General features: G+C 47.6%; 2 protein-coding genes and 2 pseudogenes across 3 annotated transcripts; 2 read left to right on the plus strand and 2 right to left on the minus strand.

Moving 5' to 3' along the window:
* The first annotated feature begins 33,250 nt into the window (after positions 1-33,250).
* LOC147967195 (uncharacterized) lies at positions 33,251-39,514 on the plus strand. The gene is made up of 3 exons (XM_087531067.1): positions 33,251-34,588; positions 36,596-37,502; positions 38,946-39,514. Exons 1-3 carry the CDS (start codon positions 33,398-33,400, stop codon positions 39,512-39,514), a joined length of 2,667 nt encoding a protein of 888 aa, XP_087387193.1. The 5' UTR covers positions 33,251-33,397.
* On the minus strand, positions 34,787-36,486 carry LOC147967196 (uncharacterized; annotated as a pseudogene).
* Positions 39,515-42,554: 3,040 nt separating the features above from the next.
* Positions 42,555-47,634, plus strand: LOC147967197 (uncharacterized; annotated as a pseudogene).
* A 2,948-nt stretch (positions 47,635-50,582) lies between these two features.
* On the minus strand, positions 50,583-52,692 carry LOC125515634 (uncharacterized). 2 transcript variants are annotated; one of them, XM_087529331.1, is made up of 4 exons: positions 52,535-52,692; positions 52,125-52,418; positions 51,837-52,042; positions 50,583-51,770 (listed from the first exon to the last, which is right to left on the minus strand). In XM_087529331.1, the coding sequence occupies exons 1-4, from the start codon at positions 52,563-52,565 to the stop codon at positions 50,859-50,861; spliced, it is 1,443 nt and encodes a 480-aa protein (XP_087385457.1). In that variant the 5' UTR covers positions 52,566-52,692; the 3' UTR covers positions 50,583-50,858. The 2 variants fall into 2 exon arrangements, with proteins under 2 accessions (XP_087385457.1, XP_048537103.2); XM_048681146.2 differs by having other exon boundaries at positions 50,583-52,042.
* Positions 52,693-72,089: the final 19,397 nt, after the last annotated feature.

A 72,089-nucleotide genomic window follows, 5' to 3' on the forward strand; every position in this document is an offset into this window, starting at 1 on the left:
TCATCTAGGGGTCGAGGGTTCCAGGGTCATTGAGGGTTCGACGGGTCGAAGATCGCCGAGGGGTCGAGAGAGGTTTTCTAGTGTCAAAGTATTGAAGAAATCCATGGCTTCATCATTAGCCGGAAGTAACCAGGGCATGATGGTACGAAGTCCTCCAAAGTTATTTTGGAATGGTGTCCCGGATAGGATAATTTGCCTTTTTGTATGAATTTCAGCAAAGGCCTTCCAAATAATGATATTTGGAAGGTTCTTGCTGAACTTTGTACCAAAAAGCGAATTATCCTATCTGGACGAGGGTCGTCGAGGGACATAGATGTAGTGTCGTCGTTGTCGATATACCCCCTCCTGATAGCTTCAACACGTGGGGGGGTCGATATTACCCCCTCCTTGAAGCGTTCTCGAGGCCACCCCTAACCCTTGAAGCGTTGTCGAGGCCACCCGAAACCCTAGAGAAGCAGCGTCGAGGCCACTAATATATATGATTCCTTATTGTGATTAGCTAGCTAGATCTACGTTTGCCACTAATATATCCATCTGTCATGTTTGAATAATAATTGCCATGTTGTAAATATTTGTAGAAACTATGGACACCGCCCGAGACGAAGCAAAAGAAGCGTTGTTGAGGGACATAATCGCGGAAGGAAGTGATGCCGTCTCGTTGTTTCTCAACGACACCGGTGGTCTGGAAGGAGAGGGTGAAGAAGCTGGCTCCGGTGACCTAATGCCGGTGCAAGAAGGAAAACGTGAGGACGGCTCCGGTGACCCAATGCCGGTGCAAGAAGGAGACCGTGATGACGGCTCCGGTGACCGAACCGAGTCCGGCCAGGTATATATATTAGTTAAGCCCATGCTGACTAGCTAATTGATGCATTCATTGTTTTGGTATGTACACATATTAATTAAGTCTTTGTTCTTTTTTCTAGCCCTCTGGATCGAGCACAACTGAGGTAAAGAGACGAGGCCCGAAGAAAAAGTTGAGCTCGGATGAAAGGTTTGAGGTCATAGCAATCGCGCCCGACGGCCAACCGATTGAACCCATCCGAACAAAGAACGCATTTGTTGCTCAGTGCGGGGTTCTGGTTAGGGACAAGATCCCGATCAGCATCCAGCAATGGTTAAAGCCGACTACAGAAGACCCTGAGGTGTCTTACGTCAATGATATGTAGAAAAATGATCTTTGGACTGAGCTGAAGTCAAATTTCACCCTACCGCCAGAGGATGATCCGGAGAAGCCAGTTAAAGAGCAATTAATCAAGTCTTTTGCTCTTAAGAGGATGGCAAACCTATTCAGGAGGTGGAAGAAAGAGCTGAATAGGTTTGTCGATAAAAAAGAGACACCAGGATTCAAGGGCAGATATGAGAAGATCAGAGATCACTAGCCCGCATTTGTGGCCAACAAGACATCGAAAAAGAGTAAGAAGATGTCGGCGACAAACAAGAAAAATGCTGCGAAGAAGAAGCATCACCATCGCACGGGGTCAGGTGGCTACCTCGTAGCCCGGCCTAAGTGGGCCAAGGCTGAGAATGATCTGGTTGAAAAAGGGATCGAACCAGAGACAATGAACTGGCCAGACCGTTGCCGGACTTGGTTCTTCGGGGCTGGCGGAACCTTGGATCCTGTAACAGGAAAGTGCATTTAGACGGACGAGCAACTTGACATACCCTTGAAGAAGCTTCGGTACTATATCGCTGCAGCGCAGAAAGGGACGTTCCTTCCAGACAGAGAGAACGACGAGCTCACAAAGGCCCTCGGAAATCCTGAGCACCCTGGACGGACACGAGGCACGCCAGGCTCCATTCCGTGGAAGGCTGGGTTTCCGGACGCAGGCGGTTACAAAAGCCACAAGAGGAGGAAAAAATTGCAGCAGACCGAACTGCAGGCGCTGCACGCAAGGGTACAAGAGATAGAGGAACGAGAAGCAAATCGCAGCAAACGACTTGCCGAAGCTTCCCCTGAAGCTACCCCGCCATCTCAGCGGAGAAGCTGCATGGCTTCCACCGAGCTGCTTCAGCCGGAGCTTGTCTTGACGGCTCCTGCCAGCTATCCCGTGGATGCTATCACGGAGGCTCAAAATTGCCACCTTATGACACAATGGATTAATATGAAGGTCAAGGCGGCTGTTGGCTTTGTTTTTCCTAATGAACCCGGCGCAACTTTTCACTGCCGGCCGATTTCAGAAGGATCTGCTAAGGTGATGGTGGATGAAATAATGGAGGGATTTGAGGACCTCCCGCTTGACCACCCTACCGGAGAAGGGGAGACTCAGCTGGGTTCTTCTCTGAAGACTCCATGCCTATGGCGGAAGGAGCTCATCAACCTTCCGAACTGGACGCCTCCGCCTCCTCCTCCTCCTCCGGCGAGTCAGGGCACTCCGCCTCCTCCACCGCCTCCTCCTCCGGCGAGTGACGATCAGGGCCCTCGGCCGGCTCCTTCTCCGGCGCGTGGCGGCACTCCGCCTCCTTCTCCGCCTGCGCCGGCGCGCCCGAGAAGCCAGCCTCCTCCTTCTCCGCCTCGTCAGCAAGGGCGGAAGAGACCCGCCGCCGCTCCGGCAGCTGCTCCGGCGCGTCGTAGTCCTTCTCCTCCGCCTTGTAAGCAAGTAAAGAAGACTGCCTCTCCGTCTGCTCTGCTGGCGTCTAGTAGTACATCCAGAGGCGGGAGGACATACAGATTCGGTCCTTCTCTGAAGACTCCAGAGAAGTTACCATACGAGATGACCCCGGAGGAGAACGCAAAGATCGCGCGAACCGAGGTGAAGGACTGGTTTCAAGGGTTGAAAGCACAAAGACATCCACCTCCGGAGGAGAAGGTAGATCCGGTGAAAGTGAAGCGCACTCTGGCTGCCCTGGCAAAACCACCCAAGTCTCCGCCGAAAGGCAACTATGAGCGCATTATTGCAAAGACATGGGCCGAAGCGGAGCGGTCGGGAAGTACAGTCAGTGATCAAAGGCTAAAAGAACGACGAGCAGCTGGGAAACAAATTGCCCAGCTTGGCGAACAAGCGAAGCAATCGTGCCCCCCGCTCAAGGTGCCTAGCGACATCGTTGATCCGAGGATGGTGCCCGGTTATAGCAATCTTGACGATTACCTGCCCGACGATGTACATTATGATCCCATGGAGGTGCAGATACACAGATACGAGTACGGGAAGCCTCTCGTCAAAGATGAAAAATCTCTATCAGCGATGATGCGAAGATTGCATGATTGGTACTTGAAAATCTGCAGAGAGTCTGGGGGGAGAAGGTACTTTGTATGCGAGAGTTAAACCAGAGCATGACCTCGTTGGAATTGAACCGTTGCCTATTCCATTTGAGGAGTTCTATCAGTTTTTCAATCAATTGGCCCTCGATAAAGCAACGGTCACCTGCTACTGTCTGTAAATACTAGCTACTACTTCTGTCATTAAGTCTCTCTATATAGCTCAGCTCTTTCATTGCATGTATTTATAATTATCCTCACTATATTATGCAGATTGAAGATCGCCGAATTGAAGAAAAGACAAATCGGTGATATTGGGTTCGTTAACACATATCTCATAGATGCAACTGAGGTTGAACATCGTCCCGAAGATACCGAGGCCAACTTGCTACGATCATTCAAAAGAAATGACACAAAGATATAATACTCTTTTCTTACAACTTTAAGTGAGTGTTACTGTCTTGTGCATATTCAGTTTCCCTTATATATTAGTCCAGGTTATAGTAATGTAATTGATGAGTTATGCATGCGTGCGCAGGTTCCACTATATTCTCCTAGAGATTAGGCTTGAGCAGGGAGTAGTAACTGTCTTGGACTCTAGACGAAAAGATCCCCAGGAGTATGCGGACATGACTGAAATCCTCAAGAAGTAAGTTAAATCGAACATTATCCACCATATCAGCAACTTTGTTCATTTCCTGATATCAAGTAATTGTTTTCTTTGTCCGGCAGGGTTTGGAGAAAATTCACCAGAAAAGCTCCGGGACTGCCGAAGGAGCTGCAAATTAGACACCCGAAAGTAAGTACTATAGTAGCATGTTCCGCGCATCTCCTAGTGATTCAAGCGCTAGTTTCATCAATACCATTTGGCATTCTTGCTTATCAGTTTGATTGACCTCTATTTCTTGTAAAGTGGTTGTGGCAGGAACAAGGGAATGATTTCTGTGGATACTACGTCTGCGAGTCCATCCGCCACACGACCTGTGAGCTGGGCGGGTACTCTAACGAACAATATGAAGTGCATAAATAACAATATTCACAATTTTATTTTATTAGCATCATTTGTGTTGAGTTTCATTCATTCATATATATATATATATATATATATATATATATATATATATATATGTATTGACCCCCTTCTTCAAATTAGATGTTTCGGATGCGGAATGAACTCCTAGCACCAGATCGCATGCGAGCAATTCAAGAGGAATTGGCGGCATTCTTTCTTGACCACGTGATCGCTGAAGACGGAGAATACTATGTGGACCATGCGTCCATAATTTAGGAGATTATATTTGTAAGAGATAATTATTGTATATATGTAGCCGGTAGTGTCGGACGATAGATATACGAGAACTTGTTGTTCGACCAATCTCTCGGAGAAGGAGAGGTGGTCGATATCACTTCTCTCTGTATGCACATATGTTCATGACGATCTTTTGTTTCCTTCGTTTGCTTACTAGCTAGCTAGCGTGTCTAGTCCTCTCTATACGTATGTATAGTACGTAGCGTCGACCAAGCACGGACATAAGAGAGGGCACTTCTCTCTATTAATTAGCTATGTAACACAATATATGAAATACCTAAATTAACCCCCCAAAACCCCCAACCCCCCCCCCCCCCCCTTTCAGAAACAAAAAACAAAAACTCCAGGCAAAGAAATGCTGACGCGTGGATGCCTATTGGTCCCGGTTGGTGCCACCAACCGGGACCAAAGGCCCTCCTGCCTGGGCTCAGCGCGCAGGCCACGTGGAGGCCCATCTGTCCCGGTTCTGGTTAGAACCGGGACTAAAGGGTCAGGGCATTAGTAACGACCCTTTAGTCCCGGTTCTGGAACCGGGACAAAAGGCCCTTATGAACCGGGACAATAGGCCCGTTTTCTACTAGTGCATATGAGGAAGAAATTAAGGAGTGTGGTTGCGCTGATGGACAAATAGAGGCTTAAAACGGACACGTCCGGTCATATTTGCTATGTCCGGCTATAGAGGCTCTAAGTGTATATTTTCCATCCATCACAGCGAGTTCGTGGACCAACTTGTGTAAAAGGGATTGAAAACCAAATGTATATGAATGTTTGCTACAGTATAATTTTACGTACGTACCCAAGCTCTAGCCCAAGGCTTGTGATTCTTGTAGAGATATAAATCAGAATAGTGAAGAGGTGAAGGAACAGCCCAACCAAGCAGGAGACCGGAGACGTCCCGAATCCGTTGGCATGAACATCACGATAAGCAGTGACAAATAGCTTGAAACAGGTGATGGATTTGTCCAGCAGCACGAAATTCTCGAAGACCTGTGGGTCGCCAGCTTCATTGAACTCGAACTCGATGCTCCTACAAAGCCAAGGACGGGAATGATAAGCGTCTTTCATGTAGTAGTACGTACAAGTACAAGCAAGCAAAATTGAGAGTAAAAAAAAAGCTGGTAGGATTTGATGCTTACAACTGCGTGAAACGGAGCCCGGCGGCGAACACACTGATGATGGAGTTCATGAATGCACGCGCACGCCCACAAGAGAGAGAGAGAGAGAGAGAGATGTGGAGAAAATATGCGGGTACTGAAACGTGCATAGCTGGGCAGGTCACCGGTTATAGTGACGTTAATGGGAAAACCGGCGTCGTGGGCCCTGTCTGTCAGGTGCATAGCTGGGCAGGTCACCGGTTATAGTGACGTTAATGGTTTTCATTTCATCCGCATCATTTCAAGTAGTCAAACTCTTTTCCACCTCAGGTGAGGTCGAAAGCGTTCAGGCCTTTCGTGCATCCATATATGATGAAAGCCATTTCCATCACCTTAGATCTGTAGCAATGGAACCAAAAATGATGAAAGCCATTTCCATGTCTAGTAACAGTAAAAAACCTGAGAAACTGAGCTTTCTATTTACTCTTCATTCATTGCATTGTATATATCATATAGTCAATAATGATATCATACGCTAAAAACGGTTTTAATAAAAAATCTACAATGCAGGTGTCATTTTTTTATTCCATAGTTCACATCAAGTAGATCATGTCCTTGAGATAGATCATATATATGCAGGCAAGAGGAACAAAGTTCCATCAAGTAGCATGAATATTACTCTTTTATGTTAATGATGATCCATGACAGTGTTTTTTTATTGAATATATACAAAGATCTACCAGAGGGGGGCCACCGGCTATCCACATGGCAGGGGGCGCGCCCACCTCCCATGGCGCGCCCAGGTGCATTGTGGGGCCCATGTGTGGCCTTCTGACCTAATTTCACCTCTACAAATACCGTCTCCCTGGGAAAAAATAAGAGAAAAAGTTTCATCGCGTTTTACTATATGGAGCCACTGCCACCTCTGGTTCTTTGTCGGGAGGCCAGATCTGGAGTCCGTTTGGGGCTTCGAAGAGGGCAAGTCACCGACATCGTTATCGTCAATCCTTCTCCATCAACAACCCAATGATGATAACTACCGGGAGTGAGTAATCTCTTCATAGGCTTGCTAGACAATGATAGAGATTGATGGTTAGGGCTTGATCCCTAGTATTCACTATATTTTGAGATTGATGTTGCTATGCTTAATGCTTGTCACTAGGGTCCGAGTGTCATGATTTCAGATCTGAACCCTTTATGTTTCATGAACATATTTGAGTTCTTGATCCTATCTACAAATTATATGCACATGTTATTGTTCTGAACCGTAGACCCCTAGATGACAATAATTGGGATACTCTCCGGGAACGACTGTAATTTGAGGAGTTCATGTATTCACTATCTGTTAATGCTTTGTCCCGGTTCTCTATTATGTGGTTTGAGCACGGCTTGAGAAGAATGACAAGCGTGACCAAAAATCAACTTGGTTTCATGCCTGGGTGGTCGACTATGGACGCCATTTTCTTGGTACGACAACTTATGGAGAGATACAGGGAGCAAAAGAAGGACCTGCATATGGTGTTCATTGACTTGGAAAAGGCCTATGATAAGATACCGCGGAATGTCATGTGGCAGGCCTAGGAGAAACACAAAGTCTCAGCAAAGTACATTACCCTCATCAAGAACATGTAGGATAATATTGTGACAAGTGTTCAAACAAGTGATGGCGACATTGATGACTTCCCGATTAAAATAGGACTGCACCATGTGTCATCTTTGAGCCCTTATTTTTTTTTGTTTTGGTGATGAATGAGGTCACAAGGAGATATCCCATGGTGTATGCTCTTTGCAGATGATGTGGTGCTAGTCGATGATAGTCGGACGGGGGTCAATAGGAAGTTAGAGTTATGGAGACAAATCTTAGAATCAAATGGTTTTAGGCTTGGTAGAACTAAAACCGAGTACACAAGGTGTGGGTTCAGTACTACTGGGCACAAGGAGGAGGAGGTTAGCCTTGATGGGCAGATGTTGCCTCAGAAGAACACCTTTCGATACTTGGGATTAATGATGCAGAAGGATGGGGGTATAGATGAAGATGTGAACCACCAATTCAAAGCCGGATGGAGGAAGTGGCACCAAGCTTCTGGCATTCTCTGTGTCAAAAGAGCGCCACAAAAAGCTAAATGGCAAGTTTTATAGGACGGCGGTTCGACCCGCAATGTTGTATGGCGCTGAGTGTTGGCCGACTAAAAGGCGACATGTTCAACAGTTAGGTGTGACAGAGATGCGAATGTCGAGATGGATGTGTGGCCACATGAGGAAGGACTGAGTCCAGAATGATGATATACGAGATGGAGTTGGGGTAGCACCGATTGAATAGAAGTTTGTCCAACATCGTCTGAGATGGTTTAGACATATTCAACGCAGATCTCCAGAAGCACCAAGGCAGGTCTCCTTTGCCTTCATGTTGCCCAATGACTTGGACGACCGTGACTTGCCATCATAGAACCTTGGCATCCCTCTCCTGCAAGTTGACAACGTTTCTTCCATGATCATGCAATGTAAACATATAGCTCATGATGAATGGTAGGACTTACCTAAATGGGGGCAGCTAATTAAGCCATGAGGCTGGACATATCATACATATAGGTGGTGGATGCCCTTTGTGGCCATTGTCGAAACCTACCAACATTGGCTCGCCTCGTAGGCATGGCAATGTTGACATGATAGAGGAACCATCGGCGTCGGAGATCATAGGAATGGAGAAGATAGGTATATAGCCAGCGAATCTCCTACATGACAAGCGGAAGTGGGCTTTCCGAGTTGAGGGTAGTCTTTTTGTTGGTCTTCCATGTTCCCTTAGTTTTTTTTCTTTTATATGGTTTTTTTGCTTGTTCACTTTTCTGCTTTCTTTTTCAATATATAAACATTCTTTTATAAATACACTAACATTTTATAAAAATGCATGAACATTTTTATAGATGTGAAAACTTGTTAAAATTATATGAACATTTTACAAAAAATACTTGATGATTTTTCTTAATTACATGAACATTGTTTTCAAAATACATGAACATTTTTAAAAAGGTGTATAGATTTTTTAAAACTATACAAATATTTTTCAAAACACGTGAACACCTTTGAAGTATGTGCAAATATTTTTATGTTGGTTAGATGAAATTTGTTTTGTCAGTGCGGCTCATTAACTCCGGCTCATTAGTTTAGGCCTGGGGTATGGCAAATAGCCCCCGTGTAAACGCACTTTGGTGTGGTCTCATGGGCCTAAACAGTCTGGTGCGGGTTGGATGTCGTCGGCCGTTCTATCGGCGGCGGCACCATTGGACGAATTGGGGAAACGAAGACGTATGTGCGATTCTCGCAAGTCAGAGCCGCGGCACCGTTGTGCGTTCTCGCAGGTCAAACTCACGAGTGAGAGTGACCGTCCAAGTCATTGGGCGGTCACTCTCACTCTCCCGTTGAGGGGCAGGCGCAGCGTACATATATACGTCTTCCTTCAACTCAGATCTCAGAGCATAGCCCCTGGTAAACACGTTAAGCTGCTTGCGACGAAACTGTTTCGTTTATTGCCCTTCTATCTCTCTGCTGACCTGCTCCCAGCAATGGCGGGTGTTGTCGCTGGAGGTCTAGTTGATGCCTCTACGACCATCAACTACATCGCCTGTGCCGTCTCCATCGGGTTCCACTTCATCCATCTGTAAGTATGAAAACCCACAAGCTTTTCTATTTGTACGTGAGAGCTCTTAGATAGATCCTGCTATTCATTCCCGCAAAAATTAAAATCACTTTGTAGGCGGATTGATCTACGATTCAATGGTGCTGGCGACATAGTCTTCAAAAACTTCATGCTGATCGACAAATCCGTGAACTGCCTCAAGCTGTTTATCACTGCATACCGTCAAGTCCATGCCGGGGGAGTTGGGTTGCTCTTGTTCGCATGTCTCATCGGGTTCTTCATTCACCTGTGCGCCATCGTAATTCATCTCTGCAAGAACCACAGCTCTCGGGCCATAGCATGGGTGAGATTAAGCTTCCTTTTTCTTCTTTGTGGCGGTGAAAAACTGGCTGCTGTACCCACTTTTTAGTACCATTAGTAAATAAATTGTTCGTACAAACACCTTTGCCTTGGGTCTAATTATGAAACAGCAAATTCATAATATTTACCACTGCCAAGCTCAATACCACTTTTGCGCCGATTTTGTTTTTTGCCATACAGATTTCTGGCATGGCCGTCTTTCTGGCGGCTGGCGCTTGCATGCTCGCGATGAAGATCCCACAAGATTATGCCTGGCACAGTATTGCAGTCGAAGCAATCCTAGATGTTGTTATCTGTCTTGAGGCTGTTATGTTAGTTTTCAACAAGGTATGAGATCAAAGCAGAGCATATGCTATACATAGCATGCGCGAGGTATGAAATGTTTTACTCTTGTTTGCTTGTGGCACAGATGAGTGAGGATGGAGGAACTGAAAACCTACTCCGGGATCTGATCATGACATCAGTCGAGACATTTATTAATTATTGGCTATTTGCTAGTTATTTAGTAAACACAGACAGCCCCTGGGACGCACAGAACATCCTCCATCTGGTAAGATCCCATGCATGGCTTCATTCTTGCCCTCCTTCGCTTCGCTTAGATAGATCTCATCTCATGACGTACTAACAGTATGGTACTGAATTTTTTTCATTCACAGGTGGGTAGCTCTCTGGCCGTGCTAATTGGACTCGGCCATATCAGCTTGCTCGCGTATAAGGCGTATACCCATGGGGTTTTTGCTTGGGAAGCAGAGACGGCCGCCGGAGTTGCCGCGGACCGCGGTGATGTCGAGCAGCAGATGATGGCAGAAGGTGCCGAGGTAGTGGCGCCCTTTCTGTGCATTACCCTTGTTTGATGAATCATGGGCTTAGCGACGAATACTCTGCTTCACTTATGCTCTGCAAAAAAATACTCTGTTTCGCTTTTGCCCTGAAAAAATTAAATCTGTCTGTGTTTCCCCTTTGCACTGAAAAAATACTCTGTTTCGCCTTTGTACTGAAAGAAAAAAAAAATCTCTGCTTCGCTTTTGTACTGACAGAAAAAAAATACTCTGTTTCGCAGGTGGAAGAAGGGGGCAGGAAGACCCGTCCACTTTTCACCAGGGAAGTAGAGATGGCCGCCGGAGCCGCCATGATAGAGGTGGCCAGCGATGAGGGAGAGGGGTCGAGCTAGCGGCTGCGTCGCCGGTTCCAGCATGTGCACAGATGGTCACCGATGTTCCAGTTGCACAAGATTCTTGTTGTAAATTTGTAATAAATTTAGTAACAACTAGTACAAATGCCCGTGCGTTGCACCGGGCTTAAAAAGAGACACTACGTGCTACATGTGTCACTGTGCTCCACTTTTTATATCTTATTTTAATAAACATCGATCGTATGGTTAAATGTGAAAATTTCCTTTCTTTTAAATAAAAGTTAATCCTTTCATAAAATTAGAACAATTTTTAAAGAGTTAATGTTTTTATAGATATTTGAACATTCCTGAAAAAAATATTTTAACAGTTTTTTGTAAATAATGTTCTTTTGTTTACATTTATGTTTATTTGGGAATTTTTAAGTATACATTTCTAAATGGTTATTTTAGTAAAAGCGTATCATTTTTTTGGGTAGTTTTTAAGTTTTTTGAGATAGTGTGAACATATTTTTCTTGAAAAAAAATAGTTTGAAACTGTGAACATTTTTAAGCTATATTGACTGTTTCGTCCGTTGCAACAGGTATAAATAAATCTGATAGTTTGTCTGGTATTCGAGAGTTTACATGTCATGATAAATAATGATGATTTTCCAATTAAATTGGTGGTAAGACTCGTAAGAATCCACTTTATGTAGATCCATTGTATTTCAAAAGCTCGTAATTTTCGTATCTGCTAATAAAACATATTCCTTCAAATTGGATTATGTGTAATAAAAAATATGATTGACGGAAAGTAAAGAGTTTATAATGCTTGGCGCTCTTTTGTTGACACATGCATCCAGTAGTAGGAGCACACCCTCCACGCCAACATGACCACTACTCTGGACATTTTCATCGGGCCTTGATGGGATCAAGATTAAGGTACGTAGAGCTACAGATCCCCTTCCCAGCTGCCGTCAGGGCAAAACATGACGCGAGAAGGATGCACCGTTGTCCACACTCTATCTACTCTTCGTCCCTCCCTCTCTACTCACTATATCACCAAGATATCGATGACATCCAGAGTTGAGGAATATCTTGCTGGTCAGGAAGTAATGGTGAGCCCCAATATTTTCTCCCTTAAGAGCATCTACATCCGGACTTGGCAAATCCGACCCCTCAGACGCCAGTGACCGGTCACTCCTCAAAAAATGGTTTCCACATCCGGATATCTCAAATTAGAAACCTCAAATCCACATTATTACATGCAACGTGAAAACTAATCTACGCGGAGCTCGTCCGGTTCTGCTCCCCTCTCGCCCGGCTCTGCCCTAGCCATGTCTGCCGATCGGTTGCGATCCTCAGAGTGTTAGGCCGGGCGCCGACAAGGTAGTGTAGGGCATGGGACACGAGCTGGCTCACGGGACTTAAGGCCCCGCCGTCTCCCATGCCCTACTCTTCCTCATCGGAGACCGGAACCCGAACGTTGTCGGTGGACGCCAGATCGATGATGGATCCGTCCGGGACGAGCCGCCGACGTCCACCACAATGCAGTTGCGGCGCCCGGACTAATGCGCCATACGGGGCGTCGGAGAATGTGACTCCGCCTCGTCGACGTGGCTGCCGCCGCCTCCCACGCTTGGTGCCTTGCATGGTGTGCACGCCGTGCCATGGCCTTGTGGGATGATGGTGCCACCGAAGGGGTTGCGTGTCCGCCAGCGCGTTCGGACGCCAGACGGACCGCATGACCTCTGGCGAGGCAGCTATGGCCGGCTTAGCGCCGGATCCATGCCCCATTTGAGCGGACGCAATGGATTCCTGACGGATGGAGTCCGAGCACAGTCGTCCACGGGCCTCCTCTCGAGCATGGCGGAGCGCAAGCCGGACGTCCATCTCCTGCTCGGGGCCGCGCGGGGTGAGATCGGAGTCAAGGGATCTGGGGGGGAAGGACTCGGATCCGCTGCCCACCATGCCGGAGACGGCCGGAAGGAGTCAAAGACGAGATTGGGTGGCGGAGGGGAGGGAAGTGGCTAGGGTTTGGTCCGACGAGCGGTGTGGAAGATTTTATGTGGGGTCGGGTGGGCCAGCGTGGACCGGGTCCGACATGGCGGACGTGCCCGGGCGCCCCCACATCCGCTCCATATTTGTGTTAGATATGGGATGTGCCGGTGAGCCCGGGCATTTGAGGGGCTTGTCTGGGTCAAAAAATCGTGAGCGGACAGTGACCAGGAGGCCCGCCCGGGCATATGAGGCGGGTTTGAAAGGCCCGGTTGTAGATGCTCTAAGAAATAGTATCTCTTTCCAATATTTCACTTATTTTAAATCAATATGTCTCATAATATATTCAGATAATATGGTAGACATGAATAAATTATGCCAGTAACATCAAACAATAGAAATAGCAAGTAGGAGTATAATATTCCCCGCAAAAAAAGTAGGAGTATAATACAATAGCATCTAGTAGCTTCCGCTCGGTGCAGCAACAACAACACCCACTGCGTGCCTCTTCCTTATCCACACACAACACACATCGCCATTCCACCTCCTCTTCTTCATCCAACCCGATCTAGCCCACGAACAGCTTGGCCTAGCCTTCCCACTGTGCGCAACCGTGGTGGCTGGCGGGGGCCAGGGCAGCAACCCCCCCTGTCGGTGAGGAACGAGAGGACGCCATGGATGGCGCTTTGGAGCTGCGTCGCCCGATCTGGCCGCCAGCCCAGTATCTGATCCCCGTGCCAGCAGCCGAATCCGGCATCCCCGTGCCGTGGTGGTGGAGCTCTCCGGTGGGTGGCTGGGCGACAGGGGATGCGGGGCCGCCTCGGTTGCTCGCCAGATCGGCAGGCCTGTGTGTGCACTGCGGCTGCCAATGGTATCAATGTTTTTCTGTATTCTCTCAGCTCTGTTTCCATGAGGATTATTAGAAGGAATGTCAAATTCGCCGCCGCGACCACTGCTTTTTGTTGGATTCATGCGCCTTTCCTCTTTGATTGATTGTATCTCACACTCCTTTTGTTGGCATGTTGATTCTTGCAATTTGGAACGTATATAAGTTGCTAGGATTTGACGTAAAGTTGCGGGGTGGGACTATTAATTCGAATCTGAAATTTTAGCACAAGCTCTGTCTGCTGTAGCGGGAAGGGAGAGGAGGGCGATGCGAGCGCAGGGGTGCGGGTGCGGGTGGGGGAGGATGCGGGTGACTCCTGTTTTTTCCCCGACGAACCGTTATTTTCACTTATGCACGTGACGTAGCTGCTTTATTATTATTAGGGGAAGATGCCATTAGCTTGAATCTGGGACCCATCTTTATAGCATGTATGGCCGTATGCATCATGCTGATACAGAGACCGGGGAGCTTCTCCTTTTTGAAAAAAAATATTTATACCTGCGTGGACTTTTTTTTGTTGAGAAAACTAGAGTAGCTCAGCTACTCAGCGGGGTGATACATTCAGACAACATCGGAGTTCGGAGACCTGTTTGCACTGGCCCTGTTTGTATGTAATTTGTCGAAGCAGTTACTTTTACGGAAAGTCATTCGACCCACTTCATTAATTCAAAATAGTAGATACATCATTCACAATATCCATCCGAGTAAAGCTACCAGGGATCGCCGCCAACACAAAGTAGAGCTTTAATACTAAATAAGCATAGCTACATCGTGTGCCATTTTATTTGCCTCTCGATGTTAGTGAGCAGAGAAAAAAAACTAAACCAATTCCAAAAGCCTTGTAGAAAATAGTCACAGTATAGGCGACTATGGATTCGGATTCGAAACCTTGGCTGTTCAAATGTTGTTCAACCACAGGGGGTCACCCTGTCTCAGACCTTTGCTGGTAACAAAGAATTCTCCAATGGATTTGTTAAGTTTAACAACAACTAACCCCCATGAGTGATCTTGTCTATCCAATTTAGCCAAGATCCTCCAAATCCCCGAAGTTTCAGGATTTCAGATAGGAAATCTAGGTTGACCATATCAGAAGCTTTCTCATATCCTAGCTGTTGGGAAACGTAGTTCAAAACAATTGTCCTACGATCATGATCCCGACAACACTATGAAGATGCATTAAAAGGCTTAGATCGGATCGTTACTAACAAGGAGTTGCAGCGGAAGATTTGTAGAACTGCATTCCCATCGAATAGGAAACGTCGCCTAAAATCATTTTTTGTGACTGTCCACCGTCACGAGGTTCCTCTCGAGGCAGCGCCCTCAGCAACTTTGGCGACGTTCTGGCCTGAAATTCGATGGGAGTGCAGTTTTACAAATCGCTGACAATGTGAATTTCAGGCCAGAACGTCGCCAAAGTTGCTGAGGGCGCTGCCCCGAGAGGAACCTCGTGACGGTGGATAGTCACAAAAAATGATTTTAGGCGACGTTTCCTATTTCGTCACGAGGGCTTTTGTCACTGAATAGAGCAAAATGTGTAGTGTAACCTTGCCATGTTAGAGGGAGCACCTTGATGGGTTAATAGGATAGGGCATCTGCCTCAGACTCCTCCTCCTCCTCCTCTGGAGAGCTACATTGACTTAGGTCTCCGTCTAGCTCAAAGTCGTGGTTAGGATCATATCCTGAACACAAATATGTAGGTGGGGAGCATGGGGGTTCTACTGCATCCAGGAAGGATCCCAACCGCTTGATGCCAAGTTTGTTAGTCATTGTATTATTCCATAATATTCTTCTGATGGGAGCATTCTCATATTTATTATATTCATTGTGTTCATGGTCAATATCTAAGATGCATGAAAAATGGTAACGAGATTATCTTTGATATGCATCGGGGTTCGACTCTAATAGGGGCTCCCTATAAACCACTGTCTGCCATCTCTGTGCAGTTCTCATGAGAGATGTCATGTCTGTGATAATTAGGTCTGTACATTAAAATAATGTGGCCCTACTACTAAAAAAATTGTCTGGATGGGTTTGGTCTAAAAGTATGTACAATCTGGCTTGGTTTGGTCTATGGTTGCTGGACTTATACATTAATGGGCAGGGTTTAATCTGGATTACAAACTATTCCTAGGTTTGGCCCTACTACTCAAAAAAATGGCTCCGCTTAAGAAATAAAGATAGTTGACAGATGATAGTTTCAAAATATATATGCAATGTTTGTTGTCCGCTCATGAATAACCAGAGCGCATAGAGAAATAATATTCCCTCATCTCTCTATATGTGCGCACATGAATTTTGAAACTCAACTATGAATATTAACTGGCCAATTAAATGTGGTGCACATGCATTTTGAAACTTAGAAACATTTTAAACTGTTTGTGATACTAAGACATCACACACACTTTTTATTATTCTGAAACTGTGTTGTGTTACATAACACAAAGTTCGGTCAAAGGGTATGCGATAAGTGAGCCTTCTTAGGCCCATTTTGTAGTAGTGCGGTGTCAATGTCGTGGTCGAAGTGGAACTCGAGGCTTCCAAAGAATAGGGTACAAACGAGGGAGGGCGGCGTGCCATTGTAGAGGAGCCTTCTCCATCGGCGACGAACTTGAAGAAGTCACCGGGCAAGATCTGATCTGGGTTCGGTCTCTGGCGGATGCGGCCCCTGACTAGCGCGCCAACTGACGGTACAGAAAACTATCAATAACCTCCATAGGGTGGACATCGTGACCAGAAGTGCGAGAGTGGATTGCACACGGGTGTTTTGCCCAGGTTCAAGCCCTTATGGTTGATGTAGGCGTACCCGTGTTCATGGTCACGGTTGATGTAGATTCCTTTTCCTTTTACTCTGCATATAAAATTACACTAAAGTCAAACCTCATAAAGTTTGACCAGATTTATATTGAAAGGTATCAACATCCACAATACTAAAAGTATACAATATAAAAATGAAATACATGATTCATCTAATGATATTGATTTGGTATTGTGAATGCCAATATTATTTCCTATAAACTCGGTCACACTTTATGAAGTTTGACCTGAGGCAGATCTTATATGTAGAATAAAAATAAATGAAGTATTTTCACTTATAAGGGCATCTCCAAGGCGGACCCATAAACCTCCCGCAACCGTAAGGACCGCGTTGTCCGGACCGCGGAAGCCATCCAACGCGGTCATGTATCAGTTTGCAGGATAGTCAGCACGCGATTTCTCTCGCAAAGCAGAGACAAAAGTGGGGGAGGTTTGCGGGAGTATGGACACGCGAAACGTACGAATCCTCCCAGGCCCACCCAAAACCCTTCCCGGACCCCACGACTACATCCTCCCCATTTTCTCTCCATCCTTCTATCTCTCTTGCCGTCGCGGCCGCTCCACCACCCCCGCCACCACGCCACACCCTTGCTGGAAATCTGCGTCTCCGTCACCTCCGGCGATCCAACAGGGCTCCCCGCCGGTTCTCCTCCGTCTCTGTTCAATCCCCTGTCCTCCGGTCGTCCAGCCAGGTACCATCCTCTACTGTGTCGGTAACTGTTTGATGAATCGCCGGAGTTGAAAATAGTTGCCCCTTCTTGTTTGTAGCAATGGATTCTGATTTGGAGTACATATACGAGCAGTATGTTTAGTCGGCTCGTTGGACGAGGAGGAGTACTCCGATGAGACAGCGATGATGCAGGCGGTCCTTGAAGATGTGGAGCGTGCAGAGGAGCATGTTCTCAATTTCAAGGGCTCAATCAAGGGTCATCGAGTGCTCAACCGCAGCAGGGCGCGTGGGCATTTGACACGGATGGCCGACTAGTTTGCCCCCGATGCACTATTCGCTGACCATTTTCGCCGGCATTTTCGGATGCGCAAGACTGTCGTCGATTGTTTGTACCATGGTGTCCAGTCCTATGATGACTACTTCATCATGAAGAAGGACGCTGTGGGAATGATTGGCTTTTCTGGTTACGAGAAGTGCATGGCCGCACTCCGGATGCTTTCATATGGCACGACCGCTGATTCGTGGGATGAGTACCTACAGATATCTGAGAGGACATGCGGAGATGCCCATGGACCTGCGAAACTATGGGATCCGGAGACCTTGTGGGAGGTGATGACATGTTGTGTGATCATGCACAACATGGTCGTCGAGGATGAGGGTGACGATGCTGCCGTAGCTCTGGAATTTGAGAACATGGGTGATCCTATCCAACTTCCGGACCAAAATCCGGCCATATTTGAGGAGTTTATTCAAATACATCAACAAATTCGAAATCAACCAACTCACGAGCAGCTTAAGGAATATCTGATTGAGTATTAGTGAGCGGTGATAGGGGACTACAATGTTGGGATGTAAATATTTAAACTTATTTAAATTTGAACTACTTCAAGTGCAAGATGGATTGCACCGGTAAACTTGGATTCACCTCGATCCAGAAGTGCACGACAGCGATGGGGATGCTTGCAAGCAGGGCTTTAGATCACGAGATGAACCTGAGCATTTGAGTTTCTAAAGCAAAATGTTCACAGGACTGAATTCAGTTAAGCTACGACGTGGACTCTATACAACAACAATGTTGTGAAACGGGAACATATCGGTGACAATCTGTCCACACACTTAAGCCGGCGACGCCTCCACATCATCGTCGCTTTCATCGGCAAAACTCCAGCAGACATTTGTACTTCCCTGGTGTGAACTCAGGGGTCTTCCTGTGCCATTCGAATAGCTTCAAAAACAAGGGGATTGCATGTTTCCAGATGGCCTTGCTGCCCTCTTCTTCCATCACCTGCGAAAACAGAGTATTCATCCTTCAGCATTTTATTCATCAAAAGAGGGTAATGCAGATAGATAACCAAGCCACCTCTACCTCCACAATTTCCACCACCCGCATCATCTCCATCGCCGTCAATGGTGACTCCGGCGGCCTGCACTTCTCCCCCAACAAAAACACGATGGTTCTATGACTTGTATACTATCCAGAGGATCTGGCACAACCCAATTAGCACGGACATGCAGCTACCCAACTGTGAGTGAAAAAGATTCAGTACTAGTTCTTTCTTAAGCTCTAGATTGGTCATCTAACACGGAAAACAACCGTTGACCTTACCAAATGCAGAATGTTCTCTGCGTCACAGGGGCCGTCTACTTTTCCCGCATAATTGGCAAATAGGAAATACTCCCTCCATAAAGAAATGTTTAGATCACTAAGTCTCTGATGATATTTTTGGGCAGTCAAAAATTGCCATGTCTATTGAACATAAATTGCCATGGTGTTTACATTAAAGTTGCCATGATATGTTTCAACTACGTTTTCTTCTACATTTAAAGTAAATTTTGACATGTTATAAAAAAGAATTAAGAAACTAAACTTTCCAAGGTGAATTACTAAAATTTTCCATGATCCATGAAATAATTTTGACATGGTTCATAATTTTAAAGAAAATCCTCGTCAATTACTTTCAAAATGCATGGTCAATGACTCAAATTTGCCATGAACCAGAAACAATAATTGTCATGGTGTATTACTTAAATTTGCCATCATACATGCACTAAAATTTGCTATGATTCATACAAAGAATAATTTCCTTGGTAAAAATACTAGAATTGCCATGGTCAAAGTACTAAAGTGTCATGTCTATAAACTAAAAGTGCCATGATGGATTACTAAAATAGTAAAAATGCCATGATTCATGAGTTAAATTTGTTGTGGTTAATTACTAAAAATTGCCATGGTCTATTAATAAAATTTGCTGTAGTTGAAATACATTGGCAGCTTTAAATCTAGAAGAAAAAAATAGATGAAACGTCCAAACATATTATGGCAACTTTAGTGTAAACACTATGGCAACTTCATTGTAACATCATGGCAACTTTGTCCCTAAAAAAGTCATCAAAACATATTAATATGATATCTAGTTTTGAAGATCTCGTCGAGACAAATTTAATGATGAAAATGAATTTTTGATCGGATTTTTTATTTAAGAGATAAAACATTTTTAAGTCTGAAATACTTAAAATATTCCGCTAATGTCATCTGTTTGATGTGACAAAATTGATAATAATGGAGGCATTTGGACCATATTGCTTCGTGCCACACGTGTGACACTTAGCATTTGTGTTTATTTTAAGTTACTGATGATGAAAGGAACTGTAGATCGGGAAAAATCCAACCATGAAACATATTGATCAAGTAGTGTTATCTATTAACGAGTTTTCCCAGAAATGATGTTCTACCATGCATGGGATATCCCGTGCATAGCTAAGCCATCCATTTCTTGGAGATTCGAACACATGCAGATCTGGCCCACTGTCACACAATCATTTACTATTCTTCATCCATAGTACCTTCACCAGAGATTGCACGGACGCTATGCTTTGTCCGTTGTATCATGTCATGCCCCACTCTCACATGTTTTGTCACAATGTTTACAAGTTAGAAATCATTTTATCTTATAACGAAAATTTGAATTGAAGATCTTCTAGTGACGAAAGCTTTCAAACAAGACCATTATCGAATATATTTCAAGAAGTTTTAAAAAATAAATTTCAAAACACGCTGAAACTCTATCAAAAATAGTCTCGTTTAAAACTCAATATTCGTGCGTGATCTTGTTTAAAAGGTCTCATCGCGGTGAACCCAAATATGCAAATGGAACATGTAAATCAAAATTGGGGCTCAAAATCTATGTGGGTTTCAAATATCCTACTCGACTCACCCGCCAAAAAAAAATCTTACTCAACTTAAAATAGAATTAAGTAGGAGAAAAGAGATAGTCTGATAGGTAGGAGTAGGAGTAATGCTACACATACATAGGTTTACAGGATTTTATAGGCAGTTAAGTTTTGATTGGAGATTAAGGAGGACGAGGGGCTCAGTCCCATGAAAATCATGGGGGGAGATTAGTTACAAAGAAAGAATTCTAGTCAGCGTGTAATTATGTGCAACTTTTTATACATTTAGCATTATTGATAGACTATTCACATGATTTGGCCAGGCATACCTTGACGATACATGTGACATGGTGTGTAGGTGATGCATGCACAGTACCATGCATGGTAGATAATTCGCTCTTCGAGTTTCCCCTTTTGTTTGCTGACGAAGACAACGTGGATCGATGTGACACAAAATTGTTATATTGTGAGTGATATAGCGACGGATAGAATGGGGCAACAAAAGTCGTACCATTATCATCTGACTGTCATAAAATTGAACCAATACATACGAATTTTGGAAGACTATTAGTAGGTAGGAACAGCACCCTATGATTAAAAGACCCAGCCTCGTGTAACAGATATCCAAATACCAGTATGACCGAGTTTAGTTTAGCTACAACACAGAATCTATACAACAACAATCTTGCGAGACGGGGACATCGGTCCTCCATCTGTGCGCGCACACGCCGGAGACGGCGACCCCACAGCTAGCTCGCCACCGGCTCTTCCTCACCGCCCGCTTCCATCGGCAGCTCCGGGGGCCGTCTCTATTTCGCTGGTGAAAACTGCTGTTGTTTTCTCGCCCACTTCTTCCACCTGCAGAAACAGAGTATTCTCTTGTTTTATTAGAGCAAAAAAGCAAAGCAGAGTATTCTTTACAAAAAAAAAAAGAGTATCCATCGCTCATCCGTTGATTCATCGGACAAAACAAAATGTAGACGGATAGCGAAAAGCCCACCAGTACGTACCTTGGCACCCTCTGCTTCTCCACATCACCGCCATCCATGGCAGCTCCGGCGGCCTGCTTCTCTCGCCAAGCAAAAACTCCATGGGTGTATGCGTTGTATGTGATCCATCCGATCTGACCGACTCCGATTAGCACTGCCAGGCTGGTACCCACCTATGGGTGAATGGAAATGATGAGACCGACCAAAACGAACGAGGGAAAGAAGCAAACCATGCATTGCATGATGCATAGGACCATTATTTACGAAAAAGGGTTTCTCCGCGCTTTGTATTACAAAGCAACCAACTTCGATACTGCTAACGATAAGTGCTGGGGTGGAAGCAGCACAGTCACGCTCAAAAGAAACGAAAGAGAAAACAACAAAGAAACAAACGCGAACAACAACGGATCAACGAAAATGATGAAGACCCACAACCGCTGCGCCCACCGGAGAATTCCACCGCACTCCAAGCACTCCAGACCGCCGCATACCAAGCAATACCTTCAAGAAGAATCGCGACGCCGACGACGCTACTACCCGGACAAGTCGTAGGGTTTCCCCCAGTACTTAGAGGATTGCGGGGGAAGGGGCAAACCCAACGCCCTTCAGGAAGGCACGGCGGCGCCCACAGACGTCACCGCGTCGGTGCTGGACAAGCCGACAAGGATTTCTCCGGACCACCAACCACCCACGACTCCAGACGATCCATCGTGCGCCACCAAACATGCCGCCCACCAACATGCGCCACCACGACCGTGTAGGCCCCATCGCCGTCTCATCGTGGCAACTGAAGCGAGACTGGCGGGAACAGAGAAGGCAGCCGGGAACGAGGAGCGGCAGAAACATCAGCCACGCGGGAGGGGACAACCTCCACCGCCCGTGGCGGGAACCGGCCGGCCGTAGCAACAGGGGCAAACCAGGCAACCGCGACCAAATCGACCGGGGGAAAGGGGAGGCGGAGAAGTGGCCTATGGCCATGACCGGCGCTGTGCCGGCTCCAGCTCCCCCGCGAAACCATGTTTTGCCGCCGCACCGAAGGCCCAGATAGGCCCAGCCGAGCCCGAGACGGGCTTGTGAAGCCCCCGTCGTCGTGCTGCAATACATGAGCTGTCGTCGCCACCACCCCCCGCATGAGTCGCCTCGCCGTCCTCCGGAGACGCCGCAGAGCAGCTCCGACCAAGCCCACCCAGACCCAGATGGGTCCAAAAGGGCCCAGATCTGGGCCGGGAGGGCACCGCCGCCAGCCACCGCGACGCCCCACCGCCACCTCGCCACCCGGCGCTGTCAACATTTGTTGTTTCAGTAAGCAGAATGCCTGATTAGTGTTGTCAGTCCAGACGAAGGGGACACCTTTCTTCAGGAGGTTGAACAGAGGACGGGCTATGATCCCGAATCCACGGACAAACCTGCGGTAATACCCTGCGAGTCCCAAGAAGCGACGCACTTTCTTAGCATCAGTGGGTGTAGGCCACTCCTTGACTGCTTTGATCTTACTTGGCTCCGTGGCCACTCCATTGCTGCTAATGAAGTGGCCCAAGTAGGACACCTGCTGTTGCCCGAATTCACACTTGGATCGCTTCACCTTCCATTGATCTCGACGCAACAGCACTAAGACTTGCCTCAAATGGTTCAAATGGTCTGTCCATGTTTTTCTAAAGACGATAATGTCGTCGAAGAAAAGTAGGACACAATGCCTGAGGAGGGGATGCATCGTGTCAGTCATCGCCCCATTGAAAGTCCCCGGTCCTCCTGCAAGCCCGAATGATAGCACTTTGAATTCATACTGCCCCGAGTGAGTTTGGAAGGCTGTCTTGAATTCTTCCCCCTCCGCCAGCCGTATTTGGTGGTACCTGGCGCGTAGGTCCAGTTTAGAGAACCAGCACGCGTCGTGCAACTCATCCAACAGCTCCTCGATGATGGGCACCGGAAACTTGCTGACACGAGTCATGGCGTTGAGATGCATGTAGTCCACACACATGCGCCAGGTTCCGTCCTTCTTTTTGACCAGAATAACTGGTGATGAGGAAGTGTTGTGACTGCGCTGAATTATCCCGGACTGGAGGAGTTCTTGCACTTGTCTTTTGATTTCTGTCTTGTGTTCTGGTTTATGGCGGTAGGGTCTGATGTTAACTGGTTGTGCCCCCGGCATAAGTGGGATAGTGTGGTCGCAGGCACGGCTTGGTGGTAATCCTTCTGGCTCACCAAAAACATCCGCAAACTCTTCGAGCAGTGGCTGGAGGTCTTGGGGTTAAGAAGGGGGAGTGCTCTGCTCCTTGCTGACCGGGTATAGCAGACACAAATGCAGGAGAGACCCCTGGAGGTGCAGCTGTTGTAACTGGGCGCTGTTGATCACCTAGCACCGGGGGAGGGGGGGGGGAGGGGCGAAGCTTCATGCCCGAAGCTTCATCTTGTCGTCATTTGCATATGCTTCTTATGTTTGCATTCTCGTGCTCATACATATGTTTTTTGCTAGACGGCGGTGGCGGCCACTTTCTATCATGAGGTGGAGAAGAAGCCATTTACTCTTAGACATTGTTGTATCATACTGAATGGCAAGACGAAGTGGACACAACTTGTGGCCAATCTCAAGTCGGACAAGAAGAGGAATGATGGCTCAAGATCCCACCAACCAATTGGGTTGGACGAAGAAGAGGACGATGTTGTCATCATGAATGGAAGAGCCACCGTGCCAAAGGATAAGCGACAAGTCATGGGAAACAAGTGGGAGAAGGCACTGGCCTCTTGTGACGCCGCGGCTACAAAAATGTCGTCCACATGGACGGACAGTTTTTCGGTAAGGGAGAACAAGAAAGAGGAGAGGTACAAGCTCATGTTAGATGCACAAAAGGAGAGGATGGAGTGGACCGGAAGAGGGCGGAGGAGAGGCTGGAAATTGAGAGGGAGAAGATCGAATTGGAGAAGTAATAGGCGGCGATCAAATGGGAACTCGAGAAGGCCAAGACATTTAGAGAGATTGAGTTTCAGAAGGAGAGGTTGCAACTCGCATGGGGGACGGAGGATTTGAAGATCATGTTGGCGGATGAAACCTTTTTGTATGAGCATGCAAAGAAGTGGCTTGCGCACAAGAAAAAGGAGATCAACGACCATAGGGAGCACGTGGCGGCGAGGGCTGCAGCAGCAGCGGCAGTAGATCATGCGGCCGGGATGCAGGCGGAGCCCGCAGCCCGGATGCAGATGGAGCATGCATCCCGGATGCAGGCGTTGACTTGTCATTGGTCAAAGGTAAAGCTGATCTAACTGACTGACAACAGTCCAACAGCAAAAATGCTAGCCACACGGACTTGATATTCATATTAAACATGATCCGTGTTTTACATAAATTATTAAAAAAACTAATCTACGGGGTGAAGAACTCGATCAGCGCGACGAAGTCGCCGCCGTCGCCGCCGTCCTCGTCGTCGTCATCTGCCTTCTCCTTCCTGATCGCGCGGCCGCCCCTGCTGACCCCTGCCCGGCATCTCCATGGCGGACAGGCGGTGGCGGCGCATCGTCGTCGTTGGTGTCCTCGAGGACGACAATGCCTCCCTCGTCCTGGCCACGGCGACGAGCTTCAAACCGCGCGAAGGCGGCGCGCTGGCGCTCCCTCTCCGTCTGCACCCAGTCGTCGCGCGCCCATTTGAGGGCCACTTCGTCGTCGAGCGCCTCCTCCTTGATGGGCTCCGTCTTCACGACGTGGAGCCCCGGCTCCGGCTTAACGGCGGCAAGCCCCGGCTCCGTCTTTGGCTTCACGAAATGCGGAGGAGCCGAGGAGGTGGCACGCTGGCCGCCCTAGTTGATGATGATGCCGGCGCTGTGGGTGTGCCGGCCGAGCAGCGTCTCCGCGGCGGGCTCTGCCTTGACGCCGAAGAGCGCCGGTGAGCCGGAAGAGTGGGAGGAGGAGTGGGAGGACGAGGAAGAGTGGGAGGATGACGAGGCGGCGAACCTCCTGGGCACCAACGGCCCGACGCTGCGGCGAGGGGCCGGCATGGCCACCGCGGCGGGGTACGCCAGCGGCGGGTTGTTGCCGCCCTCGAGGTGTGCGATCACCTCGTGCAGGGTGTGGCCAGGGACCCCCCACCAGACGCGGCGGCCGTCGCTGTTCTTCGGGCCGCCGACCACCGTCGCCCCGTACGTCGACGCCAGCCTCTGCGCCAGCTGCCGCTAGAAATAGTCCACCCACGCCGCGTGGTTGCCGGCGGCGAACTGGGGGAGGGCGCGCTGCTCCTCCGTCAGGGACGACCGCACGCGGTCGACCTCGGTAGCGAAGAGGCCGGGGCGCGCGTCGGCGTCAGGCACCGGTAGGATGGGGACGCCGCCGTTGCTGAGCCTCCACCCCGTCGGCCCGGCGCGCATGTCCGGCGGCGCTGGGATGTTGGCCTCGAAGAGAAGCCACGCCTCGCCCTCCTGGAGCGAGCGGCGGCCGAAGCCGTTGGCCGCCGCGGCGTCACCGGGGAAGCGTTCGGCCATGGAGAGAAGGGGAAGGGGAGGGAAGGGGAGAGCGGCAGAGCTCGGCGGCGGAAGGGAGGGACGGCGGCTGGTTTGGGCTCGACGGTGGAAGGAAGGGGCGGCGGCTGGTGTGGCCAGCGGCGAGGGAAGCCTCTGTTTATATAGCCCCAGGTCGTGTGAACGCGTGACAGAAGTGGAGGCGTCGCCGCGCCTCCTCGCCCGTGATGTGGACATAAAAGAATATCCAAACCCTATCCATTTAGGTCGGATATCCATGGATATCCATGTTTATGGGTAAGATTGCCATCCTCAGTGGATAGACGCCGATGATGCCATTGCCAGCTGGTTGTATCAAGTCAAAAGCTCTGTTCGTTTCTGTCTGGGTCGCACGGCTTCGGTGCACTAGGGTCTGCGCTCCGCAGCTTGCATTTGTGAAACACAAATTCATGGATAGGAGTACTACTTGTTATACTTTGCTATTTTAGAAAATTTTGCCTCAAAATGCACTTAGTTTGATCATCCTGATTTTTTAAATTTTTTTGGTCAATTATTCTGTTAAAACATAATTTCGAAAATATTCAGGAATTTTAATTTTTTTCTGTGAATTCTAAAAAATCAAATTTTAAAAAATTTAGAGAATAACCATAAATTTTAATCTTGTTCACGAACATGAATTCTTTTTCGTAATATTAAAGAAATTAAAGAGTTTAAATAATATACATGAATTTCAGGAATATTAGTAGAAAATTCATAAAATGTTCACAAATATGGAAAAAAATCTTCACGAATCTTAATAAATGTTCATGAAGTTTATAAAACTTCTCACAAATTTGGATATCTTTTAAAAATTCAAACAAATGTTCATGAATTTAAAGTATGTTCCAGAATTTGTAATTTTGAAAAACAATGTCGATTTTAAAATTTAAAAAAATAGGGAAGGAAAAAAATAAAAAAAGTGGAAATAAAAATGAAATTGAAAAAAGAAGGAAAAACGGTAGAATTAAAAATAACCTAAACGGAACCTTCCGAAAACTGAAACGACTGTCCTACATGGCCGACATAATAGCGCCCACAAAAAAAGACACAATAGCGCCTACAGGGTCTGCATTTGCTTGACCAGACTCTGCTGTGCTCGCGAAATATGAATTGCCGTAATAAACCTTGGGAGAAAAAACAGAATGAATTTCACAAGTGAAGAACGGCGCAACAAAGTTCTTGTCGCTTGTGTATGCCGGGCTTCCCAAAAATATGAACACCGCAGCCGTCATAACAGGCTGACTGGCCGAGTAGGCATGTGGATGTTCCATTTCTATCACATGTAACTTTGCAAGCTGGAATGGAAATTTGTATAATATTCAAACTTTAATTCAAAATATGTGGCTGGGAATGGTAGTAGCCGAGGGATATGTTCGTGGGCCGAGGGATATGCAACACGAAAGAAAATGAGGGTCTGTCTATATGTCATCTAGATGTGAGATATTATCTCACATCTAACATGACACCACCCTATATGTGATCCCTCTGTTGACATCTAAGTAAACGTCTGTTGTATTGTTTGTTTGTCATGGAAATTTAAATCGTGACGCCGGCCGCAGGGCGCTGCAATTTGTCTGTGCGTGCTGTCGCATTTTGTGTGCCTATACTACTGCATGCATGTGTGAGCTACAGTGAGCGAGCAATGTGCGACAACGCTCAGTTACAGTGCGCTGCAATTCCTTGGCGAGGAGCTAAAGTAGCTGCATTATTAAACAGTGACTAGTTTGCCCAATTTACCTTTTGCTACAGTAGCTCATTAGCTATATTTTTTTTCTACTGACTTGTTGGGCATTACACTACCACCTCTCAATCTGAACGCATCTCAAAGCTGGCTTTCTATTATACAAGATACAAAATGATGGCTTAGGTTGTGCTTGTCGGTTTAACTATGTCGAACTGTCATTTTTACATGTGATTGTTAAAAATGATTTGTTGTGATTCACTAGTTTAACTATGCCGAGTTGCCATAATTTTGCACGCGATTGCCCAAAATAATATGTTGTGCTTGCCAGTTTCAAATACGCGGAGAGTTCATTTTTACATACAATCACCAAAAATGAGTTCATTGTGCTTGCTAGTTCAATAATGTCAAGTTGTCATATTTACAAGCAATTAAATGAATATATGTCAATTAAGTTATTTATTGCCAGGCAAGTGTTTACTAATATGATACCAGCTACGAGTTGAGGGTGCACTTACAACTATGATGAAAAGAAATTACGAAACCAGTTGCGAGTTGAAGGGTGGACTTACAACTGGGACAACAACAAAACTATGAGCCCATTTGTGAGTCGATGGTGTACTTGCAACTGGGACAACTACGAAACTATGAACCCAATTGTTAGTCAAGGATGAAATTGCAACTGGGATGAACAAACTATGGGCCTAATTGCGAGTTAAGGGCGGACTTGCATCTGGGACAACTACACCAAACGGCGATACCATTTGCAAGTCGATGGTGGACATGCAATTGAGACAACAACAAACTAAGAACCCAGTTGCGAGTGGAACATGGACTTGCAACTCGATGAAAAACAAAATACATGTCCATTTGCATGGACTTGCAACTCGGATGAAAAACAAAATACAAGCCCATTTATGAGTCGAGGGTGGACTTGCAACTGGGACAACTACGAAACTACGGGCCCAATTGCGAACCAAAGGTCCACTTGCACCTGGCATGAAATAAAACTATATGGGCCTAGTTGCGACTCAAGTGCGGACTTGCAACTGGGATGAGAAACAAAACACATGCTCCAGTTGCGAGTCAAAGGTGGGCCTGCAAGTCGGACAACTACCAACCCAGTTGCGAGTCGAGGATGGACTTGCAACTAGGACAACACCTGGGATGAAATAAACTATATGCCCAGTTGCGAATCAAGGGTGGACTTGCAATTGGGATGAACAATAAAACACAGACTCCAATTACCAGTCTAGGGTTGGCTTGCAGCTAGGATAACTACGAGCCTATTTGCGAGTCGAGGGTGAACATGCAAAATAGGACAACTACGAAACTACGAGCCCAGTTGTGAGTCTAGGGTGGGCTTGCAACTAGGATAACTACGAAACTACGAGCCCAGTTGCGAGTCAAGTGTCGATTTGCAACTAGGATGAAACAAGCTATGGGCCCAGTTGTGAGTCCAGGATAGACTTGCAACTGAGATAAAAACAAAACACATGCTCCAGTTGCGAGTCGATGGTGGGCTTGCAACTCGAACAATGACGAGCTCAGTTGTGAGTCGAGGATGGACTTGCAACTAGGACAACTACGAAATTACGAGTCCAGTTGCGAGTTAAGGGTCGACTTGCAACTGGAATGGAACAAGCTATGGGCCTAGTTGCGAGTCAAGAGTGGACTTGCAACTGGGATGAAAAAACGAAACACATGCTCTAGTCGTAAGTCGAGGGTGGGCTTGCAACTCAGCCAACTATGAGCCTAGTTGCGAGTCGAGCATGGACTTTCACCAAGGACAACTACAAAATAACGAGCCTAGTTGTGAGTCAAGGGTGGACATGCAATTACGATGAAACAACTACGAGCCTAGTTGCGAGTCAAGGGTGAACTTGCAACTGGGATGAAAAACAAAACATAGGCCCGGTTGCGACTCAAGAGTGATCTTGCAACTGGGATGAAACAAACTACGGGTCTAGTTGCAAGTCAACAGTGGAGTTGCAATTGGGACAAATAAATGACTCGTGCCATGTTGCGTACGAAGGATGGACTCGCAACTAGGACAAGAAAAGTGGCAAGCCCCGTTGCATGTTGGGGGTACGTGGACTTGCAACTGGGATGGAAATAGGTTGCCCCTTTCCTAGTTGCGCGTCGAAGGTGGACTTGCAACTGAGATGAAAAATAAAAAACATGTCCAATTGCGAGTCGAGGGTGGACTTGCAATTGGGACAAACCACAAAACTGTGGACCTAGTTGCAAGTCGAGGGTGGACTTGCAACTAAGACATCAACATAACTACGATCCCAGTTGCGAGTCGAGGATGGACTTGCAATCAAGACAACCATGAAACAATGAGGCCAATTGCAAGTCAAGAGGCAACATGCAAATGGGATAAAAACAAACTACAATCTCGGTTGCGAGTCAAAGGGTGGACTTGCATCTGGATTGAAAAATAAAGCACATGCCTAGTTGCGAGTCGAGGGTGTGCCTGCCACTGGAAGAACTATGAGCCCAGTTGCGAGTCGATTATGGACTTCTAATTGGGACAATTACAAAACTACAAGCCAAGTTGCGAGTCAAGAGTCAACTTGCAACTGGGTTGAAACAAACTACAGGTCTAGTTGCGAGTCGAAAGTGGACTTGCAGCCGGGATGAAATACAAATCACGGGCCTACTTGTGAGTCAAGGGCGAGCTTGCAACTAAAAAATTACACAAAACTATGATACCGGTTGCGAGTAGAGGGTGGACTTGTAGCTGAGACGAAAAAGTGCCCCCTCAATTGCATGTCAGAGGTGGAGTTGCAACTAGGGACAAAACTGGGTCGCCTCCTGCTAGTTGTGTGTCGATGGACTTGCAACTACGACGGATGGACTTGCAACTGGCAAAAAAGGGTCGGGCTCTTCCTTCTTCCCAGTTACATATTGAGGATGGACTTGCAACTAGGAAAAGACAAGCACAATAGCATGTCAGGAGTGGAGTTGCTACTGGGACAAAAATGTTTCCCCCTCCCGAAGTTGCATGTCGAGGGTGGACTTGCAACTAGGACAAAAATAGCGGCCCTGCAATTGCATGTCGGGGGTGGAGTCGCAATTGAAGACAAAAGTGGGTCACCCCCCACTTGCATACCCAGTGTGGACTTGCCACTATGAAAAAAGTGAACCCGATTGCTTGTCGAGGGTGGACTTGCAACTGGGACAACAACAAAAAGGTAGGCCCGTGGTTACATGCTGGGTGGAGGTGCAACTGGGACAAAAAGGGCCGGACCCCTTGTTGCATGTCGAGAGGGTGCGCTTGCAACTAGGACAATAAATGGACTAGACCCAATTGCATATGGAGGAATGTATTTGCAACTGAGACACAAAGGGCGGCTAAATTACATGCCAGAGATAGAGTTTCAACTAAGGTAAACAACATCACTCAATGAAAAACACAAAAATCACACAATCAAAACATCACTAGATGAAAATAGGGCAAAAAGAGACAAAATGGTTCCTATGTCACTAAGCCTATCATCACTGACTTCCATCTTCATCATCACAAGGACAAAGGTTGAACCCCTAGTAGACTCCCTCCTTCCTTCTTGTGTCGGCTCTACTCAACGATAACAGGGAAGAGAGAGAGAGAGAGAGAGAGAGAGAGAGAGAGAGAGTGGTGACTGGAACTAAGAACTAAGGAGGCAACAACCAACTTGTATCTTCAACCTATACCATGCAGGACAAAAAGAAACGGAGCCTTGAGATCAAGCCACGGAAACAATCCAACAAACGACGCATGTGCGAACAGGGTCACAAGTGGGAACATGACGTTCAGTGAGACAAGGGACGCACGTGACAAAATAATCCGTGATCAAGATTCAACAACATTTAAAGAAAACATGCTGAAAGGTCAGAAACTTAGATGAGACATTGCTAAATTTGTTTTTAAAAATCATAAATTATTAAAATGGAAAAATAAATGGAAAATGTGAATTTTATTTTTGAAAAAACATAAATAAAAAATCATGAATTTTAAAAAATAAATGTAAAAAGGAAAAACAAATTTAGTCAATGTCTGTTGCGTTTCAAGTCAAGATGAACATACAACTGGGTCGGGTGAGTTATGTGTCGAGGATAGACATGCAACTTGGTCGGTTGAGTTTCCGTAAAAAAGACATGTAACTGGTTGAGTTGCATGTAAAAATGGATGTATTCATAGATGAAAAAATGAGTACAAAGGAGTGTCTAACAAGAGAAAAATAGGAAAACAACAAACACTTAAGAAAGGAAGGTTTGACATAGCCCACGTTAAAAAAGCACGTATGACCAAGCCCGATGCCAAAAAAAAGGACGGACAAGCAACGGTGACGCATGACAAGGTAAAGAAAAAACAGTGACACACGCACGATAATAGACTCTTCAAATTCTGAATACAGCCCGACAAAGTAGAACCGCTCGACGGGCGCGAAACTGCGGTGCGAGACAATCGACGAGGGACAACACGACGCGAGGTAACACGACAGATAACAAGTCCGCGAATTTTAAAGACAAGCAACCCAACAATGGATGACTTGAATGTGAGATAATTATATTACATTTAGATGTGACTTACCAATAATGATTGTGAAAACATGAAAAATGATTAGATTGGCTGGTTGCATTGACGATGGATTTGCAAGTGAGGCAAAAAAGGGTCAGACCCGGTTGTAAATTGAGGGTGAACTTGCAACTGTGACAGAAAAAAGGCCGAGGGTGACTTTGCAACTAAAGACAAAAAAAAGGACTGGGGCTCAACCCAATTGCGAGTTAATGTTGGACTTACAACTGAGACAAAAACAAACTTCGGGCCTAGTTACAAGTCGAGGATAGACTTGCAACTAGCACAAAAAAATTGGGCTTAGTTACGAGTCGAGGTTGGACTTGCAACTGAGACAAAGAAAACAGAAATTGAACGTGTTTGATGATGGATGTACAATTAACATCGACATTTAAAAAAACCCGAGACAAACAAAATAATTCTGTACAAAATAGGGTTCATAAATTTGAAATGAATAAATAAAAAGGAAAACTGCAGAAACAAAAAGGGTGCGTAGACTAGAGAAGAAAAAAACACGTGGACACGTATAACAAACAAAGGGACACGTAGCTCATATGGCCGGAAGTCCGACAATGGCACAGGCGCAGCGAAATGTATACTAATCAAAAGCTAATGCAAAGGCACAGGCCGAAAAAACAAACAAGGGCTCGGCCCGCCGCTAGCAACAACCTGGACACGGGCCGCGAGCGCGCGCGCCAGCCAGATACATGCCTTTTGCACGAATCTTAAGAGACAAGATCCAATGGCTCTAGGATTAGATATGAGATAGCTATTTTACATCTAGATGTGAAATAGCAAATGTGAGAGAAAATATCTTTCTAGCCGCAGACCTGATCTGGGAGGGGAGGCGACGACCCACTGGAGCAAGTCGTCGTCGTCGTCGTCATGTACCTTTCTCTGCATCTCCCTCATCTCCCATCCCCGTCCTGCAGCTGCAGTCTATCCCCACTCCCACTCCCAGTGAGCTCCTCCTCCTCCAGCAGCACCAGCAGGATATCACATTGCAGCCCTCCCTCGCCGTAGAAGAAAGGAGAGCTTGCCCGGATCGACTCCGTGTCGTGGTGGGCGGGGCGACTCTTGGTGGCGCCTGTCGTCCAGCCGAACCGATGTGCCCTCCGCCGCCATTCTCTCCCGGAAGGTAGTTGAGTAATCGATTCCTCACAGGCAACCTTCTGTTCACGCGGCTGAGCTCGATTCGTTGCAGGCAAGCTTCATTTCCCCTATTCCCCTTTCTTTTCTTTACATTTTCTTCCGATCTGTGTCTGGATCCTTTAACCCCCTTATTTTATTGCATTTTCTTTGCTCACTCTGTGTCGTCGGATCGGATGTCAAAGAATAGCACGAGTAGATGATCTAGATTCTAGAAGTAGATGATTTTGCATCTAGTATTAACTTGGGTCGATCCATCATTTGGGTGCAGGAGGATTAATTAGCGGGCATGGCTGGATTTTTTATGGGCGAGGAGACCCAGGAGCGGATGAGTATATTGCTTACCCGGGCCTTGGTCCTTTTGAGCTTCGCGGCGCATCTTACCATGGCCCTGTTAGCCGGCATCCGTCGGCGTAGAGACTCCGGCTTGCGCAGGTTTCTGGTGTGGTTTGCGTACTACGTAACCGAGATAGGCACGCCATTCGCCCTCGGCCTGGTGTTCCTCGACACCGCGACCGCAGATAGCGAGCAGAAGCTGTTTGCGCTCTGGGCACCTTTTCTTCTTCTCCACCTTGGTCACCCGGACAACATCACCAGCTACGGGTTGGAGAACAAGAAGCTGACGCCGCCCCACATCGTTGGTCCGATCCTTGCAATCGGAGGAGCTATCTATGGCTCATACAAGCAAAGATTTATGCACGACGACGGGGCTCTGCGTGCCGCCTTCTTCATCATGCTCTTCTTTGGTTCCTATAAGTATGTGGAGAGGGTGGTTGCCCTACACCGAGCTTCCTTTGCAAACATTCGCCGCACAAACGAGGGAAAGGAGTTAGGGCGCATCAGTGCTGAGGACAAAGGCCGCCGTAGTAAGCGGGATAATGATGACGTGCAGCTTGATGCTCACGGCCTTCTCGGTGTCACCATGGCTGCCTTGGCTGACTATCAAGTCAGCAGTGGTGGTTATCGCAGTTCTTATTCTGGTTGGAAGGAGGTGAGCAAGGTGGTGGAGATGGAGGCGTCGCTCATGTACACCAAGGCAAGCGTGATCCACGCTTGGGGTGGCTATACCATCCGTGTCCTCTCGCCGCTCGCCACCGCCACGGCACTCTGTCTCTTCCACGGTGAAAAAGGCCTGGCCCTGGTGAATGCAGACCGGATGATCACATATATATTGCTGGTTGGTACCTTGGTGTTGGATGGGAGGTGGCTGCTGAGAGCGTTAGGGTCAACCTGGACATATGCATTGTTGGTTGATAATAAAGAACAAGACCAAGAAGAAGAAAACATACAAGTAAGGCCGCTTCTGGGTCGCCGGACCTTCTGGTACAATTTCAGTTTGCCACGGTGGGTGAAGCTCGCATGTCGCCGGGCTGGGAGGCAATTATGGTATTTCCCACGCTGCCTTCTCGTCTCTTTGGATCCGTCCCGGCTGTCATTGAGAAGCGGCCCAAGTGGCCACAGGTTGTTGTCGGGCTCGAGCATCGGACAGCGCTGTTGGAACCGCCAGTCTCTTGCCTCGCTCCGCCTAGCTCTTTCTGTCGTCGTCGCTCGAGCTTACCGGAGAGAAGAAGAAGAGGTTCAAAGAAATTCAGAGAAATGGTGGATACAGGAGTTTTTTCGGCGTTCGAACGCCCTTTTTCTTCCTCGAGCACGAACTCGATAATGTCACCCTGTTACAACGTCACCGTGCGGCTTTATACCCCGAGCCAGCGCACCGGGCACGCACCCACGTCTCCACTCGCTCCCTGATCGTGCCCGCGCTCTCCGCGCTCTGACCGCGCTCGAAAGCGCGCTTCTCGCGGTGAGCCTCGCTGGATCGCGCCCGATCGGGCCGCACGGCTCGCCAACAGACCCACAAACACACGCACGCCTACGGTGTACACTTGCACGGCCACCCCGTGCACCACACGCACGCACGCGCACACTACTCGCCGCGGACCCGACGCGCCTGACCCGGCCAGCCCGCGCCCATACACGCGCTCGTCGTGTCCGGTGCATCGCCGCGGCTTATTTGCCCTAACATTCGCGCCCTAAGCCGCGGCTCAGAGCAGCCCGGCGTCCTTGACGTCGCCGTCGTCCACCAGCAAGGCCCGCTCCGCCGCCGGCCCCTTCTTCCACTGCGGGCACTCGCGCTTGAAATGCCCGCGCTCGCCGCACTTATAGCAGCGTCCACGCCGGTTGTTGCCGAAGCCCGAAGCCTCGCTGCGCGCCCCGTCGTCGTCGTCCTCTCCGCGCGCACCGCCCCGACGCCGCTCGCGCGCCCGCCACTACGCCGCCGTGAACATCAGCTGCTCGCCACCGTGGTTGCCCCCGTCCTACCCGCGTCGACGCAGCCTCTCGTCGAAGGCTTTCAGCCGCCCCAGCGCGTCCTCGAACGCCATGGCGTCGACGTCACAGAACTGCTCGATCCCAGCCACCGCCGGGTACAGGCGGTTCGGCACCGAGTCAAGCAGCTTCTTGACGAGGGCGGCGTCCTCCAGGGTTGAACCCAGCGTGGCGTAGCGCGCCGCCATCCCACCGAGCCTGCCGGCGAAGTCGTCCAGAGTCTCGGCGTCCGCCATGCGCAGCAGCTCAAATTCCCCGCGCAAAGTTCCCAGCCGCGCCGCCCGCACACGGTCCGCGCCAACGAACCGTGCCTTTAGAGCAGCCCACACCTCCGCGGCGGTCTTCTTCGCCGCCACCTGCAGCAACAGGTTCTCCGCGAGCGCGCCGAGCAGGTATGCCCTCGCCGGCTTGTCCTTCTTGGCGATCACGGCCGCCGCCGCGTCCTCCGGCACGACCACCGCTTCCCACAGCCCGGCCGCGTCGAGATTAGCCTCCATCTTGATCGCCCATGCCGTGTAATTCTCGCCGGTGAGCTGCGGCACCGCCTGCTGCAGCGATCTGTCGGTTCCGCCACCGTAGGGGACGATCGACATCGCCGGCGCGCCCTGACCAGAACGTGGCTCTGATATCAAATGTTGGAACCGCCAGTCCCTTGCCTCGCTCCGCCTAGCTCTTTCTGTCGCCGTCGCTCGAGCTTATCGGAGAGAAGAAGGAAAGGTTCAGAGAAATTCAAAGAAACGGTGGACACAGGAGTTTTTCCGGCGCTCGAACGCCCTTTTCCTTCCTCGAGCACGAACTCGATAATGTCGCCCTATTACAACGCCACCGTGCGGCTTTATACCCCGAGCCAGCGCACCGGGCACGCACCCACGCCTCCACTCGCTCCCTGATCATGCCCGCGCTCTCCGCGCTCTGACCGCGCCTGAACGCGCGCTTCTCGCGGTGAGCCTCGCTAGATCGCGCCCGATCGGGCCGCACGGCTCGCCAACAGACCCACAAACACACGCATGCCTACAGTGTACACTTGCACGGCCACCCCGTGCACCACATGCACGCACGCACACACTACTCGCCGCGGACCCGACGCGCCCGACCCAGCCAGCCCGCGCCCATACACGCGCTGGTCGTGTCCGGTGCATCGCCGCGGCTTATTTGCCCTAACAAGCGCAACTTGTTGCACGAGTGCAGTACTCCTCGGGCTCGGGGTACACTGGAGAAGGTGGTTTCTTTTTTCGCAGGACCGGGGAAGAAGATGATGGATGTCAAGGATGAGTTGTTGGAAGCTATGTGTGCACATGTACTGCTGGAATCTGGCACAACAGCCGAAAGGCGTCCCACAAGGAAACTCGGTGATTACATGGGCTGTAATCAGGAGCACTACAGTTTTGAAAGCAACCTCATCGCATTCCACGTCGCCACCGACATTTTCCTCTTGCGCAGGCCGAGGTCCCCAGGGATCGAAAGTGAAGCGTCCGTCAAATATGAGACCAGGATCCAAGCGATATCAGATTATATGATGTTCCTCCTCACGCAACGTAAGCACATGATACTGAAGCCAGGTGACGAGGGCAGCGACTACAAAAAGTCGCTCCTCGATTTGAAGGAAATATGGCGTGTAACTGGAACCAGCGGTCCTCCAAAAACAAGAGCCAGAAGGCTTGCCAAAAGCCTTCTATACATGGATGTGACTCAGGGCACTACCAGGAAATCAAGTCTTCTTTTCAACACCAACAAAACTCTCGCGCTCGGTGCTGGCTGGGCCTTGAAGCTGTTACATGAGCTAGACCCGACACGGTATGGTTCTGGAAGGGATCCAATGTATGTCGGATACGTTCAAAGGCTTGAAGATTTCATCCTGGTATTGACCGATGAGGCAGAAGCCAACATTAAACGGTGTAGGGACAGCGGGGAACAATGCAAACTCCTCGATTATATGTTGAAGCAAATTCTTGATTCATGGGTACGTTTTCTCACCTTTACGTCCCAAGAATGCAGCAGGGAATCGCATGCCAAGCAGCTCAGCTGTGGTGGTGAGCTCTTAACCATCGTCTGGCTGATGAAACAACATGGTGCATTGAATCTCATTTCCAAGGGCGAATGAACTGACCAGCATCTCTTAACCATCGTCTGGCTGATGAAACAACACGGTGCACAGAATCTAATTTCCAAGGGCGAATGAACTGAGCAGGTAGCACCACATGCAGTTACTATAACTATGCCGCGCTCTTATTTGTATTGATCTAGAGTCTCCTGGTCGACTTTCTTTGTGTGTACAAGTATGACTCGCAGATGAATACGAATCTGCTAATGTAACTGTCATGACTGTTCTACATTAAAATCTCTCTCTCTCTCTCTCTCTCTCTCTCTCTCTCTCTCTCTCTCTCTTAGTATTGTAATAAGATCGTTCAAATAAATCCTATGTGTGACATGATGTCTTTATCTAGTTTGGTGGACATATCGTGTTGTGTTCGTTGTGCAGTACATTACCTTCTGACATTATCTTTTATCAAAATCTTACTTTGTTACATCTTGACAATGTGAAGAAGTTTTGTTTCTTTTATTCCGTTTAATTTTTTCGTCAGGGAACTCAATTGTTTCTTCTTGGTTTACACCGATGGATAACATGCAAGTGATTCAATATAGTGAGCAGGCCACACGTACCGGGATTTTGTAGTGTTTCTGTGTGGTGCTCAACTCAAGCAAGTATTGGAGTGGATGTTTCAGAGCTGTTCTTGTATGTTTATGTCTTTTTCAGTACTATACATGCTCTACTAGTGCCTGGGGTGCGCCTCCTCTGCCTGACTGAGCGCACTACTAAACATGCTAAGTATCTGGTAGCGTCTTTGGCAGTGCAGATGAAAACAGTTGCATGTTATTAGTGATTAAAAATATAAGGCATGATAATAGAGCTGCAGAGACGAATGTTCATTCATAGAGCAGAGCAGGCTTAGTACGTAGTTTCATACTCCCTCTGTTCCAAAATAAGTCTCAACTCTGTACTAACTTTAGTATAGTAGATACTAGCAGGTCTATATTAGCAGAGAACGGTCAGCTTTACAAGTTGAATGGCCGATGACCTAGACACGACCAACAGTTCAGATCAAGGTTCAACACGCTCCAAAAGCATATTCATACTCTCTTGGATGTAGCCATATAAAATATTCATTATAGCCATTCCTTCATGGATCAAAAGGAGAGAAAAATGTGAATAAGCTTACAACAGAATCAGTTTCAGTGTGTATGTATGGTAGTTTGCTTTGCTATCTACAAAATAAGACGGAAAAGGGAGAGAGAGCTGCCATTAGATGGAAACCTATATAAGGAAGAGAGGGAGGGAGGAAAAGGACCCAGAACAACAAAGTTGAGTATACTTAGCTGCTGCTCGCGGTTCCGCATCTACACACTGCCAAAATAAAGAACAGCTTGCTCAAAAGTGTTCAACTGAAATATAAGCAGAAATTTGAAGGATGAGTAAAGGTGACCAAAAAAACATAAGAAACTGATGTACTGAGTTAGAAGAAAGAGACTCGAGGAGAGGGCCCTGGTGATAGCCAACAGGGACAAAGCGAAGCTGAGGGAGATCATCTCCAGGTTTTCGACGGAGCGCAATCTAAAGGAGGCGGCGGGGTGCGCCTACCGGAAGCTCACCGAGGCAGAGGATCGGTGCCTCACACCGACAGGCAAGCCGGTGGGGGCGCTCCGGATGCTGTTGTGGACAATGGAGGAGGCGGAATCGGACGACCCGATGCAGGCCATGAAGTGGATCGCGTTTCGCTCGCGTCGCACCGCTCCGACGAATCCATCTGGATTTGTGGTCGGCGCGGTGATGGGTCTCCCTGCCCCAGCTCCGGTGGCGGCCAGGGCTGCGGCGACGGAGGCATGGGCAGATCTGGGGCGCGCCGAGGGCAGGAGGGGGATGAAGCTTGGGACGATGAAGAAGATCCAGAAGAAGATGCCGCTGATTCTGAGGAGGTCACCGCGCTTCCCAGTCGCTCCCCACGCCTGCTCGGTCTCACTCACTCCCAGGGACGGGAGTAGGGACCTCGCCGGCGGGCGGTCGCTTCTAGCAGATCGCTGGTGAGGATTCCGACGAGGAGACTGGGCTCCCGTTGGATCTGCAAGGTACGACCTCCCCCATTTCCAAATATTGCATTGAACCTACATCGATAGGTGATAATAGAAGACTTAAGGGGAAGCAAAAGCGGCTGATAGCTGCAAAAATTATAGGAAGGAGTGATAAGATTTATGATAATAGCCCTGCTCATGGGGAAAAACAGAAAGTGGTGATCGCACCAGACCAAGTTTTGCTAGGCAGGGAGATTGTTAAAAAAATGAGTAGAATGCAATATGCCCAAATTCCAGATTTCTGGTCTAGTGAGGCAAACTATATTGAGGAAATGGAAATTGAAAACGGCCTGGGCTGTTGTGGGGAAAATTACTCTGCCAGAAAGGAAGTTTTGGGGAAAAAGAGGCATGGGGCAAAATGGGCAATGGGGAGAAACACCTTTAGCAAATATGCTTTCTAAAAGCTTTGGTAGTATAAATAAAGTGCCTCTCTCTCTGTGGGGAGAAGAGTGTGATCCCCTCGAGGATTTAGGGTCCCCCCCCACCCCCCGCCGCCACCAGAGAGAGAGACAGTGGGCTAGATGAACAAATGATATGGGAATAATCGCGGAGGAGGTAGATACAGTCGTGGTGGTAGAGATGGGTTCCAGTAGGAAGAAAGAAGAAGATGTGGATAGATTCAAAGGCAACTTCACGCAGTTTGGCAGAACTACCGAAGGGTTTGGATCAAGATCCACCATTGGTACTTCTAGCTATAAGGGAATGGAGGTGGGACGAGGCAAGTAAATCTGTAGAAGACAAGGAGAGAGAGAGGGGCACAAACCAGAGGCTAACAGAGCCGGATCTGAGAACAAAGGTAAAGATCCTATTCCTGGTGTCAATCCTCCTCCTGAATTCCTTCAACAACAACAATGGTTCGGGGCTCTCCTTGCCCAGATGGCATAGCAGGGGGTTGGCATGGCTGCAGGAGATGGCAAGCAGAGAGATGAGGAAAAAAAATCTGAGGGTGATAGAGAGAAAGGAAATCAGAGCAGAAATGCTAGCTATGGAGGAGATGTTGAAAATGGTTTAGGATCTAGGCAAAACCAGAACACTTGGGGGGGGGGGGGGTCTGGTAGATTTCCACAGAGAGAGGGACCTGATCTGGGGAAAGGTGGAAACAACTTCAGAATGATATGCAATAAATGCAAGGATTTCAGACATCAAACTAGAGATTGCATGCTTCCAAATTGCAATATCTGTGGAAAAAATTCTCACATCTCTCAAGACTGCAACTGGTTGAAACAAATTAAGCCTTGCCTAAGTATGTTGGTTATGCAGTGATATGTCTCTAACGTATCTATAATTTTTGATTGCTCCATGCTATATTATTTACTGTTTTGAATGTTTATGGGCTTTATTATACACTTTTATATCATTTTTGGGACTAACCTATTAACCCAGAGCCCAGTGCCAGTTTCTGTTTTTACCCTGTTTTAGGGTTTTGAAGAAAAGGAAAACCAAACGGAGTCCAATTGACCTGAAACTTCACGGAACTCATTTTTGGAAGGAAAGAAGCCCAGAAGACTTGGAGTGCACGTCGGGGGATCTGCAAGGAGGTCACGAGGCAGGGGGGCGCGCCCTTCACCCTCGTGGGCCCCTCGTGCCCCCCCTGACGTACTTCTTCCGCCTATATATCTCCATGTACCCTAAAAACACCCGGGGGCACAATAGATCGGGAGTTCCGCCGCCAGAAGCCTCCGTAGCCACCGAAAGCCAATCTAGACCCGTTCCGGCACCCTGCCGGAGGGGGCAATCCCTCTCCGGTGGCCATCTTCATCATCCCGGTGCTCTCCATGACGAGGAGGGAGTAGTTCTCCCTCAGGGCTGAGGGTATGTACCAGTAGCTATGTGTTTGATCTCTCTCTCTCTCTCTCTCTCTCTCTCTCTCTTGTGTTCTTGATTTGGCACGATCTTGATGTATCGCGAGCTTTGCTATTATAGTTGGATCTTATGTTTCTCCTCCCCCTCTTCTCTCTTGTAATGAATTGAGTTTCCCCTTTGAAGTTATCTTATCGGATTGAGTCTTTAAAGATTTGAGAACACTTGATGTATGTCTTGCCGTGCGTATCTGTGGTGACAATGGGATGCCACGTGATTCACTTGATGTATGTTTTGGTGATCAACTTGCGGGTTCCGCCCATGAACCTATGCATAGGGGTTGGCACACGTTTTCGTCATGATTCTCCGGTAGAACTTTAGGGCACTGTTTGAGGTCCTTTGTGTTGGTTGAATAGATGAATCTGAGATTGTGTGACGCATATCGTATAATCATACCCACGGATACTTGAGGTGACATTGGAGTATCTAGGTGACATTAGGGTTTTGGTTGCTTTGTGTCTTAAGGTGTTATTCTAGTACGAACTCTAGGGATGTTTGTGACACTTATAGGAATAGCCCAACGGATTGATTGGAAAGAATAACTTTGAGGTGGTTTCGTACCCTACCATAATCTCTTCGTTCGTTCTCCGCTATTAGTGACTTTGGAGTGACTCTTTGTTGCATGTTGAGGGGTAGTTTTATGATCCAATTATGTTAGTATTGTTGAGAGGACTTACACTAGTGAAAGTATGAACCCTAGGCCTTGTTTCAACGCATTGCAATACCGTTTACACTCACTTTTATCATTAGTTACCTTGCTGTTTTTATATTTTCAGATTACAAATACCTTTATCTACCATCCATATACCACTTGTATCACCATCTCTTCGCCGAACTAGTGCACCTATACAATTTACCATTGTATTGGGTGTGTTGGGAACACAAGAGACTCTTTGTTATTTGGTTGCAGGGTTGCTTGAGAGAGACCATCTTCATCCTACGCCTCCTACGGATTGATAAACCTCAGGTCATCCACTTGAGGGAAATTTGCTACTGTCCTACAAACCTCTGCACTTGGAGGCCCAACAACGTCTACAAGAAGAAGGTTGTGTAGTAGACATCATGCAGCTAGAGGTCTGGGAGTGCTTTTGATTCAGAATTCCAAGGAGGTGGTGAGCAGTGAGCAGGTTAACCCAATGGCAATTATCACTATTGCCTCTGGAGAGATCAATGAGACACAATTCTTGGAGGGCTTCAACTACATGTTCAAATGGGATTGGCAATGGAGATGCAAAAAACATGGAGATAGAGCCTATCTCATGAGGTTCCCTAACAAAAGCAGGCTGACTGAATTACACAAGTTTGGTAACTTTAATCTGCTAGGGACTAAGGCTGTCATAAATGTGGATAGTTGGACCTATGATACACAAGCCATTGGTAAGTTACACACTGTATGGGTGAAGATTGGCAAAATGCCTGAATGTTTTAGACATTTTTTTGGTGCTTGTGAGGTAGCTGCCACAATTGGCCCAGTCTTGGAGATAGACATGTCAACAATTTTGCTGGAAAAAATCAGAGCCAAGGTGGGAATGAGAGATTTTGAAAAAATCCCTAAACATACTGAAGTAACTGAGAAAGATCTCATGATCTACAGAGTCACCCTAGAACTTGAAAAGGTGGTGGAACAGGGGTGGTATGAAGACAAAAGAAAACATTTTGATACCGAAATAGACAGAGAAACTGACTCTGAGGACATGAGAAAGAAGATCAAGATTGGTGGAGTGGATGCAGAAGGGAATAAAGAAAACATCTCCCTGGGAAGTGTGGGACTTAAACAATTTGAGGAAATGAGAAAAAAGAATGATGAGATTATTAACATTCAGAAAGAATATCTGTCTGAGGTTGGTTTAAGGAAAAAATTGAAGCTGATTTGGACAGATTGCTACATAAGATGCAAGAGATGGAGGAAAACAAAAACAAACAAGAAGCCTGGAGGGCTGTGGAAGAAAAGAAGTACACTTCATGGGAAAAGGAGAAGAAAACTATAATAGACATGATCAAGAAGCAGCAAGAGATGATAGACAAGTGCATGGAAAAAATAGATCTGTGGGATGAAAAAGAAATCTCCGGAGAAGATATGGGAGAGAAAAATGATCCTGACAAAGATAATATACAAGATCCTCTGATAGAAGATAATTACACTGAACCAGTGGACTACACTGCTAGCCAAGATTCTGTGGAATCTCTGGGATCAAAATTAGGGATCTCTGCAAAAGAGGAGAAAGAAAAAGATAAAGATGGACCAACTAGAAGAAGTGACAGAAATATAGACAAAAAGGACGCAAAGATTGAAGATCTGGCTAAGGAGAGAGCTGCTGACAAAGATAATTATGGTGAGTCCTCAACCCTATCTAAAGATCAAATTTCTTTATTTGAGATGGCAAAAAAAGTGGGGGTTGAGCTGGGGTGCACTATTGACCTGGTCAATCAAACTCTAGACCTGATTTCCAATATGGAACACGCTAGAAGAGATATATATCTACAAAATATAAGAAATCAAGAGGAAAATGAGAAAAATGAGAGCTCTTCAGATCTGATAGATATTGGAGATGCTAAATTAGAAGAAATGTACTCTGGGGATGACCATTCTGATGCAGAAATGGAACTTGATTATTATGATAACTTGAAAAAAATATTTTCTAGTAATAGGAAAATTAAGATTGGCACCTCAGCTGCTAGTGCTGGGAAGCATGCTATGTCTTTTTTTGGGGGGGGGGGAGGAAAAAAGGAAGAAAAAGAAACAATGAAAGGGATGTTTTGGAATGTGAGGGGGATTAGACAAGATACAAAAAGAAATTTTATCAGAGAAGTTATCATGGACAAACATTTAGATTTTGTTGGCCTTCTGGAGACCATCAAGGGGAATTTTACAAAAAATGAACTACATAACCTTTCTGGGGTAAAAATTTCCTCTGGAAATGGATTGCCCCTAGAGGCAAATCTGGAGGGATCCTGGTAGGGATTAATAATGACAACTTTGACTTAATACAAGTGGAAAAGGGCACATACTTTGTCAGAACACTCCTTTTTGACAAAAAGGCTAAATTTAGCTGGAACTTGATGACTGTTTATGGTGATGCCCAAAGAGAAGGGAAAGCAGCTTTTTTAGCCGAACTATCTAGGCTATATCAAGATAGTCCTCTCCCTTGTGTCATGGGGGGGGGGGGTTAATATCATTAGGAACAGTGCTGAGAAAAATAAACCTGGGGTGAAGGAAATATGTCCTAGAGGCAATAATAAAGATATTATTTATTTCCTCATATCATGATAAATGTTTATTATTCATGCTAGAATTGTATTAACCGGAAACATAATACATGTGTGAATACATAAACAAACATAGTGTCACTAGTATGCCTCTACTTGACTAGCTCGTTGATCAAAGATGGTTGAGTTTCCTAGCCATAGACATGAGTTGTCATTTGATTAACGGGATCACATAATTAGTAGAATGATGTGATTGACTTGACCCATTTCGTTAGCTTAGCACTTGATTGTTTAAGTTTACTGCTATTGCTTTCTTCATGACTTATACATGTTCCTATGACTATGATATTATGCAACTCCCGAATACCGGAGGAACACTTTATGTGCTACCAAACGTCACAACGTAACTGGGTGATTATAAAGATGCTCTACAAGTGTCTCCGATGGTGTTCGTGGAGTTGGCATAGATCAAGAAAAGGATTTGTCACTCCGATTGTCGGAGAGGTATCTCTGGGCCCTCTCAGTAATGCACATCACTATAAGCCATGCAAGCAATGCAACTAATGAGTTAGTTGCAGGATGATGCATCACAGAACGAGTAAAGAGACTTGCCGGTAACAAGATTGAACTAGGTATTGAGATACCGACGATCAAATCTCGGGCAAGTAACAATACCGATGACAAAGAGAACAACGTATGTTGTTATGCGGTTCGATCGATAAAGATCTTCGTAGAATATGTGGGAGCCAATATGGGCATTCAGGTTCCGCTATTGGTTATTGACCAGAGAAGTGTCTCGGTCATGTCTACATAGTTCTCGAACCCGTAGGATCCGCACGATTAACGTTCGTTGACGATATAGTATTAATGAGGTTTGTATGTTGGTAACTGAATGTTGTTCGCAGTTCCGGATAAGATCACGGACATGACGAGGAACTCCGGAATGGTCCAGAGATAAAGTTTGATATATGGGATAATAGTGTTTGGTCTCCGGAAGGGTTCCGGAATTCACCGGAAGGGGTTCCGGATGTTTCCCAAAATGTTTGGGTACGAGAACACTTTATTTGGGCCAAAGGGGAAAAGCCCACAAGGTTTTTGGAAAGCGCAAAAGGAAGTTTTGCGGAGTCCAGGGGCCAGACGCCAGGGTCCCTGGCGTCTGGGTCCAGACGCCGGGAACCCTGGCGTCTAGATCCAGACACCGGGAACCCTGGCGTCTGGCCCTGGAGTCCGAGAAGGACTCTTGCCTTTCGGGTGAAACCGACTTTGTGGAGGCTTTTACTCTAAGTTTCGACCCCAATGCTCAACATATAAATAGAGGGTTAGGGCTAGCACCTAAGACACATCAATAAACACCAAGTCGTGTGCCGGTAACCCCGCCCCCTCTAGTTTATCCTCCGTAATAGTTTTCGTAGTGCTTAGGCAAAGCCCTACGGAAATTGTTCTTCACCAACACCGTCACCACGCCGTCGTGCTGCCGGAACTCATCTACTACTTCACCCCTCTTGCTGGATCAAGAAGACAAGGACGTCATCGAGCTGAACGTGTGCTGAACGCGGAGGTGCCATACGTTTGGTACTTGATCGGGACGGATCGTGAAGGTGTACGACTACATCAATCGTGTTGATAAACGCTTCCGCTTTCGGTCTACGAGGGTACGTAGCCATACTCTCCCCTCTCGTTGCTATGCATCACCATGATCTCGCGTGTGCGTAGGATTTTTTTTGAAATTACTACGTGTCTTTAACAGCGGTATCCGATCCAGGTTTATGCGTAGATGTTATATGCATGAGTACAACACAAGTAAGTTGTAGGCAATATAAGTCATACTGCTTACTAGCATGTCATACTTTGGTTCGGCGGTATTATTGGATGAAGCAATCCGGACCGACATTACGCGAGACTGTATCATCATCATTCATCTCTACAAGAATCACACGTCGCACGCCAGAGATAACCCTTATGTTATTTGCACACTTCGCCTCACATATTTATTTACCACAAGTCTTGTTTACCTTTACATCAATTTTCTGTATAGATTTCGGGCATGGCGATCCTTATGGCAGCTGGAGCCTCGATGCTCCCCATGAAGATCCCAGCGGGGGATTATGCTTGGCACAACACCGCAGTCGACGTCATCCTAGTTTTCTTTGTCTGCCTCAATGCCCTTCTGTTAGCACGAAACAAGGTAGTTTCTCCGTCTGGAAATACTTATTGATGAAATAAATGTATGTGGATATATTTTAGTTTTAGATATATTTATTTTTATTTATTTCTTCGATAAGTATTTTGGGACAGAGGGAGTACTTGCTAGGGTTTTCTTTTGTGCGTTTTGGCAAAAAAGGCGGACTGTGCTCCTCTCTGTTTATAAAATGAGCTCAAAGCAGAGCATATGGAATACGAGCTGATTCTCGTTACACTGCATATGGAATATGACAACCTGCTCCGCGATCTGATCATGGTATCAGTCGAGAATTATTGCCTTTTTGCGAATTATCTTGCCAAGAAACGCAGCCCCTGGGATGCAGAGCACGTTCTCCATCTGGTAATAATGGTCCTATGCATCATGCAATGCATGGTTTGCTTCTTTCCCTCCTTCGTTTTGGTTGGTCTCATCATTCACCCATAGGTGGGTACCTATAGGTGCTAATCGGAGTCGGTCAGGTCGGGTGGATCACGTACAAGGCATACACCCATGGGGTTTTTGCTTGGGGCGAGAAGCAGGCCGACGAAGCTGCCATGGACGGCGGTGATGTGGAGCAGCAGAGGGTGCCAGAAGGTGCCAAGGTACGTACTGGGCTTTTGGCTATTATCTGAATCTAAATTTTGTTGTGTTCGATGAATCAACAACTGAGCCATGGATACTCTGTTTTTTATTTGGGGGGTAAAGAATACTCTGCTTCGCTTATCTGCTCTAATAAAACAAGAGAATACTCTGTTTCGCAGGTGGAACAAGGGATAGGGAGTGGGAAGACCGCCCGAGCTGCAGACGGAGGAGGCGGCCAGAGATGACGAGGATTCCCGTCTCACAAATACTGCTGTTGTACTAAGTACTAGATTCCACGTTCTAGTTAAACTGAATACGGCGTACAAAGCGTTGTGTCATATATTAAACATACTACTGATATTCTCGTTTAAGTGCTCTGATATTATTCTCAAGCAATAAACAATGATTCCACCAATTTTTCTCTATCCCTTCTAACATGAGATTAGTCTAACCGATCCAAACCCTAGCAGCTGCCCGCCACTTCCGCATCGCGCCGCCCCCTGGGCGGTTGATCTCCATGATCGCTGTCGGGGGCCATGCCCGTACATAGGTTTTGTCCGCCGGTCATGTTGACCGACTACCCTAGAGAGTATTTTTTCCGAGCCCTTACTCCGGGTTTTTCTCTTTCGCCATTCGTCTTGACCGGCATTTTCTTTTTGGTTTTCCGATCTAAAATTGGTTTGCATCTCACATCGCCATCGTCGACCCCGTGCGCCTCTACTCCAACACCGGCGCGACCCGCCGGCTTCTTCACCGACTCGGCGGCCTCACACGACAGGCAGCCCCTCACGCCCGTCGCCCCTACCCGGCGGCCTCAGGCGATGCAGCGGCCCCGAGCCGCCGCTCGCTGATATGTCTCCAACGTACTTATAATTTTTGATTGTTTCATGCTGTTTTATTATCAATCTTGAATGTTTTATAATCATTTTATAGTCATTTTATATCATTTTTTGGTACTAACCTATTGACATAGTGCCAAGTGCCAGTTGCTGTTTTTTGCATATTTTTTACATCGCAGAAAATCAATACCAAACGGAGTCCAAATGCAACAAAACCTTACGGAGATGTTTTATGAACCAGAAGACACCTAATGGGCCAAGGCTGCGCCTGATGGGTTGTGCCCACCTCGGGTGCCCCCCAGACCGCCTCTTTGCTCTATAAATACCTTAATATTTCAGAAACCCTATGGGAGTCCACAAAAATCAATTTCAGCCGCCGCAGAGTCCAAAACTACTAGATCGAATCTAGACAACATCACGGATCCATATGGGTCCGTAGTTAGTAGCTAGATAGCTTCCTATCTCTGGTTTAATTCTCAATACAATGGTCTCTTGTAGATCCATATGATGTAACTCTTTTTGCGTTGTGTTTGTTGGGATCGAATGAACTTTGAGTTTATGATTAGATCTATCTTTTATCCATGAAAGTTATTTGAGTTTCTTTGATCTCTTATATGCATGATTGTTTATAGCCTCGTATTTCTTCTCCGATATTTGGGTTTTGTTTGACCAACTTGATCTATTTATCTTGCAATGGGAAAAGGTGCTTTGTAGTGGGTTCAATCTTACGGTGCTTGATCCCAGTGACAGAAGGGGAACTGACACGTATGTATCGTTGCTACTAAGGATAAAACGATGGGGTCTATCTCTACATAGATGGATCTTGTCTACATCATGTCATCATTCTTATTGTATTACTTCGTTTCTCCATGAAGTTAATACACTAGATGCATGCTGGATAGCGGTCGATGCGTGGAGTAATAGTGGTAGATGCAGGCAGGAGTCGGTCTACTAATCTTGGACGTGATCTCTATATAATGATCATTGCCTGGATATCGTCATGAGTATTTGAAGTTCTATCAATTGCCCAACAGTAATTTGTTTACCCTCCATTTGCTATTTTTCTTGAGAGAAGCCACTAGTGAAACCTACGCCCTCCGGGTCTCTTTCTCATATTATTTACCTTCACGATCTATTTTATTTGCCTTTTATTTTCAGATATACTAAACCAAAAATACAAAAATACCTTGCTGCAATTTATTTTATTTGGCGTTCGATCTATCATTATTTACTATTGATAGAGCAAAGAGGCGGTCTATTTTATTTACCATCAATCTATCATTATTTGCCTTCGCGATCTATTTTATTTACCCGTGCACCATTTGTATTTTTCGGAGTTTGGGTTGTTTCTCAAGCTGTTCAGGTGGTGGTGGTGCCATGGTGGGGGACAGCCAATTCCACCTTCATATAGGTGGGGAGTTGGGTTGTTTTTCAAGTTGTCGGAGCACGTAGGTGTAGCAAAGCTCATGGGGAGAACCAACTCCACCTTCCCGGCGCTTCATGGTATACATATGCTAAACATGCCACACAAAAAAATGACATGGTACAAATACTTAAGAAGGAGAGAAGCACTTTGGTGACCCAGGAAAAACCAATGCCAAGTAGATCAACCTAGGCAAAACACTTAAACGAAAAAAGCTCACCAATGAAGAAAAGAGTTTAGGTACTAAATCATTAAACAAAGTAAGATTAGTTACAACAAGTTAAGCACCTATGCAATTGGGCACTTGAGTTGCTAAGCTATCTAATGCATTTAACACCTCATCCAAGCACCATTGCATTGGAAGAGGCCTCCCTAAGCTATTTAGGCCCTGTTTGTTTGGCCTTTTGCTTCTGCTTTTGCAGCTTTTCCACTTTGACCAAAAAGCCACAAAAACTTTTAAATATGTGTTTTTTTGAGCTTTTATGGCTTTTGGAGCTAAATATTGTTATATTGATTCATCAAAAACCAAAATAGACCCAAAAGAACCTATTTAGAAGTTTTTATGGTTTTTTGACCAAAGTGAAAAAGCTGCAAAAGTAGAAGCAAAATCCCAAACAAACAGGGTCTTAATGCATTTAGCAACTCATTTAAGCACCTTTTCATTGGAAGGGGAGCTGGGCTGTTTTCAACATGTTGGAGCCGAGTGTTTTGGGCCCAACTTCTCCAATTCCACCTTCATTGTTGTTGGGAACTTGGAGATACTCTGAACTTATTTTCTTCCACCAAGTTTTTTTTTTGCGGGAATTTCTTCCACCAAGTTGCTGAAGAACATTCCCAATACGGGTGCAGTACAAGGCTGCTGAAGAAGTTGAACGTGTTAGCTGATGAGGTGGATCACAAATCATCTGGCAACGAGGAGCAGAAGAAGACAGACGAAGAAACATCGAGTGTTTGAAGACACAGATTACACACGTGAAGTTGAAAATAATTTACAGACAGACAGAAACATGTACATACACACGCGTACCGTACATGATTTACAGACATACAAAACCGTGTGAAACTCACACGAACACCTGTAGAACACGTTTTGCCCAAAATATAGGAACGATGAAGCCCCAGATGAACCCAACCACCAAGCAGGCGACTTATTCCAGCGATCCCACGATCGACCCCGGCGCACTGATCAGTGATCACAGGCTGCACTTCACATCACATTCGTGTTGGTCCTTGGAGCCGCGCCGTGAAGCACCGCGGTGCCGGCCGATGTCGTCACCTGCTGGGCCTTGCTCGCAACGGCCGTGCCGACGCCGGCGACCTTCTCGTACACCGTGCTCGCTAGCTTCTTGCCGTACTCCGTGGCGCCCGCCACCGCGGACTTGATCATGTCGTACACCGTGCTAGCCAGCTTCTTGCCGTACTCCGTGGTGCCCGCCGCCGCGGACTTGATCATGTCCGTGTACGTCGCGCCAGGCGCGCCCTCCGTCGTCGCGTCCGTGGCGGCGTTCTTCAGCCCCTCCGTGCCCGTCGCGTCCGTGGCCGCGTTCTTCAGCCCCTCCGTGCCCGCCGCGTCCGTTGCCGCGTCCTTCAGCCCCTCCGTGCCGGTGTAGGACGCCCGCGTTCCCTCTTGCGGCAAGTCGAGGTCCCTCTTCCCGGCACCGGCGGTCACCGATTCAGGGGCGGCAGTTGCGCTGGAGTCGTCCTGCGCGTTCCCGCCAGCGCCGACGCCGGGGGTGACCTGCTGCGCCTTGCTCGCCATGACCGTGCCGACGCCGGCGACCTTCTCATATACCGTGCCAGCTGCCGTATTCTTGAGCCTGTCCGTGTCGCTCCCGGTGTACTCGGCGTCCGTGGGTGCGTCGTTCCGTTCCTCCCTGGTGCCGTCCGACACCGGCATTGCCTCATACTCTTTGCTCACGTCGACGTCCATCTTCCGTGCGCCGACTTGCTTGGGGTCGTCTGACACAGTCATCGCCTCCAAGTTACGGACGGCATCCGTCGTGCCGATGTCTTGGCCACCTGGCGGCATGGGCGTGCTCGAGTTCGGCACGGCCGGGTCCTCGACGACAGGGCTGCCGAGATCGCCGAGCGGCACCCCCTGGGTGTCGTCGCGCTTCACCTCCTGCGCCGCTGCCGGGGCGCCAAGGTCAGCAAGCCGCACCCCCTGGGTGTCGTCGCGCTTCACCTCCTGCGCCGCTGCCGGGGCGCCAAGGTCGCCGAGCGGCACCCTCTGGGTGTCGTCCAGCTTCACCTCCTTCGCCGACGGCGGGCCGCCCAAGTCGCCGAGCCGCATCCCCGCGGCGTCGTCGCGCTTCACCTCCTGCGCCGCTGCCGGAGCGTCGTTGTGCTCCACCTCCTTGGCCGCCGCAGGGATCCTCTCCGAGTCGTACACTGCGACCAATCATCACAAGCGATAGAAGCCTTAAGCACCGACAGAGTAGACGAGTGCCACACACCGCGAGCATCTACTTACTGGGTGCGCCGTGCAGCTCGGGACTGGAGTCCGCGAAGATGGGCTTGTCCTCGACGTCTTGCTGCTGGTATCCGGCCTTCTCCACCTCGGCTTCCCTCGTCGCCGCATCCTCCTCGTCCTCGCCGGTGCTGTTGCTATCACCGCCCCCGGTGTCCTGCTCGTGATCGTGATCGTGATCGTGGCCGTGGCCGGCGATGGTGTTCTTCATCTTCCTCATCCTGTCCTTGACTCTCCTGAACATCGGCCTGTGCTCCTTCTCGTCCTGGTGCATCTGTTGCTGCCCGGCCTCCTCAGCTGCAGGCACACACATTTGCAAGTAAATCAACAATGAACTCGTCATAACGGAAATACCAATGGCGACGCCGTGCCGGGGGGAATCCAGAGACGAAATTCACTGTCGCACTACTCACCGGCGATGTTGTCGGGGGCCGGCGTGTCCATCGTCGCACTTACGTCGGTACGGTGCAGCTGCTTTCCCCCTGTGTGTGAGAGACGGTGAAAGCATAGATCGATCGAGGATGGATAGATATAATATAAGCGGAGCAGAACGCGGGAGGCGAGCGCACACGTGTACGTGGGGTGGGTGGAGACGCGTGGTCCTGCTGCTCCGTGCCGACTGGATTTAGTTTGCTGCTCCGTGCCGACTGAAATTGCTCTGCCGACCATAATTGCCAGCCGACGTACGCGTCATGCCAAACTCGTCCAGGATATTTTGGCCGGTGATACGTCGCGTCGGGGTTTGCCTCTTTGGTCGGTGTTTTTTTTTTGAGATGAGAGAAAAGAAAATATCTACTACTCGCTCTATTTTTTTTACATGGTACAATCGAAGTCGGTCACATACTCACATACACGAGCATCTTCGAAAAACTGAGCCGACATAGCATCTTAAGATTTTACAAAGTCATCACAGAAGCCTTACAGTTGACGCGAACGTCTCCTCCCACTGAACGAACATCGCCGGAAGTCTGAAATAAATCCAGAAATAATGCAAGCACCAATGTCAATCTATGACTTCAATCCTGATGGGGTGAGGGTATCCACTATCCTCCTAACCATTCAACTACATGTTGGTTCGCGCTACTCTATTCTATAGTGTACTATGTAGTGTGTATAGATTTGTATTGAATGTCAAACGTTGACCAAATTAATAGAGAAAACTATTTCTATCTACAATATCAAATATATAGATATATTGATGACTCATTTTCTACACTCTGGCTACCTTAAATCTGGTTGACCAGATTTGCTCATGAGCCCTACTCTCGCGACTCCACGGCACTCCCCACACTGCGTTGACCACCGCCTCAGGTCGTGCTCCGGCGAGCCCCAGCCCACCCCTATCGGGGTTAAATCCGGCGAATCTCGAGCAGGGGGTCCCAAGTTGGTGATCTTGGCTAGATGGTAACAGGATGAACGAGGGACACGATATTTACCCGGGTTCGAGCCCTCTCGAAGAGGTAAAACCCTACGTCCTACTTCTGTTATATTGATTGTGATGGAGTAGAAAGTACATGATGTTCTACCTCGAGATCATATGAATGAATCTAACTGAACTTAGCTTAACCCTACGGGCTAAAATCCCTCGGCTTGTATAGGGACCAAGGGTACCTAGGGTTACATGTAGGTCGATTACATCTAGGGATAAGCTTGCCGATGATTTAAACATGTATTGAAGAGTGCACCAAGTCTTTGGAGGATTCCGTCTTAAGTACGTCGAGGGTCATAGTAAGCATGGCCCATTCTTTGGTTATCCGGGGTCCTCGGCCCCGCCCATGACTGGCAGGCCGACGTGGTTAGCACCCCTAGCCTATGACACCGTCAGTAGCCCATGAACTGGTCTTTAAGCCGAGGATATTGATCGACTCCTCGGAACGGCTTCAACTTCGATCTTCGGCTTCGTAGGCGAGTTCAACATACTTGATGCTTTTGTATTGATTCCTGTCTGAGGACACCTCTGGATATGAAGACCTTACAAATCCCTTTTCCGGCATCTTCCTCTACTGTAACTGTGCTTCAATCCGAGAAGTAAAGTTCTTTGGATATCCGAGGAGTTTTAACAACGCCCTTTTCAAAATGCTTGTATCAGATCCGAAGACCCGATCCAAACCTCGGCAGCTTAATGGCGAAGTTTTGTAGTGTTTGCACAATGGGTCGATTGGGTCGTGTTCTGACAACTTTGACCAAAGACCGAACCGCCACCATGTACTATAGGACTGAAAGGTCCCGTCAGTGGTCATTATGCCAAGTTTATAGTGGCTCAAGGCCATTAACATTGGCACATCCCGTCAATAAATGGATCATGCTCCAGTTTTTCGGCAACATCGTCAACAAAAATCCCTCGATCTCGCGCATATAATGCACGTCGTGTTGGGAAATGGCGAAATTACCACGCGAGATCGGGTCCTTTGGTATATTTTACTGGCGTATAAAAAGAGGGGGATGGATCTAATTCATTTCATGCTTTCACCATTGCCTCCAGCTCCCAAATCTCCCAAGCTCAAGTGCTCAGAGAATAGAGCCAAACCCCAATCTTCGTCCCCTTCCCATCTCCTTTTCCTTCCTCAATGGCCATAAAGGGCAACCGTGGATGCCTTCGATCGCCACCGCCGGCAACATCGCCGAGCTGCAGGCGAGCGGCTAACTCCCATCGTCGGACAAGGTCAAATGCCGCTCGACCCTTGAGGGAGTCCTGGATTAGGGGGTATCCGGACAGCCGGACTATAACCTTTGGCCGGACTGTTGGACTATGAGGATACAAAATTGAAGACTTCGTCCCGTGTCCGGATGAGATTTTCCTTGGCGTGGAAGGCAAGCTTGGCAATACGGATATGTAGATCTCCTTCCTTGTAACCGACTCTGTGTAACCCTAGCCCCCTCCGGTGTCTATATAAACCGGAGGGTTTAGTCCGTAGGACACAACAACAATCATACCATAGGCTAGCTTCTAGGGTTTAGCCTCTCTAATCTCATGGTAGATCTACTCTTGTACTACCCATATCATCAATATAAATCAAGCAGGACGTAGGGTTTTACCTCCATCAAGAGGGCCCGAACCTGGGTAAAACATCGTGTCCCCTGCCTCCTGTTACCATCCTCCTTAGACGCACAGTTCGGGACCCCCTACCCGAGATCCGTCGGTTTTGACACCGACATTGGTGCTTTCATTGAGAGTTCCACTGTGCTGTCGACAGAAGGAAGGATGTCTCGTCTCGTCTTTAAAGACGGTACTACTGTTGGGGGAGCTTTGGCTGTCGGCCAAACTCTCCGGCTAGGCGGTTTCATCATGACCGCCTGTTCGGCCGCCGCGCCGACGATGACTTCTCGGGTCATCGAAAACAGCCTCCACGTCAAATCGGCACTCACCGAACAGATGGATCCAATGGAGCTCGCCTGCCTAAACGACCTCTTGGATCGCATCGCCGCCCTGGGAGTCGCTACGGACTATGATCAGATTGGGCTTAAACCCGATCAAAGGGAGATTAACTCTGCGCCGGTCACCCATCATATTGCAGTGGTGGAGGAACAATGCGCCGACCTCTCCTCCATATTGAGGACCAATTATGTCCGGATTCCTGAGCTCTCCGAGCCAGATACCCGTTCGCGGGAGGACATCATCCAATCCCTGAACTTAGAGTCAGGCAACGGGCCAGGATTATCGGGCAACACCCCGGAACCAGAATTTCCAAAATTGGAAACTCCTCGGCCCCTGGATCCCAGATCGGGTAAGGGTTTAGATTCAATTCCACCCACCCACCCAAACATAAGCGATCTTTCCCACATCAGGCAAGAGACCCAGGAAACAGTACATCACTATTGGGCCAGATTCCTCCTTGCGATGAACAAGGTTAAGGACTGTCGCGAGGAAGACGCAATCTTATTTTTTTGCAATAAATGCATAGACAAGGGAATCCTTAACGCCATAAATCGCTGTGAGATATCACGCTTCGCTGACTTGGCGTCCATAGTATGAAAGTACTGTGCGATGGAAAGTGCCTGGAAAACCGAAACAAACTTTTGGGATAATTCGGCCCTAAATACGAACCCAGGAAATAAAAGGGTGCACTATCAAAAGACACCCGGGTCAACTACCAAAAAGCAAAAACCCTCTATAGGGCATGGAACCGTACTGGAGGGATGGCTCAATGGACCCTATAAAATTCACGGTACAGAGGGCGCGATACCAACACATAGCCTTAGAGCATGTTGGATACTCCGGCAGGTAGCCAAAAGTGGCGAGGATCACCTAATTCCACAAGCCACAGAGCACCATCCCAGAAATACCAGTACGGTATTAACGGTCTTCGAGACCTTCGCATCAAATAATAGGCGAAAGCGAACACTCCACAGCCTTGCCGAAATCTACCACGTGGTGACAATAAACCCATGGAGTGACACGGCTATTACTTTCAATGCCAGTGACGAACCTAAATTCCGAACAGCCCGAGCACCAGCCGCATTGGTCCTCAGTCCAATTGTGGACGGCTTTCGACTCACCAAGGTACTCATGGACGGCGGCAGCGGATTAAACCTCATCTATGAGGAAACCCTTCAAAAAATGGAAATAGACTGGAACCGCATCGAGCGAAGCAGCACAACCTTTAGAGGAATAATCCCCAGTCGGGAAGCGCGCTGTACAGGCAACATCACACTAGATGTGGTGTTCGGCACGCCGGAGAATTATAGGTCCGAACAGATTACGTTCCAAGTGGCCCCGTTCAGTAGCGGTTACCACGCCCTATTAGGGCGGGAGGCGTTCACAATCTTCCAAGCCATACCCCATTACGGGTACATGAAGCTCAAAATGCCCGGGCCCAACGGAATTATCACTCTTGCTAGTGATCCGGACACAGCACTCCGCGCCGGAAACAAGACAGCCGCACTGGCCCTCGAGGCATTATCCGAAGCCCTAGCGGCTGAGGAACTGACTGCGCTGCGCTCCATGGTGAACAGGGACGATGTGATACTCGATAAGAGATCCAAGTCCACCTCCTTTAAACCGGCGGATGAAATAGTCAAATTCCAAGTCCATCCAATGGACCCTACAAAAACAGCTTCCATTGGGGCACAATTAAACCCTGACGTAGATGCCGCACTACGAGAGTTCCTATGCGAGAACTGGGACATTTTTGCCTGACACCCTTCAGACATGCCAGGAATCCCAGGCAGGCTGGCCGAGCACAGCCTCAATATTCTAAAGGGATTCAAGCCGGTCAAGCAGGCTCTTCGGCGTTTCTCTGAACCTAAGAGACAAGCCATGGGAGAGGAACTAGCCAAGTTATTGGAGGCCGGATTCATTAGAGAAATAAAACATCCGGACTGGCTAGCAAACCTGGTGATGGTACCAAAGAAGGACAAATCCTGGCGCCTGTGCATCGATTTTAAGGACCTCAACAAGGCTTGCCCAAAGGATCCCTCCCCCCTTCCCCGCATCGATCAAATTATCGACGCTACCGTAGGACACGATTCATTGTGTTTCCTCGACGCATACTCCGGCTACCACCCAATTAAGATGGCGGAGCCCGACCAAGCCGCAACGGCATTCATCACACCATACGACCCCTTCTGCTTCAACACAATGCCCTTTGGGCTCAAAAACGCCGGCGCAACATATCAGCGCATGATTCAGACATGTCTGGCAAACCAGATCGGCAAAACAGTGGAGGCATACGTAGATGACGTGGTCGTCAAAACCAAACATGTCGAATCTCTAGTAGACAACTCGAGGCTCACATTCGATAACCTCCGAACATATGACATCAAGCTCAACCCGGAAAAATGCGTTTTCGGTGTGCAAGCCGAAAAGCTCTTGGGGCTTCATTGTATCTGGCAGAGGAATTGAAGCAAATCCGGCCAAGATCCGAGCTCTGTCACAATTGGATATCCCAACGGACCTCAAACAAATCTAGAATTAACTGGATGCGTGGCGGCTCTAAGCCGCTTTATCTCCCGCCTGGGAGAAAAGGCATTACCCCTTTATCGCCTCCTTCGGCGCACCGAACACTTTGAGTGGACGGATGCCGCCACAGCCGGATTGGAAGAAATAAAAGCCATATTGGCAACCAACCCAGTCCTGGCCGTGCCAAACATTGGTGAACCAATGCTGTTATACATTGCGGCAACTCATCAAGTTGTGAGCGCAGTGCTCGTCGTCGAACGAGAAACAGACGGACATAAATTCCTCCTTCAAAAGCCGGTCTACTAAGTATCCACTGTCCTTATTCCATGCAAGTCACGGTACCCGCATTATCAAAAGATAGCATACGTGGTATTCATGGCATCCCGGAAGCTGCGACACTACTTTCAAGAGTGTTCGATAACAGTAGCCTCGGAAGTGCCACTTAATGATATTATAAACAACCGCGACGCCACGGGTCGGATTGCCAAATGGGCCATCGAGCTCCTCCCGTTCGACAGAACTTACAAGCTGCGGCGAGCCATTAAGTCGCAAGTATTGGCCGACTTTGTCACCGAATGGACGGAAGCCGAACTCCCTAAAGAGTACGGCGCATATTCCAACTGGATCATGCACTTCGACGGCTCCAAAATGATGGCTGGTCTGGGGGCTGGCGTCGTTCTGACGTCCCCAACCGGAGATACAGTCCAATACGTACTCCAGATAATGTATACAGACTCCAACAACGCAGCCGAATACGAGGCCCTTCTACATGGTCTCCGGATGGCAGTATCCATGGGCATTCAACGCCTAGAGGTGCGGGGGGATTCGAACCTCACAATATCCCAAATAAATGGAGACTTTGATGCCAAGGATCTGAAAATGGCGGCTTATCACAACGCCGTCCTAAAAATGTCAGCTCGGTTCGAGGGGCTCGAATTTCACCATATAGCCCGCGAAAACAATCAGGCGGCAGACGTCCTCGCACGCATCGGCGCAAAACGCGATTCGGTCCCCCCTAACATCTTTTTGGAGAGGCTTTTCAAGCCATCCGTGGTATGGGAAGGGGACACCGGTAACAACAAACCGGACCGAACCGCAATGCCCGATACCGAACACTCTGACATAATCGGAGGCTCTGCCACCGAAATAACATCCTCAGCCCACGTTATAATGGCCGTCATCGCCCCGTGGACAGAACCATTCCTGGCCTACTTAACTAGGCAGGAACTCCCTGAGGACCAAAACGAGGCACGCTGCATAGTGCGGCGATCTAAAGCCTACAGGGTCCATGAGGGAGAGCTTTATAAGAAAAGCACCACCGGAGTCCTTCAAAGGTGCATCTCCGAAGAGGAAGGGCGGAAGCTTCTGGCAGAAATTCATGCCGGACTCGGCGGCCACCACGCCGCAGCCCGGGCCCTTGTAAGCAAGGCCTTCCGTACAGGTTTTTACTGGCCTACGGCCCGGGCAGACACATTGGACCTGGTCCAACGCTGCGTGGGTTGACAGCTTTTTGCAAATCAAAGCCATATGCCGCCCACCGCCCTCCACACAATCCCCATTACCTGGCCCTTCGCGGTCTGGGGGCTTGACATGGTTGGACCCCTTAAAGGAGGAACCCACAAGAAAAAATACTTGCTGGTCATGGTGGATAAATTCACCAAATAGATAGAAGCCAAGCCTGTTAAGACGGCCGAATCCGGACCGGTGATAGACTTCATATCCGGGGTCGTACACCATTATGGCGTCCCCCACAGCATCATCACTGATAACGGCACGAACTTCACGGCCGACGAGGTAAAACTCTGGTGCAAAAACATGGGTATCAAGCTCGATTATGCTTCCGTCTATCACCCACAAACTAACGGTCAAGTCGAATGAGCAAATGGTCTTATCATGAGCGGCATCAAACCCAGATTAGTGCGGTCCCTAAAGGAATCTAACACACACTAGGTAGAGGAGCTTGACTCCGTACTCTGGGGGCTGCGGACAATGCCGAATCGCACTACCGGATACACACCATTCTTTATGGTATACGGCGCAGAGGCGGTTCTGCCCTGCGACATAATTCATGACTCACCTCGAGTGCGCATGTACGAAGAAAGAGAAGCCGAGCTCGATCAGCAGGACAGTCTGGACGCCCTAGAGGAGGAGCGTGACGTGGCAAAAGCCCGTTCCGCATTCTATCAACAGCAGGCTTGAAGATACCAAAGCAGAGAAATACGGGCCAAAACTTATAATGTTGGCGAATTAGTTCTATGCCTACCGGAGAAGAAAAAGGACAAACTCAAGCCCAAATGGGAGGTCCCTTCATTATTGACCAAGTTCTGATTGGTGGGGCGTACCGTCTGCGGGATGCATCGGATAACCGACTCGAGCCGAACCCATGGAACGCAGCCAGACTCCGAAGATTCTATGCCTAGCGCCGGACTCTGTGTTCGTCTCCTTCCTCTGTCCATTTTTATACACTATCTGTCTTTTATTTCTCTCCTCCTCCCCTTATTTCATCTCACATCCTTTAAGGGCCAATTTGTGCCTTGTTTGCACACAACTGACGCGCTATCCGCGCTCATTATACCTGGGGGCTTCTTTCACAGAAGCTTATTTATTTATATGGGCTTCATGCCCAGCACATGTGTCATCCTTCCGCATGTACCTTTTATTCACCATTATATGCATCGATATGACTTAAGTTTTGGCCAAGCTGGGTTGCCTGGCTCTTGTATTTATGCCCTACATTCCCGTTAATTCGGCTAGGGCATAAGGGGAGCACCTGCGATTGTTACTGCCGGGTCAGCCGGATGTGTACCTCAGACTGGGTGAAGCCAAAAGCTAGCGTTCTTAAGGGAATATTCGGTCGGTGAAAAAAAGACGATTTTTTACCTATTTTCTATATATGCCCCCAGATGTTTTTTGCTGCGATTCTTTTCGCAGTCCGGACATGCATACCCAGGGAAAGGAACCCCTAACGGAACTATTCTCCCTGGAAGATGTTTCTTACTAACCATGTAATATAACATAACTAGTTGGGCACTTGTCTGTTCAAGCACTAATGACCCCCACGCCTGGTTTCCAAGCATGCCCCGGTTCTTATATAACCGAGAGGGTATTCGGATACACTCTGGACTATCGGGTCCTGAGGTTGAAGCGAAAAGGTCCGCCATGACAAATGATCTACAATCCGACTAGAAGGCATTATACATGTCATTTTAATTACACAACTGGACTGGCTAAATTCCTCTTCTATACCATCCAACATGCTATCTAGTCTACAATCCTGTTGGGAATACTTTGCGGCCAATTCTACTTGCCTGTACACTAGGCTAACAGGGATCTCTTTCCCATCGGGCCCCACAGGTCCGACCTCGGCCATGTGGTTTGGGTCAGCCTTGGTATACCGCGTCTTCACCATGGCCCAGGCTTCCCTGGCACCTTGATGGCAGGTTGATATATTCCACAATCGGAAGCGCCGCCGTGCTCCCTTCAGCTTCTCTACAAGCTCTCCAAGGCCTTCGGGCATGGAGACGGATGGCCACAAGGCCTGGGCAATGCCTTGCATCGCCTGCCGAACTCGCTCGTGCAGGTGTAAAAGCTCGGGCAGAAGATCACCTGCAGACCCGGGCATTTCTTCCGCGGGACGACCTGTTAGCATACCTACAGACGTAGCTTTGTTAGTCAACTTCTTTGCCAAACTCTTCTTAAAAGTTCGTTCAAGAACTTACTGAAAATGCCGCGTCGAAGCCGCTGATTCTCCTTCACGGAGTCTGACAGTTGGGCACGAACATCCTTTAGTTCCACGCCCAGCTGGGTGTTGGCATCCTGGATATTATTCTTCTCCTGCCTAACCCTCGTAAGCACGCTCTCGCCAGCCTTTAGCCGGCGTTGCAGATGTTGCTCATCCGGATTTCCTCCGGCGTCATCTACAACTTCATCGTCAGATTTGCACATATGCCGCACTTTATATGGTATCTATCATTTTAAATATGTGTTACCAGAGGGGGTCTTCTTGGACTTCTCTTCTGCGGCCAGTGCGGCCTGAAGTCGGGCTTTGCACTCTTCAAGCTCATGGGACAGTTGGGTATTCTTTTCTGTAAGAACCTGCATAACAAATGATCCTTAAATCAGTTATTCTAACTGTTTCAAGTCTCAGGGGCTACTAATATATATAATCATCAAAATTTCTCACCCGTATGTCCTTTACATACTGATCCGTGGCTCTGGCTAGACCATTTTGAGTAGCACGGAGGTACGCGTCCCCCGAGTTGAAGGCATCAAATTCCTCTTGGGAGAAACAAGCGTCACAGTGAACGGCTCGGCGATGCCTGTGGTTCATGGCGCTCTCCACCTCGGAATTTGTGGCGGAAAGTCTGTCCGCATCCTCTATCGGAGGAGCATCCGGCGTGCGCCTTGTATTCGCTTCTGCTTCCGGGTCCGGCCTTGGAGCCTGACTGGTGGAGGCGTGATTGGCGACCTCTCCGGATATAGTCCGGCGAGCGTTCTTCTTCCTAAGAAAGCGCAAGCATGAATATGCCTTTAAAGAATGATATCATGGAGTAAGGCGGCGCGTAATACCGCTGTGCCGGTGTCTCAGTCCGGGCTGCATTTCTTTTCAGCCTGCCCGGCCTCGCAGCCCCTTGTTGGCTAGTCGCCGCGGGCTCGGCATGACGTCCCAAGGGCCTCCCCTCCAAAACACCGTTGGTATACGGTAAGCAAAGTACACAAGGATGGATCCTTTTCAAAATGTTGGGACTTCGGTCTCAGTTACCTGTGAAGCTGGGAGCAGCCCAGGGTAATCGGCCGTAATGGCTACCAAGGCATTATCGCTGCTTAATTGGTAAAATACCCTATCAATTAGCTCCACAGATATGTCCGGATCCTCTTGGGAGGCCGGGTCGAGGGACCGCTCCGGATCCTCTGGTTGTGGAGGCGGGCTGTGGATCTCCCTTACAGCCTTACGCAGCTCCTGCATTGAAATCGCTGTTGGGGAACATAGCAATAATTCAAAATTTTCCTATGTGTCACCAAGATCAATCTAGGAGATACTAGCAACGAGAGAGAGGGAGTGCATCTTCATACCCTTGAAGATCGCTAAGGGGAAGCGTTCAAGAGAACGAGGTTGATGGAGTCGTACTCGTCGTGATCCAAATCACCGATGATCCTAGCGCCAAACGGACGGCACCTCCGCGTTCAATACACGTACGGAACGGAGACGTCTCCGCGCCTTGATCCAGCAAGGAGGAGGGAGAGGTTGAGGAAGAGAGTCCAACAGCAGCACGACGGCGTGGTGGTGATGGAGTGGCAGTTCTCCGGCAGGGCTTCGCCAAGCTCACGCGGAGGAGGAGAGGTATTGGAGGGGAGGGGCTGCGCCAGGTGCAAGGGTATCACCGCCCTCCCACCCCTCCACTATTTATAGGTGGGGAGAGAGGGGGCTGGCCCCCCTAGATCCCATCTAGGGTTGGGGGCGGCGGCCAAGGGGGGGAGGAGTGCCTCCCAAGTCAAGTGGAGGCCCTCCCCCTTAGGGTTTCCCCTCTCCCATGCGCATGGGCCTTGGGGGGGGGGGCTGGTGCCCCTGGACCATTAAGGCTAGGGAGCCTCCCTACATCCCATGCTACTGTATTGGACGTGGTGGAACATTTTCCGGACCTCCGGACCCCTCCGGAATCCTCCGGAACCTTCCGGAAGCTTCCCGGTACAATACCGAAAAAACCAAAATTTTCCTGGAACCCGAACAACAACTTTCCATATATAAATATTTACCTCCAGACCATTCCGGAACTCCTCATGACATCCGGGATCTCATCCGGGACTCCGAATAATATTCGGTAATCACATACAAGTCTTCCTAATAACCCTAGCGTCATCGAACCTTAAGTGTGTAGACCCTACGGGCTCGGGAATCATGCAGACATGACCGAGACATCTCTCTGGTCAATAACCAACAGCGGGATCTGGATACCCATGTTGGCTCCCACATGTTCCACGATGATCTCATCGGATGAACCACGATGTCAAGGATTCAATTAATCCCGTATAGAATTCCCTTTGTCTATTGGTACGATACTTGCCCGAGATTCGATCGTCGGTATCCCGATACCTCGTTCAATCTCGTTACCGGCAAGTCTCTTTACTCGTTCCGTAACACATCATCCCGTGATCAACTCCTTGGTCATATTGTGCACATTATGATGATGTCCAACCGAGTGGGCCCAGAGATACCTCTCCGTCACACGGAGTGACAAATCCCAGTCTCGATTCGTGCCAACCCAACAGACACTTTCGGAGATACCCGTAGTGCACCTTTATAGCCACCCAGTTACTTGTGACGTTTGGTACACCCAAAGCATTCCTACGGTATCCGGGAGTTGCACAATCTCATGGTCTAAGGAAATGATACTGGACATTAGAAAAGCTTTAGCAGACGAATTATACGATCTTGTGCTAGGCTTAGGATTGGGTCTTGTCCATCACATCATTCTCCTAATGATGTGATCCCGTTATCAATGACATCTAATGTCCATGGTCAGGAAACCATGAACATCTATTGATCAATGAGCTAGTCAACTAGAGGCTTACTAGGGACATGTTGTGGTCTATGTATTCACACATGTATTACGGTTTCCGGTTAATACAATTATAGCATGAACAATAGACAATTATCATGAACAAGGAAATACAATAATAACCATTTTATTATTGCCTCTAGGGCATATTTCCAATAGTCTCCCACTTGCACTAGAGTCAATAATCTAGTTCACATCACTATGTGATTGTAATGAATCCAACACCCATGGGGTATGTTCATATCTTGCTTGTGAGAGAGGTTTATCAGTCAATGGGTCTGAACCTTTCAGATCCATGTGTGCTTTACAAATCTCTATGTCATCTTGTAGATGCAGCTACCACACGCTACTTGGAGCTATTCCAAATAACTGCTCTACTATACGAATCCGGTTTACTCCTCAGAGTCATCCGGATTAGTGTCAAAGTTTGCATCGACGTAACCCTTTATGACGAACTCTTTTACCACCTCCATAATTGAGAAAATTCCTTAGTCCACTAGTTACTAAGGATAAGTTCGACCGCCGTCATGTGATCCATTCCTGGATCACTCTTGTACCCCTTGACTGACTCATGGCAAGGCACACTTCAGGTGCGGTACACAGCATAGCATACTGTAGAGCCTACGTCTAAAGCATAGAGGACGACCTTCATCCTTTCTCTCTCTTATGCCGTGTTCAGGTCTTGAGTCTTACTCAATACTCACACCTTGTAACACAGCCAAGAACTCCTTCTTTGCTGATCTATTTTGAACTCCTTCAAAATCTTGTCACGGTATGTATTCATTTGAAAGTACTATTAAGCGTTTTTGATCTATCCTTATAGATCTTGATGCTCAATGTTCAAGTAGCTTAATCCAAGTTTTCCATCGAAAAACAATTTTCAAATAACCCTGCATGCTTTCCAGAAATTCTACATCATTTGATCAACAATATGTTAACAACATATACTCATCAAAAATTCTATAGTGCTCCCACTCAATCCTTTGGAAATACAAGTTTCTCACAGACTTTGTATAAACCCAAAATCTTTGATCATCTCATCAAAGCGTACATTCCAATTCCGAGATGCTTATTCCAGTCCTTAGAAGGATTGCTGGAGCTTTGCATACATGTCAGCATCTTTTAGGATTGACAAAACCTTCTGGTTGTATCACATACAACCTTTCCTCAAGAAAAATGTCGAGGAAACAATGTTTTGACATCCTATCTGCAAGATTTCATAAATAATGCAGTAACTGCTAACATAATTCCAACAGACTCTTAGCATCGCTACGAGTGAGAAAGTCTCATCGTAGTCAACTCCTTGAACTTGTCGGGAAACATCTTAACGACAAGTCGAGCTTTCTTAATGGTGACACTTACCATCATTGTCTGTCTTCCTTTTAAAACCCATCTGCACCTAACAGCCTTACGACCATCAAGTGGTTCTTTCAAAGTCTATACTTTCTTTTATACATGGATCCTCTCTCGGATTTTATGGCCTCGATCCATTCTTCGGAATCTAGGCCCACCATCACTTCTCCATAGCTCGTAGGTTCATTGTTGTCTAGCATCATGACTTCCAAGACAAGATTACGTACCACTCTGAAGTAGTACACATCCTTGTCGACCTATGAGGTTTGGTAGTGACCTGATCTGAAGTTTCATGATCACTATCATAAGCTCCCACTTCAATTGGTGTAGGTGCCACAGGAACAACTTCCTGTGCCCTGCTACACACTAGTTGAAGTGACGGTTGAATAACCTCATCAAGCCTCCACTATCCTCCCACTCAATTCTTTCGAGAGAAACTTTTCCTCGAGAAAGGACCCGTTTCTAGAAACAATCACTTTTGCTTCCGGATCTGAAATAGGAGGTACACCCAACTATTTTGGGGTATTCTATGAAGATGCATTTCTCCGCTTTGGGTTCGAGCTTATCAACCTAAAACTTTTTCACATAAGCGTCGCAGCCCCAAACTTTTAAGAAACGACAACTTAGGTTTTTCTAAACCATAGTTCATACGGTGTCGTCTCAACGGAATTGTGTGGTGCCCTATTTAAAGTGAGTGCGGTTGTTTCTAATGCCTAACCCATAAACGATAGTGTTAATTCGATAAGAGACATCATGGTATGCACCATATCCAATAGGGTGCAGTTATGATGTTCGGACACACCATCACACTATGGTGGTCCAGGCGGTATTAGTTGTGAAACAATTTCCACAATGTCTTAATTGTGTGCCAAACTCGTAACTCAGATATTCATCTCTATGATCATATCATAGACATTTTATCATCTTGTTACGACGATCTTCAACTTCACTCTGACATTACTTAAATCTTTCAATAATTCAGACTTGTGTTTCATCAAGTAAATATACTCAGCATCTAATCAAATCATCTGTGAAGTAAGAACATAACGATATCCACTGCGTGCCTCAGCACTCATTGGAGTGCACACATAAAAAATGTATTACTTCCAACAAGTTGCTTTCTTGTTCCATCTTACTGAAAACGAGGCCTTTAAGTCATCTTACCCATGTGGTATGATTTGCATGTCTCAAGTGATTCAAAATCAAGTGAGTCCAAACGATCCATCTGCATGGAGTTTCTTCATACATATCTACCAATAGACATGGTTCGCATGTCTCAGTCTTTTAAAAAACAAGTGAGTCCAAAGATCCATCAACATGGAGCTTCTTCACGCATTTTATACCAACATGACTCAAATGGCAGTGCCACAAGTATGTGGTACTATCATTACTATCTTATATCTTTTGGCATGAACATGTGTATCACTACGATCGAGATTCAATGAACCATTCATTTTAGGTGCAAGACCATTGAAGGTATTATTCAAATAAACAGAGTAACCATTATTCTCCTTAAATGAATAACCGCATTGTGATAAACATAATCTAATCATGTCTATGCTCAATGCAAACACCAAATAACAATTATTTAGGTTTAACACCAATCTCGATGGTAGAGGGAGCATGCGATGCTTGATCACATCAACCTTGGAAACACTTCCAACACATATCGTCATATCACCTTCATCTAGTCTCTGTTTATTCCGTAGCCTTTTATTTCGAGTTACTAACACTTAGCAACTGAACCGGTATTTTAATACCCTAGTGCTACTAGGAGTACTAGTAAAGTACACATTAATATAACGTATATTCAAAATACTTCTGTCGACCTTGCCAGCCTTCTCATCTACCAAGTATCTAGGGTAGTTCTGCTTCAGTGACCGTTCCCCTCATTATAGAAGCACTTAGTCTCGGGTTTGGTTCAACCTTCGGTTTCTTCACTAGAGCAGCAACTGATTTGCCGTCTCATGAAGTATCCCTTCTTTCCCTTGCCCTTTTTGAAACTAGTGGTTTAACCATCAACAATTGATGCTCCTACTTGATTTCTACTTTCGCGGTGTCAAACATCGCGAGTTGCTCAAGGATCATCATGTCTATCCCTGATATGTTATAGTTCATCACGAAGCTCTAATAGCTTGGTGGTAGTGACTATGGAGAACCATCACTATCTCATCTGGAAGATTAACTCCCACTCGATTCAAGCGATTGTAGTACTCAGACAATCTGAGAACATGCTCAACGATTGAGCTTTTCTCCCTTAGTTTGCTGGCTTAAGAAACTTGTCAGAGGTCTCATACCTCTTGACGTGGGCACTAGTCTGAAATCCCAATTTCAGTCTTTGGAACATCTCATATGTTCTGCGACGTTTCAAAAATGTCTTTGGTGCCACAATTCTAAACCGTACGCACTGAACTATCACGTAGTCATCAAAACGTGTATGTCAGATGTTTTCCAACATCTACAGATGACGCTCGAGGTTCAACGTACTGAGCGGTGCATTAAGGACATAGCCCTTCTGTGCAGCAATGAGGACAATCCTCAGTTCACGGACCCAGTCCGCACAATTGCTACTATCAACTCTCAACTAAATTTTTCTCTAGGAACGTATCTAAAACAGTAGAACCAAAGCGTGAGCTACGACATAATTTGCAAAGACCTTTTGACTATGTCCATGATAATTAAGTTCATCTAATCAAATTATTCAATGAACTCCCACTTAGATAGACATGCCTCTAGTCATCTAAGTGATACATGATCCAAGTCAACTAAGCCGTGTTCGATCATCACGTGAGACGGACTAGTCATCATCGGTGAACATCTTCATGTTGATCGTATCAACTATACGACTCATGTTCGACCTTTCGGTCTTCCGTGTTCCGAGGCCATGTCTGTACATGCTAGGCTCGTCAAGTTAACCTAAGTGTATTGCGTGTGTAAATCTGGCTTACACCCGTTGTATGCGAACGTTAGAACCTATCACACCCAATCATCACGTGGTGCTTCGGAACAACGGACCTTAGCAACGGTGCACAGTTAGGGGGAACACTTTCTTGAAATTTTAGTGAGGGATCATCTTATTTATGCTACCGTCGTTCTAAGCAAATAAGATGTAAAAACATGACAAACATCACATGCAAATCATAAAGTGACATGATATGACCAATATCATCTTGTGCCTTTGATCTCCATCTTCGAGGCGCGACATGAACACCATCGTCACCGGCATGACACCATGATCTCCATCATCGTGTCTCCATGAAGTTGCCTCGCCAACTATTACTTCTACTACCATGGTTAACGGTTAGCAATAAAGTAAAGTAATTACATGGCGTTTTCATTGACACACATGTCATAAATAAATTAAGACAACTCCTATGGCTCCTGCCGGTTGTCATACTCATCGACATGCATGTCGTGATTCCTATTACAAGAACATGATCAATCTCATACATCACATATATCATTCATCACATCCTTTTGGCCATATCACATCACATAGCAAACCCTGCAAAAACAAGTTAGATGTCCTCTAATTGTTGTTGCATGTTTTACGTGGCTGCTATGGGTTTCTAGCAAGAACGTTTCTTACCTACGCAAAACCACAACGGTGATATGCCAATTTCTATTTACCCTTCATAAGGACCCTTTTCATCAAATCCGATCCGATGAAAGCGGGAGAGACAGACACCCGCCAGCCACCTTATGCATCAAGTGCATGTCAGTCGGTGGAACCAGTCTCACGTAAGCGTACGTGTAAGGTCGGTCCGGGCCGCCTCATCCCACAATGCCGCCGAATCAAGATAAGTCTAGTAACGGCAAGCAAATTGAACAAATCAACGCCCACAACTACTTTGTGTTCTACTCGTGCATAGAATCTACACATAGACCTAGCTCATGATGCCACTATTGGGGAACGTAGCAATAATTCAAAATTTTCCTACGTGTCACCAAGATCAATCTAGGAGATACTAGCAACGAGAGAGAGGGAGTGCATCTTCATACCCTTGAAGATCGCTAAGCGGAAGCGTTCAAGAGAACGGGGTTGATGGAGTCGTACCGTCGTGATCCAAATCGCCAATGATCCTAGCACCGAACGGACGGCACCTCCGCGTTCAACACACGTACGGAACGGAGACGTCTCCCGCGCCTTGATCCAGCAAGGAGGAGGGAGAGGTTGAGGAAGAGAGTCTAACAGCAGCACGATGGCGTGGTGGTGATGGAGTGGCAGTTCTCCGGCAGGGCTTCGCCAAGCTCACGCAGAGGAGGAGAGGTATTGGAGGGGAGGGGCTGCGCCAGGTGCAAGGGTATCGCCGCCCTCCCACCCCTCCACTATTTATAAGTGGGGAGAGAGGGGGCCGGCCCCCCTAGATCCCATCTAGGGCTGGGGGCGGCGGCCAAGGGGGGGAGGAGTGCCTCCCAAGTCAAGTGGAGGCCCTCCCCCTTAGGGTTTCCCCTCTCCCATGCGCATGGGCCTTGGGGGGGGCTGGTGCCCCTGGCCCATTAAGGCTAGGGAGCCTCCCTACAGCCCATGCTACTGTATTGGACGTGGTGGAACATTTTCCGGACCTCCGGACCCATCCAGAATCCTCCAGAACCTTCCGGAAGCTTCCCGGTACAATACCGAAAAAACCGAACTTTTCCTAGAACCCGAACAAAAACTTTCCATATATAAATCTTTACCTCCGGACCATTCCAGAACTCCTCGTGACGTCCGGGATCTCATCCGGGACTCTAAACAACATTCGGTAATCACATACAAGTCTTCCTAATAACCCTAGCATCATCGAACCTTAAGTGTGTAGACCCTACGGGCTCGAGAATCATGCAGACATGACCGAGACATCTCTCTGGTCAATAACCAACAGCGGGATCTGGATACCTATGTTGGCTCCCACATGTTCCACGATGATATCATCGGATGAACCACGATGTCAAGGATTCAATTAATCCCGTATACAATTCCCTTTGTCTATCGGTACGATACTTGCCCGAGATTCGATCGTCGGTATCCCGATACCTTGTTCAATATCGTTACCGGCAAGTCTCTTTACTCGTTCCGTAACACATCATCCCGTGATCAACTCCTTGGTCACATTGTGCACATTATGATGATGTCCCCGAGTGGGCCCAGAGATACCTCTCCATCACACGGAGTGACAAATCCTAGTATCGATTCGTGCCAACCCAACAGACACTTTCGGAGATACCCGTAGTGCACCTTTATAGCCACCCAGTTACTTGTGACGTTTGGTACACCCAAAGCATTCCTACGGTATCCGGGAGTTGCACAATCTCATGGTCTAAGGAAATGATACTTGACATTAGAAAAGCTTTAGCAGACGAACTATACGATCTTGTGCTAGGCTTAGGATTGGGTCTTGTCCATCACATCATTCTCCTAATGATGTGATCCCGTTATCAATGACATCCAATGTCCATGGTCAGGAAACCATGACCATCCATTGATCAACGAGCTAGTCAACTAGAGGCTTACTAGGGACATGTTGTGGTCTATGTATTCACACATGTATTACGGTTTCCGGTTAATACAATTATAGCATGAACAATAGACAATTATCATGAACAAGGAAATACAATAATAACCATTTTATTATTGCCTCTAGGGCATATTTCCAACAATCGCAAGGTAAAATACTTAACTATGGGAATATGGAACGGATGGGCATGAAAAGTGTCGACTTACCCAACTCGGAGGATTGTACATAGAAAATTCGCCCTGTGGATTGACATGGAGGAATTCCTCCTCTTCTCCCTCGTACAAATCGGACAAGATTTTTGCTAGAGCAGCGGTCAAGTCCGGCCCTTTGCGGCCGCAGCGGGTGGCATCATCCTCCCTGTTGAAATCCCACATGGGGTGGCCTCGATATTGAAGCGGCTGCACCCCCCCCCCCCCGCATAACGCATATCGCCATGACTTCGATCATGGTCAGTCCTGATTGAGCCAATAACTTTATCCGGCTCATCAGGTAAAGAACGTCGCTATCATCTTCCTCCTGGGGGATCCGTGGACGCCAGCTCAGGCGCTTCTTCAAAGGAGCATTATCGAACTCAGGAAGGCCGATCCGAATAGGATCCGGAAGGGGGACGTCTTCTATATAAAACCACTCTGAAGGCCAGTCTTCGGACGCCTTCTTCAGG

The sequence above is a fragment of the Triticum urartu genome, chromosome 6A (genome assembly GCF_056163025.1).
Source record: "Triticum urartu cultivar PI428250 chromosome 6A, HENAU_Tu73, whole genome shotgun sequence".
Lineage (NCBI taxonomy): Eukaryota > Viridiplantae > Streptophyta > Magnoliopsida > Poales > Poaceae > Triticum > Triticum urartu.

Excerpts from the sequence above, each read along its gene's own strand:
- LOC147967195 (XM_087531067.1), top strand. The coding sequence starts at position 33,398 with ATGGCTGGATTTTTTATGGGCGAGGAGACCCAGGAGCGGATGAGTATA. Across the intron at positions 34,589-36,595 it reads GGTTGTTGTCGGGCTCGAGC|AAGCGCAACTTGTTGCACGA; the intron begins ATCGGACAGCGC and ends ATTTGCCCTAAC. Across the intron at positions 37,503-38,945 it reads CTGGCTGATGAAACAACATG|TTAGAAGAAAGAGACTCGAG; the intron begins GTGCATTGAATC and ends TGATGTACTGAG.
- LOC125515634 (XM_048681146.2), bottom strand. The coding sequence starts at position 52,565 with ATGGACACGCCGGCCCCCGACAACATCGCCG. Across the intron at positions 52,419-52,534 it reads GGCCCCCGACAACATCGCCG|CTGAGGAGGCCGGGCAGCAA; the intron begins GTGAGTAGTGCG and ends GTGTGCCTGCAG. Across the intron at positions 52,043-52,124 it reads CGAGCTGCACGGCGCACCCA|TGTACGACTCGGAGAGGATC; the intron begins GTAAGTAGATGC and ends GATTGGTCGCAG.